The 60236-nt window shown below is 40.1% G+C and overlaps 1 protein-coding gene and 1 long non-coding RNA gene across 2 annotated transcripts; both read right to left on the bottom strand.

Annotated features, from left to right (window-relative positions):
- Positions 1 to 1876: 1876 nt before the first annotated feature.
- LOC150075800 (uncharacterized) lies at positions 1877 to 11889 on the bottom strand. The gene is made up of 2 exons (XR_016547826.1): positions 11696 to 11889; positions 1877 to 2566 (listed from the first exon to the last, which is right to left on the bottom strand). It is a non-coding gene; the product is annotated as an uncharacterized LOC150075800 (long non-coding RNA).
- A 515-nt stretch (positions 11890 to 12404) lies between these two features.
- Positions 12405 to 18433, bottom strand: LOC150075801 (pfs47 receptor-like). The gene is made up of 3 exons (XM_090387929.1): positions 18323 to 18433; positions 16366 to 16577; positions 12405 to 12865 (listed from the first exon to the last, which is right to left on the bottom strand). Exons 1-3 carry the CDS (start codon positions 18336 to 18338, stop codon positions 12614 to 12616), a joined length of 480 nt encoding a protein of 159 aa, XP_090244055.1. The 5' UTR covers positions 18339 to 18433; the 3' UTR covers positions 12405 to 12613.
- Between the last annotated feature and the right edge of the window lie 41803 nt (positions 18434 to 60236).

Consider the following 60236-nt stretch of genomic DNA (forward strand, 5'->3'; position numbering starts at 1 on the left):
ATCAATACCACGTCGGATAGCTGCTGTACTGAGGGAAAAAGGTTCTACGAAGTATTAGGTAGGTGGTCACAATTCAGTGATCACTCAGTGTATAAGTTGAGGATTGAGAAAAGAAGATATTTTCAATGTTGGACTTGAATTTGGGCGCGTTTAGAATGGAATTGTAGATGGTAAAAGTAAACTGCAGCCATTGTCAGCCCACTCCACGACAGAAGCTTCCTCAACAATGGACCATCTGCCACGCTGGTCCAGTGCGGGTTGGTAGATCGACCGTATTTAGCAGTCAAGGGCTTGAACCCCGGTCTACTCAAAGAGCGTGTGCTACTGCATTCCGGTCCTGACCACTCGGCTACGGAATTGTAAATGAATGTCGATTAACTGTTGCACGTGTTTGGATTGAGTAGGAAGAAAGAGGTGAAATTAAAAATTCAAATTCAGAACAGTGCCCATGGAAATATTAGTACAAAAAGGCACGAGGTAGAAACTGAAGATCTGTGTGGCAGAGAGTGTGCAAGACACAGGTCATTAATTAGCCTTACTGCCCTACTTTGGACAGAATCGACCAGTTTTAGTTGAGGGGTGATCTTGAGACAAATGTCGGATCAATATTCCATGACAGGGTGGATTTGAGATTTTTACAGTGAGCAGATGTTTGGAAGAAAAGTGAAATTGCAAGCCAGGGTGATCCCTAAGAGAGACATGTGATCTTGTCTTGAAATCCGTCATCGAAGGTAAGGGCAGAAGAATCCTTTTTTCAAGTATAAGACAAGACCGACTGTTAGAAGAATTGAAATTAACTGAGTTGTCTTTTCCCCACTGGACAAAAATAACTGGAGATCAGCTTTTAAGGAATTCGTAGTAGATATTGGAGAAGTTGAAGCTGTTTGTGCAGAGCAAGATTCCTCAAATTGGAAGATGGCAGACAGTGGTCAGCAAAACTATGGATAGGATTTCCTGTCAGTGGAAGAGGGTTATTAATAAACAAAAAAATGTGGGAGAAAGAACTGAACCTTGGGTCAGACGCATTAGTGGAGAATTTAGAAGACTGAGGCCACCTACCATCACTCACTGTGAGGGGTCAAAGAAAAAACTGAATATCAAACTGCAAAAAACATTTGGAAATCTATAAGACGGAAACTTGTTTAGAAGACCTTTGTGTCCAATCCGATCAAAAGCCTTAGATTTATCAAGAACATCTGCTTGAATTTTTCATTAAACGTTTCCATCAAGTTTGTCAAAGATGGGTAACATCTTTGTTACCAAAAAAACAGCATATCACCAATGTATTGATACATGGAATTGGTGTTGGCGATCGTTAATCAGAGAAGGTGTCGAGATAGTTTAAGAGTTAGTGGTTGATGGACTTCTCCATTATTTAGAAAAGAGTAGAGGTAAGTGCAAGAAGACGATGGTTGGATGGGAGGGATTTGTCATTCTTTTAGGAACCTGCTGGATATTAGCAAATCTCAAAGTAGAAAGAAAAAGAAAGTGCAAAAAAAGCGAACCCGAACAGGAGCAAGCTCAGGAGCACAGGCTTTGAAAACAGATGAACGAGGAATTAAAAATAAATCAGGGAACCAACCATTGGAAGTAGAAACATATATTTCACCACAATGAGATAGAAGTCTGCCACATGTGACCACACAATGCATTCTGGAACAGCATTTCCTCTTTATTGTGTTTGTAGGGCGTTACTTTTATGCGATATTGTTTGGAAGTTGTCCTGTTATGTACAAAATGTTACCAAAACATCACCCTGAAACTGCAACATAAAAACAAAAGCGCAACCAAATATTTCAAAACATTTCTTTAATAACAATCTTACAGTTGGTGTTACGAAGAGTGAACCATGCATATGGTGCTACAGTGTGGTTTTGCTAGCTGGGAGTCGCTGTGTGTGCTGAGCTCTGTTGAAATGGTTCCAAAACTTGCACAGCTGGCCCCCGAATAGCTTCTACTATCAGAGGAAGGCGCACTTGAAGGCACAATTATACTTCGGCATTCGTCACAAAGTCTGCAGGCTTCAACGTGAACTACAGAAACAGTGCTCTGAAGAGAGGGAGAGGAATGGGACAGCAGTGGAAATGGTTCCCCGAGAGTGTCAAAATGATACTGAGCCATAGAGGGCGTAGGAGACTGACACACACTGCTTGAGTCCAGTCCAGGCATCTGAGATACGATTTTCTCAGTCTCTGATCGCTTTTTCTTTTGACATCTACGGTGCCACCAAGCACAGCACCCAATGCCAATGAAAATGAAAACACCCAAAAAGATTATGGCCAAGGCAGCGGTGAGATTGACGTTGGGGCTGCTGTGACCGTGCAAGCTAGTTCCTGGGTTGAATTCCGTGGATAGAATCTTTTGTTTTTGTACTGGAACAGCTTTTTGTTCGTATGTAATGGTCACAACCATTTCAAGGCAAGCTCAGAGGAATCCATGCGTAGAGCAAAACTGTTCGAAGGAAGAAAGGACCACCATCATCGGGTTCTTTGACCATAAGTAAATCATCCAACTCCAGATAGGAAACATGTAACTTCTCTCTGGTCATCCCCACAGGAATTTTTACCTGCAAAAGTAAACATCACTATTAGTTGACCCTGAAGTTCTCCAGTCCAGTGGACTGCCACATTAGACGAAGAGATTCCCAGGAGGCAAAAGGACTTTAAGAAAAAACAACCAAATCAGGAATATGATTTTGGCCCAGAATTTTATAACTGGAATTCAGTTTAACTACTGTAATAACAGAATCGATGAATGGGTTATGATTACAAGATTGAACCTGTTGTGTTAAATCTGTACCCGATAAATTAGATTTGAATCTATTAAAGTGGTAGTAGGCACCTGTTTTTTGAAGTCCCAAATTTAGCTATTGTACTACCAATGCTTGACAATCAGATTTTGCCCATCTGATTGATGGGCAAAGTCTGGAATAAATAAGGGGGGATGTTCAATGATTTCATACTGCAAGTCATGAATTTTCTCCATTGCAATTCTGGCCTTGTGGCAGGGAGCATTGTCTTGGAGGAAAAGGATGCATTTTGACAACTTTTCCAGCCTCTGTACCTTCAAAGTGGCATGCAATTTGTGCAACATGACGACATAACGTTCAGCATTCAAGTTGGTCCCTTTTTCCAGGTATTCGCTGAGTATTATCCCTCATGGTCCCAAAATATCACACCCATCACTTTCCCTGTAGATTTCTATCTGCGAATTTTTTTGGGTCGTGGTGATTCATCATGGCACCATTGCATGGATTGATTTTTGGTCTCAGGATCATACATGTACAATGGGGTTTCATCAACTGTCACTATTCGTTGAATAACATTGCTTGCACTACTTGAAAGACGGTCCAAAAGTGCCTTCGCACAGTCCCTTCTTTTCCTCCAGTCACCAGCTGTCAAGAGCTTGAGAAACCACTTGGCAGACAGTTTTCTCATACATAATTCTTCATGCACGATGTAATGCACCCGCTCCAAGCTGATGCCTAGGGTGTCTGCTACACGTTGCAGACCCGTCCTCCTGTCTGCAAAGATCAGGTCGTGGACACTATCGACAATTTCCACAGTCACTACAGTCCTGGGTCTTCCTGGTCTTTCCTCATCTTCTGGGCTTGTTCTCCCCCTCCTGAAATCCGCCACCCACAATTTCACTGTGCTGTAGGAAGGGCACTCCTTGGCCATTGTTTGTTTCAATTCGTCATAAATTTCTTTGGCTCCCATTTTCTTGGAGAGGAGGTACTTGATGACGGCTCTCTTCTCAACTTTGGAAAAACTCGCACTTATGGTCACTTCAGAGCTGTAAAAAAAATTACTGCTATCAGGAAATGAAAGAAATTTTGCACAACATGTTGTGAGACATTGGGTAACAACATACTAAAAGGATTTTCATCTATTCAAATTTTTTCCTTGTCAGGTCAGAAATTTATCAAAACCCCCTCGTATTTGTTGGAGGGTGTGTAAATTAATTTGTTCGTTGGCTCTGAGTTTCCTTAGGATCACCCTGCAGTGCTTTATTTCTACATTGAAATGGTTTCTTTCAAGACGACAACGCAACTGTCCACCGTGCAAGAATTGTATGTGAATGGTTCGCGGAACTTTCCCAATATTTCCAACATGGCCGACTAATTCTACAGATCCGAATCCAATGGAGGTGTTTGGGACATGTTGGGAAGCGCAGTTCGGGTTCGTAGTTTTCTACCGAGCACAATTCAGCAGCTGCGAAATAACCTGATGGAAGAATGGTCCAATCTAGGGCTCGACATCCTCAGACACCAGTGGAATCCATGCTACGAAGTGTGCGGTTATAATTCGGGTGGTCGTACTAGATTCCGAATAAAGGTTTCTAATTTTTTGGCCAGTGAGTATATATTATTGCATTTTTTTTTCTTTTTTTCTTGTTTTTTAGTGCTATGGTAATACTCTACATTACCTGATGAGATTAGCAATGACAGGACGTTGACATTACTTGAAATGGGTGAGTCACGAGCTAAAAACAGCATCGTAATAATACAACGTCAATGTTTTTCACGCTTCGGCAACCATTTTCCTGAAAACAGGATTTGAGAGTCATCATATTAAGATGGTGTATTAATTTTTTAATTGGAAACACGCTGAATTCTCATTTTAATTCCGACAGTTTGAGGGCTGTTCAGAAAGTAGTGGTAACGCCATCATGCAAGGCCTTGAGCATAAGCTACGTAGCGGCACGAGGCTCGTCTACAAGGAGAAGAAATTACAAAACAAACAGTTTCGTAATTGGTTGTGAATAAGGAAGATGTACAGAGAGGTGTAAGTGCGTGCTGCAGGCGCTTTTGATTATATTTATGATGATTGCTCTCCTAATCTGAATTCGCCACGTGATTTCTTATACGGCTATCTCAGGGAATTTGCGTTTGAAATTATCACATTTCCGAGAGGAACTTAAAGGGGACATTATTAACCTTACTGACAGAACTCCTGGTGCGGCTTTGTCCTGATTGTGAGAATGTGTCACCAACTGAGGTAAGGACGTTTTTGACATCATTTGCGGCTGATTATTTGCGCAAGTTTTGAACAGCATTCTTATTTTTCCACACGCGCTGTCACGGACAACACGCAGGTGATGGGGGCCTTCAATCGGGCATTCCGGAAGGAACGAATGAGAGATGACAGGTGTGGATCGCAGCTGTCACTCTTCGTTGTTCGTGTTGTCCGAAATTAAAGCTAAAAAATAAAGACTTCTTTGTTTTCAACTCATAAAGACGTTCGGCTGTTGTTTAGCTCGTGTACACACAACCCTGCGGGGTCCCCTTTCGTAGTACACCTCTCTTATTCGAGATTCCGCGGACGCCAAAGCTCAAATACATTTCCGAGGTTGATCCACATTGCGCAGGTTCACATTTCTCTCGTCTGACGTGGAAAGAAAGAAAGAACAGTGCGCGTGAACTGCTTTTTCTGTATTCCATCTCCAGCATCACTCAGCCAAAGATCGACCACGTCGAAGAACTTCTTATGCATCACCACAAGAAAGTAGTGCCGATGCATAAGAAGGCGGTTAATACACATTTCAGCGAACACCCCCACTCGCACTCAAGGTCATGACGTCAATGCACAGACGGATATCATTACGTACTCGTGAGAATACGTTAACCCTAGTCTAGCTCTTTCTCTCTCTCATTTAAGCTGTTATCCCCTCTCTCTTTTACTCTCTTCTTTCTTTTCTCTCTTCACGATTCTTTCTCTTTCTTCCTGGCTCCCCTTCTCTTCTTCCCCTGCTGGCTGCTTCTCTATTCTTTTTCATTTTTCACTTACGTCTGTTTCTTTCTTTCTTTTTCTAATTTTCATTGTCTCTTTGTCTCTTTCTCTATTTTTCTTTTTATCTATCCTTCTCGCTTTTAATATTTTTCTTTATCTCCGTTTCTCTCTCTCTCTCTCTCTCGCTCTCTCTATTTTTTCCATGTCTCTCTCTCTCCCTCTCTCTTTGTCTTTATTTTTCTTTATATGTACCCCTAACTCTTTTTCTGTTTTTCCTTATCTCTCTCTTTTTTCTGTACTTTTTATTTCTATCTGTTGCTCTCTTTCTCTGTTTTTATTCTTATCCATTTCTTTGTTTTTGTCTTTTTACCTATCCCTCTCTCTCTCTCCATTTTTTCTATCTGTATTTTTCTTTTTTTTTTTCCTTATCTTTAAGTCTATTTCTCTTTACATCTTTATATAAAGACAAAGCTCAGCAGTATAAATAGCCGGCCAGGAAACCCTCGCGGTAGCACAGCTGGTTGGATCGCCGTCCTTCCCACACTAGGTGGAAAAGACCTGAGTTCGAGTCCAGTCGATGACGTGAAGAAGCCAACATGGCTGAGTTAGTCGGTCTTAGAAGAGGCTAGCATGGCTTTTTTCTGCCAGAAACTCGGGTTTTTCATCCAGCAAACAGAAAATCGGCTAAAGAACACATGCAATTTAGAGACAGTATACACGGCGCAGTATGGCCATAGTTGCTGATGCCTTAAAAATCCCCACTGCAACAACAACCAGCCAGGAGAGCCCATGTACTATCAATGATTTATCGAGTCTTATTTGTAGTAGGGAATTAAGAGCATCAGCGACTAAGGCCATATTGCTCCGCGTATATTGTCTTTCAATTGGTGTGTTCTGAGGTCGATTTTCTGTTTGTTGGATGAAAAACCGTTCGGGAGAAAAAACCATGCTATCCATTTCTTCGTTATGCAGTGTACTTCTAAACTATATCTCTCATCTTTCGCTTAAATTACAACTATTTTACTTGTAAAGTTAATTGGTAAATGAATTTATGTTAATTTAAAGGAAGATGGAAAAGAAATTGTTAGGGACAAGAGTAAATGGGGGTGGCTAGGGCTGATGGAAATTATGCAACCGTATTAAAAGATCCATCAAAAGAAGGCAGCAAACTTTAGCTATAATTAGCATTAGCATTAGCATTAGTAGAGGCATTTGATGCAAGAAAGCAAGCTTATGCAGCACCAGCCAAAAAAAAAAAAAAAACCCACTTCAACCCTCGGTTCGTTCAAAATACCTGTCCAGCTGAGCCTTAAACTTATTTAGGCTATCAACCTCCACCACAAGGGATGGAAGTCTGTTCCACCAACCAACCACCCGCTGGCTAAAGGCAAATTTCCCCACGTCTATCCTACAACTGCCTTTCCTCAATTTGAATTTATGCCCTCTCAGGTGATTTTTCTGAGCTAGAGGAAGAATCCCATCAGCATTGAGCATGCTTAAACCATTCAAGGCTTTATACACCTCTATCAGATCACCTCGCTGGTGCCTAGTCTCCAGACACTGTAATGTGCAAAACTTAAGCCTTTCTTCGTAAGAGCACCCCTTTGTTCCATTCACTAATCTTGTTGCCCTTCTCTGTACTCGTTCCAGCAGCTCTACATCCTTCTTGAAATGAGGCCTCCAGACCTGTATACAGTACTCTAGGTGTGGCCTGACCATTGCCTTATACAAGGGAATAATCACCTCCTTATCCCTGCTGGAAAAATTCCTGTATATCATTGACAATACACCATGAGCTACTCTTGCAGCCCGTCTGCACTGCTCAGAGAACTTCATATCTGCCTGCACAACCACCCCCAAGTCCCTTTCATTCTCTAACACTGTCAGTGTAGTACCACAGAGTTGATACGTTGCTCTGGGGTTGCTGTTTCCCATGTGTAGTACTTTACATTTATCAATGTTAAACTTCATTTGCCACCTCTCAGCCCATCTGCTCAACCTTTCCAGATCCTGTTGCAGCAGCATAGTGTCAGTAGTGTCCTTGACAACCCTGCCAACCTTTGTATCGTCTACAAACTTGGACATTAAGCCCGATATACCATCATCAATATCATTTATAAATACAGAAAACAATAATGGACCCAACACTGAGCCCTGAGGGACTCCACTAATAACATTAGTCCACGATGAGCAGTGTCCATTGATTACCACTCTCTGTCTTCTCCCCCTCAACCATCCCTTTATCCACAGCAGCAATTTGCCTCCAATGCCACACCGCTCCAATTTGTGCAGCAGTTTTCAATGTGCAACAATATCAAAAGCCTTTGTAAGATCCAAATATATGATATCAAAGTTATTCCCTGCATCCAGTTCTTTTGTGACTGCATCATAGTATCCAATCAAGTTGGTCAGGCAAGACTTCCCCTTAACAAAACCATGCTGTGTCTGAGCTATAACTGAAGTCTTGTCTAAATGATCCTGCAGTGCTTCTTTAACCAGTGTCTCCATTAAATTTCCTGGAACAGAAGTTAAGCTCACAGGTCTATAGTTACTTGTGTCAGCCTTTGATCCTCCTTTGTGAATTGGGGTCACATTTGCACATTTCCAGTCTATGGGTACCCCCCCTGAGTCCAAGGAAGCTCTCATAATTATGGCTAAGGGTTTGCTTACTTCCTTTGCTGCCTCCTTTAATATAACTGGATAGATCCCATCCACCCCGGGTGCCTTTCTTGTGTTTATCTTCAACAGTTTCTCCTCCACTTTACTCCCAGTTATTTCAAGATTCTGTAGCTTACTGCTAGAGTTGAATACACCTCTGGCATTCCCCTCGCTGAATAACTCCTCATGTGTGAATGTCGATGCAAAATATTCATTTAGTTTGTTAGCTACCTGAGCAGGATCATCAATAGTTGACCCATCAATATAAAGTGGACCAATCTGATTCATCCCCTTCCTTCTAGAGTTTACATAAGTAAAGAACTCTTTGCTGTTTTTCTTTGCATCCCTTGCCAAGGATTTCTCGTAATCTGCCTTCGCCTGCCTAACCCCCTTTGTAACTTGGTTACAGATCAACTTGTATCTATCATAGGCTTCTGTGTCATGTGTTAATTTGTATGTATCCCATGCATGTTTCTTCTCTGGCATATGCCTCATTAGTTCATCTGACATCCATTTAGGCCTAAACCTTGAACAATATTTCTTAGTTGGTATGTAAAGCCTAGTAGCTTCCAAGATAAGTTCTTTGAATGCTTCCCATTTTGAATTTGCTGTTGGTAACATCATCAGTTCGTCCCACTGTATAGAATTTAAATACTGTCTCAGTCCATCGTAGTCGCCTTTACGAAAGCAATAACCCTTCCCTTTACCCCTAATGGTAGTTACCTCCTTGAGTAAATCCCACTTCAACACACTGTGATCACTGCCACCCAGTGGTTTCTTTATCTGCAGATTCCTAATGCATGAAGAATCACTGCTGATAATCAAATCAAGAGTATTACTCCCTCTAGTTGCCTCCCAAACATGCTGATGTAGAAAACAATCATCCAATAAATCCACAAAAGTCCTGCTAGTGTGTGAGTAACCAGCCCCCAAATTCCAGTCAATATCTGGGAAATTAAAATCCCCCATTATAAGACTCTCTCATTTACTAGCCCACTCTATTTCCCTGTACAGTTCCTTATTATACTCATCAGAGTCATTAGGCCTATAGCACACTCCTACTCTCAATTTTGATCTCCCAATGCTTATGTCACACGAAACTGACTCAAAACTGCACTGTCCAGCGATGACATTGGGAGTATCCCTCCAATTTGCAAAGATGATTGAAATGGTTCACTAGCATGGTTGTAGTAGCAGTAGGGTTTTAGGGGCATCAGCAACTAAGGCCATATTGCCTTAGTTGCATATTGTTAATGGTCTCTTCTCTTCATGGATTAATGGCATGAGTTCGGCCCTACAGAATTCAAGGTTGTCCCTCTCTTACTCTTTCTAATTAACGATATTGTTTTAGGTATTTCAAGTTTTATGTATAAGCTTGCTGATGATACGAAGGTGGTCAGAGAAGTTACTGGCATTGATCAGAATCAAGACGGATTGTTTGGATAAATCTTGGGAGTAACTATATAGCGTGACATGAAGTTCTCTGAGCAATGCAGCCAGGCTGTCAGTAGAGCTCATGGGGTTTTGTCAAAGATATACAGGAATTTTGCTAGCAGGGATAAGGAGGTGATTGTTCCATTGTACAAGGCTGCACTTGAGTACAGCATGTTTCATTTTAGGAAGAATGTAGAGTTGCTAGAACGGGTGCAGAGAAGGGCAACAACATTAGTGAAAAGGTGGTCTTACCATGAAAGGCTTCACTTCTGCAAATTATAGCGTCTGAAGACTAAATACCTGTGAGGAGATCTGACTGAGGTGTTTAGGGCCTTCAATGGATTGAGCAAGCTCAATGTTGATGGGATTGTTTCTCTTGCTCAGACTACACACCTGAGGGGGCATAAAATTAAATTGTAAAAGGATGGTTGAGTTAGATGTTTGGCAGTTATTCTTTCGCTAGAATGATCTTTGGAATAAACTTCTACGATATGTTATGGAAGTGGTTAATTTAAATACGTTTATAAAAGGAGTTGGCAAATTATTAAAAACAATGAGCAAATGAAGTGGGTAATTTTTTTTTTTTGTCTATTGCTGTATGACATTAGCATTAGTAGAGGCATATGATGCAAGAGAGCAAGCTTATATAGCATCGGCCAAAAAAACCGTCACATTACACCCATCCATTTACTACAAAAGTTTGTTTAGTTTTTCCTTGAATTTATATAAACTATCAACTTCCACTATAACGGATGGAATTCTGTTCCAGCAATCAACTACCTGCTGGCTAAAGGCAAATTTTCGCACATCTATTCTGTAACCATCCTTCCTTAATCTGAATTTATGCCCACTCATGTATGTGGTCTGAGAAAGAGGAAGAATCCCGTCAGCATTGAACTTGCTCAATCCATTCAAGGCCGTGTACAGTCTCCAGACGCTGCAATTTGCAGAACTTAAGCCTTTCTTGGTAACAGCAACCCTTTATTCTCTCTCACCAATCTTGTTGCCCATCCTTCCTTAAATGAGGCCTGCAGACCTGTACACAGTACTCTAAGTGTGACTTGACCATTGCCTTCTACAAGGGGATGATCACCTCCTTATCCCTGCTAGCAAAATTCCTGTATGAGCTTGTTTCCTTACATTGTTCTGCAACTACTGACTGTTGGAATCATAATTGAATTACAATTTAAATAATACAAGTGCTATTAACGATACATGGGCCACAGGCATGAACATTGTAAAAACTTCCATTGCCTTGTACTACTGTTGTATTAGCATACAGGGCAGCCACTGAGCACGGACTTAACTATTCTATTGTTTCTATGTTGTTATATTTAAATTTTTCTAGTGTAGCTCATAAACAACAGCCGGCGTAATGATTCAGCCCCCACGGAACAAAAATTTAGGATAAACACCACACGCTGGACGCCATCTTACATTTAAATTACTTTGAGTGGCCCGTTTTCTTCTGCGAAGAAAGTAGCAGTGGGTTATATCAAGCTGTCAATTTAAATTACTCTGTGAACAGAAGATGGAGGCAATCTTAAACTACAACTGCAATTACTGAGACAGTAGAGGGCCATATTTCAATCTGGGTAGTCCACATTTTAATGCCTGGGAATATTTAAAGCTCTCTCAAGGCCTTCAACGGAAGCTGATCCCAAAATAGATTTCTCATTAGTCATGTGAGATCTGGTATACATCCGATGCCCCGGATTCAATCGTCTCTCCTCCCTACACCTCCCTGCTGTAGTTTAAAATATACAAAGCTTTTCATTATAATTGCGTTAAAATTATTCGATGGCCTTCATGATCCTACCATCTTCTACTGTACACTAACTATTTATCGGGATAAAAACAGAACATCCTACCTCATTTCCTGCAGTGCTTTGATAATCAGAATACGTCATCTGTACACTGTGGCAGTTGAACTCCATTATTGCTTCGAACTTGGGTTAACCATTAAAAATAATTGAATAAACATCGAAGAATGTATTCAGTTCTTGAAGAGTGGTCACAACATCTCTGCTCAAGGACCATTTTCGTTCAATCACCGCTACGAACGATCCTGGAGATGTGTTCTGCACGGGGGTTGTCACGATTGTACCGCTCAATGTACAGGTGACGGGTGACACATAGGGCAGACAAGGCCATCATTAGAAACTGATAAATAACCAATCATATGCAAGATGAGATCAGAACGAAGAGGAATCCTTTGTTACGTCGCTGTTGAGTTATAAATGTACCGATAAAATGAGGCCATTACATCACTGATCGAGCTAGGTAAGTCTAATAAATTCTAGTTTCTCCAGAAAACTTTTCAATAACTCCTTAATAATCGTAAAGATTAGTAACTGTTAGTTACTTGTAGTTCAAATAGTATTACAATTTAATTTTTGGCTATTTAAAAGAATTATTTTGATCTGAATCTCCCTGTGATCCTTTTCGCCCGTGTTTATCCTGTTGAGAATTCTAAACCTTCACAAAAATCAGCTGAAGACCGCTTTCTTCTCCTGCGCATAAAACCCAGCATTCTTCTAAATGGAAAAAGCAGCGTTTAAAAAAAAAATACAGAACCAGTATGAAGGCAATCTTTTATTGGTTTCTATCAGAAAATAGGCGTCCCTGATTTTACAGAACATTTTAAATGAATATGCATTACAACCAAAAAACAACGGATATTTTGGCAGTTGGCTGAGAAGAAGAAGAAGGAGGAGGAGGAACAATCTGTTGGATTGGAGGGAGTTGAACAGCAGCAGCAGCAGCAGCAGCACATGAAAAGGCAGCTTTTAGAAGGTGATGGTTCTGCACACCAGAATTTCATAATTGGATTGGTTGTGTTCGTTTCCCCCATAGGAGTAGTAGAGGCAACCGTGGGAGGGGTGAACTTTCCCCACTGTCTTGGTACCATCGTGGTCACAGCGTCCGATGTAAAGGGGTTCTCCTTCAGCAGTTCGACCACCCTGAACAGCTCCATGAGGGATATTTCCGCCTGAGGTGTACACCCACTCTAGCTGGGTCCCGCTGGGGTTACAGAGGACCTTAAACGGGATAAATAAATTTATTTTATTTATTAGAAAGACACTAAAAGGATCCTGACATAGTCAGAAATAAATAAATAAATAAATAAGGAGTTTATAGAATAAAAAACAGACCACTTCTCCAAAGTCACTTTTAGATTATATACAGTACAACGCTCAGCTTTAAAATAATAATCAATTTATTTATTCTTGTTATTCACTAAACTTTAGTTAAATCATTAATTAAAAGTCTAATTAGGATATGGCGATATTTACTGATGGTAAAGATACAGTAATGGCTTCCCATTGAATATATTACGCGTTTTACAGATCATTTTAAATGAATATGGATTTTAATGAATATATTAGACATATTTCACATTTCCCCCACAAGATGGCAATACATACTAAAATATCCTTGACTCGATGAGTTGATATGTCGCCCTCTATCGTTGGATTTTATTGCAAAATCAAAAATTTATGTAATTCGAAATAAAGTAAAGTAATGTTCGCAAATGCTGGATGAAATTTTCATAAAAAGAATATTTAATTAAATTTCTTTGTTTGGTTGGTTTTGTTTCCAAAATAGATTAGCGTTTTTGTTTTTAATTTTTAAATTCAAATTGTTTGAATTGTTCAAATTGCAATTCAATTTTTTTTTAAAATTCAAAAGTCAAATGTCCTGAGAATAGGGTATATAAAATGCATTAATAAATTATATACGAGATTATATTGATACTTTATATATATATATATATACTGCCTTAGCAGCATTATCCGGACACCTGCCTTTTTATTGTGCCATTTAATATTCTGTGCTGAAACCTTTTGCTTTTATGACGGCTTTCAATCTTCGCGGCATATTCTCAACCAATCTTTTATAAATGTCAGGCGATATGTTCCTCCACTCGGCGTTTAACGCAGCCCCCAGTTCGGCCTTGTTCTTTGGGTGATCTCGACGTGCACGTATCCGTCGATTCAATACACCCCAAAGATGCTCGATGGGGTTCAGATCAAGACTCTGAGCTGGCCAATCTAACTATTCCACACCTATGTCCTCAAACCACTCTGTTACGACCCGAGCAGTATGGCAAGGTGCGTTGTCTTGCTGATACAGGTATGGATCTTCCCCGAAGTATTGCCATGACATTGGTAGTCCATAATTGCCAGGATGGCCTGGTATTGCCCATGGTTTTTTCGATAACAACTAATTGGCCCAAGCTAAATCATGAAAGGAGCCTCATACCATGACACTGCCTTCACCAAACATTGTTGGGAGGATAAATCAGGAAGGAACTGTTCCCCTGGCATTCGCCACGCTCAGGAACGGCCGTCATCAGACTGGTAGAGTTGGAATCTCGACTCGTCTGTCCATAGGATTGTTTTCCACTGCTCTACAGTCCAAGATTCGCGCTCCTTACACCATGTTAATCGGCGTCTAGCATTTGTTGAGGTTATCAATTCTGTTGAAGGTGTCATCTTGCATGTACACTTTTTCAATTGTCTGTTCGAAGCCCAGTGTGCATATTTATAGCAGGTTCTCTGATGTGTTGTATGCATATGACCTGTTTCCCCATGCACGGAAGGGTGAAATTAATGGTGGGGTAGTGTATATTATGTATATATAAATTTTTAAATTCAAATTGTTTGAATTTCTTGTGCAGTTTTTGAAATTTAATTTCTTATTTTTTGATAGATGGAAGAAGAATCAATGTCCAGAAAATCGACGATCGTTGAGAAATCAAATTTCTCAACGATCTCCACGATAGATTGTTGTTGTTGTTGTTCTAGGGTTTCAATACACACGGAGAAATATGGGAGACCATATTTCTCCGTGTGTATTGCTGTAAATTGCGTGTGTTCTGTGGTCGATTTTCTGTTTGCTGGAAGACCAACCCGAGTTTCCGGGAGAAAAAACCATGCTACTCTCTGCTGAGACCGACTAATTCAGCCACATTGTGAAAAAGGTCCATTAAAATTCCTCATGTCATCGACGGGACCCGCACTGAGGTCTTTTCCGCTCGGTGTGAGGAGGACGGCGATTCTACCAGCTGAGCTATACGATGATGATAAAACGATCAGAGTGTTTTGAGAAGTATTTCCCAGTTATACTCTGTTGCAAGATGGTCGGCCACTTCAAAAAGAGGACGGGAGTCAGTTTGCGATGATCCAAGCTCTGGTTGGCCACCTGAAGCAATTAATTCTGAAACAAATGACATCACTAAAGAAGAAAATTGAGAAAACAGAAGAATTAAAGTGTCTGAAGTTGAAAGAGTACTAAATATTTTCTACGGAAGCATTTAATCATACATGAACGTTTAGGAATGTCCAAATTTGTGCAAGATGAGTCCTCAGAAACTTTTCTTTCGTGACAGATAAAAGGATAAAAGGTCTGGATCTGGTTACTAGAACACAAAGCGATTTTTAACTGACTCCTTTGCACCTAAAGCCACTATACATGAGAACATTATGACAGCCTTATGCCAAAGTTGAAAGCTGCAACTCAGGAAAAGAGACAAGGAAAGCTGCGTCTTGGGGTTTTTCCTTCTCCTCAATGGATCCGTACACAAAGCCAGGATAAAATTCATCAATATAGATTTGAACAATTAAACTGCTCACCTTGCAGCCGAAATCTGTCCCCAAGTGACTATTATTTGTTCCAAAATCTCAAGTTCCATCTTTGTGGAACGCATTTTAAAAGATTATGCCCCACCCAAAGATTTGATTTGAAGGATTACACTCTTTGCAGATTAAATATAATTAGAGAACTGAACTTCATGCGAATACATTGAAAAGATTATATACCTGTGTCTTTTCTACTTCGTTTATAGAATTTTTGGACTACTATATAACCAAAAACTTAACATCAAAATATAAATCTCAATTTTCTGTCTACTAAATTACGAACCCACAAACGAAAACCAAAAACTTTACACCAAGCAAGCAAAACAGAAATTAAAAAAAAAAGCATTAAGTTTAAAAATACCAGGTATTTGGAAACGATGATCTCGTCATTAGACTGCCAATAAGGTGATTTTAAGCTGAAAATTTCGAGTCAAATCTATCGAAAGAGAAATATTGGACTGTAACCAAAGGGACACATAGCTCGAAGACATGATGACAGATGGACTAAGAAAATAACAGAATGGTACCCAAGAGGAGCTAGAAGAAAACCCGGAAGACAAAGGCGGAATAGGTAGATGAAATTCATGAGTTTTTGAGTAGTAAATGGATGGCCAGTGCTCAAAACAGAAGGAACTGGAAAGTTGCTGGAGAGGCCTTCATCCTGCAGTGGATTGAAAATGGCTGATGATGATGATGATGATGAACCAAAGAGAAATATTGGAGTTTATCCAAAGAGAAATATTGGACTTTGACCAAAGAGAAATATTGGACCTTTTGCATAGGTCTAATATTCCTTTATAACTTGAGCTAGATAGCAAAATATAAAAGGAAGGATAGTATTTTCAATTTAATTTCAATTTAATTTAATTATTCGACACAGGTATGATGGTACTTACCTCGTAAGATCCGTGGGCATGTTCTCCACCTGAGAAAGGTATGTACAAGACCCCGTGGGAAGGGTGAATCTTTCCTGGAATGACATCCCCATCATGAAAATCGCGGCCGACGTAGAGGGGATCTCCACCGTCGTATCCTGCAATTACAGCACTAGGGGGAACATTACCACCCCCGGAATGCACCCACTCTGCAATAGGTCGATAGTAGGTAGCTGCAAGTAATAATGAACCTTCCTTAATTTTTATTAACAAATTATAAAACAAAATCGAATCTTCAAACTGTACAATTTCAGAAATATTTTTCTTTAAGAAAAAGTTTTTCTTAATCTCCTTACTTCTTGTTTCTCATTTCTTTTGTTTCCTGTTGTTATTACCGGGGAATTTTCCATTTATAAATACACCCACTTAACCCTTCATCAGCCCTTTATCTCCCCCCTACCCCCGGTGTTTATCACACTGATAAGAAACCCACTTACAGACACATGCTCTCACAAATGAACTTCGAAACCAAAAAGTAATTCCTGCCTGTCCCACTTATGTCACACGATGTTTAACTTAGATAATTCCCGTTTTTTGCTCCACCCCTTTTTCAAGACTGGAGACACTTGTGCTTGTCAAGATATCATCACGACAGAGAACTGTGACCCGCGTATCTACTCAGGAGTATGAGGAGAGCCAAAAAACAAAAGAAAACGCGCAAAAATAGTTAAAACGATACTCGCGCATGCGTGAGGTATTTTTCAGAAATTTCTAACAGCGCAAACATAAAATTTACCATGTTAGTGGAAAGGGTGGGGGATATCCTTGCTTTAAAAGTTTTGACATGGTCCTGAAGTCAATCGCATAATTCTACACCAATTAGACCTCAAAGTATTCCTGATTAGGAGAGAAGTAAATCCGCTATGGTCAATGTGTTCAGAAGTATTCAAAATAAGAATGTTGTCATTAAAGCTAAGGCCAAGTGACTCATTTTCTGGAGAGATTATCCATATTGTGGAAGAACCCCAATGTCTTCTTCTAAGAATGATGCATACAGCTTTATGGATTCGTTCCCTTTCTTTTCGAATGGTGTCTGCATATTGAGATTTCCTTTAGGATTTAATTGCCCATTTCTTTATCTCGCGCGCTCTCTCTCTCTTATTATCGTCTCTTTCTTTCACTCTCTGTCTGTTTCCGCTTCTCTCTTTTTATCTTTCTCTGACTCTCTTTCTGCTTTCGCCCTCGTGAGTAGCACAATTGGTATAATCACCGTCCTCCTTACACCTGGTGGAAAAAGACTTAAATACGAGTCCCTTCGATGACGTGAGGAGTTTTTATGGGCCTTTTTCACAACGTGGTAGAGTTAGACGGTCTCAAGCGAGGGTAGCAGGGTTTTTTCCTCCAGGAAACTTAGGTTTTTCATCCAGAAAATAGAAAATCGCCCACAGAACACACGCAATTTACAAACAATATACAAGGGGTAATATATAGCCTTAATAGCTGATGCTCCTAAAACTCGACAACAGCAACAGCTTTCTGTCTCTCTTCTTGTCCCTGTATTTCTCTTTCTTTGCCAACTGTATGAACCAAGTTTACCAACTTTATCATCTTTACCAAATACTTTTATACAAAGACATAATTAATATAAAGATCTCCCAAACGTTCTCACCCCCATTCACCCATCTACCCACACACAAAAAGAAACATAAATTCTACTCTTCACCACTTTTCAAAAATTTTAAAATTTCAACCACAAAAACGTCCTTGTTAAAAATCCAAAAGCAAGAAATAATTTTTGCCTATATCCGGGATGTCAATCACCTTCCGTTCTGAGGAAACGGATTGGGTTGGTCTAGCTAATCATTCCCCTATTCGGAAGGGGTGAAGTTTCCGTTTCTTATCAAATTTCACCAATAGAAGAAGAAGAAAATATTCGAGCGGTAATTTTAACATCAAGGAGAATGAAAAGTATACTTACGTCCACAAGCAGACATATTGGAAAGCTAACTGAACAGAGGAGTTCTCAGGCAGTTGTGTAAAAGTAGGGAGGATGCCTGCCACCTGGGCTATATACCCTGCTTGCGTTGCTTAACTGATAACTTATCGCCAATTTCCTTCTTTCTGTTTCTCTCGCTGCACGTCTCGTGACACGTGTAGGTGTACGTGCACTGCGAACTACTTCATGACAAGGCGATAACTGATGCAAACAATGCATTACTTAGAAATTCCTCTTCAGTTACGTGTGACCCCACGTTCCTCTTTCTTCATCCCTTGCGCCACTTGTTCAGCATCTAAAACAGAATAATCAAATAACCACAGTTCAATCTGTAACTGGAAATTATCTTCTTGTACTTTGCAATTAGTGACAAATGGTACCGGAACCAGACTGAATTGTGGTTTGTAAATCAAGAGAAGTGGATGGGTTGAGCAGCTGAGTTTAAATGTATACTGCCGATGGGTGAATGTTATACAGTGGGTTTCAATTTTTAAATTTTTCATCCAGGAACAATACAAATGTAGACATTTGAACGCTTTTTAAGAACCCAGAAACCAAAATTCAATTGGTAATCCCATCATCGTGAAAATGAATGGTTCTCTATTAGGACAACTAATAATTTTTGTACATATTCAATATCTTCTCTTTGCTGAACCATATGATATGAACCGTACTATAAACAGAAAAGTCTGTATATGAAGAAACGAAGAAGAATTTATATTAAATTGATCCACGACTAACATGGAGTTTCAGTGAAATCTAAAGAGAATGGTTTAATTGAGACTACTCTTTAAATTTTAACTCATCGTGTTTCTCTGTCCCCTAATAATTTATAATGGTTCCATGTATTTTCTATCCATTACCACTAGTCTCATCAGTACATCCGACGTCCATTTAGGTCTACACCTCGAACAATCCTTTAGTTGGTATACAAACCTTAGTAGCTTTAAGAACACTCCCCATTTAGAATTTGCTGTTGGTAACATCATCAGATGGTCCCACTGTATACTTAAAATTGTCTGAGACCGATATAATCATCTTTACGAAAGCCATTCCTTTCCCCCTTGATGGTGGTTACATCTTTAAGTAAATCGCACATCAATGAACTATGATTACTGCGACCTAGTGGTTCCTCTATCTGGATATTCTCAATGCATGACGATTCATCCTCGTAGGTAGTAAAATCAACATCCCCACACTGGGTTGAAGAGACTTGCATTTTGTGTCCAGCAAAACCAGCCAATCGACCACAGAATAGAAGAAATTTGTGAACATATTACGCATGGGCAGATGACATAGTTCTCGGGTGGCCTAAGATGACAATTTACTTTTGTCCTTTCTGTACACACTGTACTCCCCATATTCAAATTCTGCATCTCTTATAAACCAAGAGACACGACATCTTCGATATCCCTCAAGTACTTCAAATTCCATGAGGAGACCTGTTGGAGTCCTCATGTAATTGTTTGTTCCATGAGGACTCCAACAGGCCTTGTAACCACCAACACCTTGTTTTCCAGGCTGCAGTATGTCCGAATAAAAATAGTGCAAGAATCAACCCCTTTGCTTGTAGCTGCCATTGAACTATCAGTCTGTGTATGTCCAAATGTTTCCCCAAAATCCATAACTACCTAACTTTCAACGGATATAGAACTGGAAGTGTTGATTAGCTGTATCGTTTACATGGGGGTGTAAGCGATCTTGAATGGTGGATGCAGCGTTGCCTGTCTGTACCCCTTTTGACGTATTTCAAATTAAGCTTATTGCAACGAATTGTTTATCTGAAGGGTAATTATTTATTTTTGAAGCCAAATGTCTCGTTTTTATTAGAGACGTAAGCTTTATAAACAGACGCAACTCTGAAGATAGAATTAAAATTTAATTCTCGCAACGTTCAGGATAATTATGATTCTAATCAGTTTTGTTTATAAAGTAGTGACCTTAATTCTTCCATTGTAGTTAACAGAGAATTATTTTCCAAATTAACAATTAGATCATCTAGATAGCGCTGTCATACTATCCGGATGATATACTTTTTTTTTTTTCTACGACTGTAGGTATTTAGTTTTTCATGATGAAATCAATCAATAAAAGTTTTTAATTTTTTCCTCATAAAAATTGCGTACCAATATACTGAGGTCACATGAACTAATGCTTCTGAATCACTACGCATGCGCTATTAACGATCTCTTTCTCTTGCCTATCATCCAATATCTCTTCAAAATGTCATCGAAATCATTAGAATCCAACGACCGTTTTTCCCGTATCTTTTGACCTTTCATAACGTTGCCTTTCCGGTAGCTGTTATGAATAGGATGGTCTTAAAAGACAGTGACACGTGCGATTTTGCAACAGCTTGATTTCGATACGAACTTTGTAAATTACCATGACATCATAGCTATAGAGTCCATTGTGTTAGATCTTTGAGTACGATTAGGGAGAGTATTTAGGTGGCATAAGAGTGGTCCTTACTAAAAGTATAATTCTATGGAAAATCACCACCTAACATCCTTTCCCAACTATATCAGGAGCACTACGATGGTGGTCAAAAAGTTCTGGCATCGCAAAGTTCAAAATTCTGAATTCCGAAGTTCAATATTTAATCCACAAAAAGTTTAATCCTTCAAAAACAAATTCTTCGCGTTGGGCATCAAACCAAGCTTTCACAGCTGCTTTTAGGTCTTCATCATCTTTGAAATTATTTGCACGAAGATGAACCTTGAGGTTTCTAAACAAATAATAGTCAGTTAGGGAGAGATCCGAGCTGTATAATGTTAGTATAATCCTTCAAATCCACATTCATGAATTTTCAGCCTGTGCAACCCAGGGCTTTGTGCGCGGATCCATTGCCATGGAGAAGCAAAACCCGATGACCCAAATTTCCTGGTCTTTTTCCCGAATTGTAATCTTTAACTTTGACACAAAGCTGGCATAACATTCTCCTGTGGCTTTAGGTGCAAGGGAGTCAGTTAATAACAATTCTTTGTGTCCCAGAAAACTTAGGCCAACACTTTTCCAGCTGATGGTTGAATTCGAAACTTTTTAAGAGTTTAAAATCTCTTGTGCTTCCGCTAAATCTTTTCTAATTTGGATTCTGGATCATAAAAATGTAGCCAAGTTTTATTACCAATAATCAAATCCAGATAAATAAACAAGGAATAAAATCTATAAGTAACAAACCATCCACTAATCTACCAATGGATTAGGGATTGGTTGAAGGATAGCAGATGGAGGATGGCCATAAAAAATAACTTCAGTTTTGGTACAACAATTAGCTTTATTTATTGTTAGATAAACCATTGTTGGTTATTACGTTGGTTATAATGCTGGTTGTTAAGTCACCAGTTAGTGTTGATGATTTGTTGGAGTTGTTGGCGTTTGAGGCAAACAGCGAGCACTATAATTTCAACATGGCTTCGTCCCCACTGGCCACTTTCGAAGAGCCCCAAAATATAACGGATTCTGCGTACGACAATGTCAATAATACATTTGCCTTCTACTTGCACCTCAGTGTTAAAGATATGTACGTTCTAAATGCCACCTTAGTGGTATTCTTTATTGTGGTACAGGTACTGCTCATTTTTAAACACGCGCTAGAGGGTCATGTTGGTGATGATGAAGATGAAAATGGTTATGACGCTGAAGATGAGGAGGACGGATGCGAAGATGACGAAGATGAAGGATGTGAGGATAAGGAAGATAAAGATGAAGGATGTGAGGATGAGGAAGACAAAGATGAAGGATGCGGGGATAAAAATGATGATGCTGAGGGTGAAGACGAGGGATGGGAAGATGACGAAGACGAAGGATGGGAAGACGACGAAGATGAAGGATGCGGGGATGATGAAGATGAGTGTTGCGAAGATGAAGAAGATCAATATGAGGATTGCAGTGATGAAAATAAAGATGATTATGATGTGGAAGGCGCTAAAGATGGCGGTATTAGATTAATACTTGATATCCAAACAGATCAAAACCCCGACCGTTTCCAGAGCATAGACAATGTAGTGCAGAGAATAGTTCAGTTAAACAGCTTCCTCAAGGCATCCTTGGCGTCAAAGCCCTGTCAGTCGATTAATACCAACAAAAATGAGATGGGGGACTTACTAGAAACCAAGCGACTTGAAACTATCGGAGGAATTGAACCCGGAAAAGAAAAAGGGGACGAAAGCGAAGGGCCCAAACAAAAAGACATTCCTCAATAGACAGAATTTTTTTGACCGCGATACTGACTCGGTAAGCAAGTTCGATGCAACAAAATTAGATAATTTGCTATGACTGATGTTTTCTTTATAGTTGTCTTTAAATTTTTGAAGTGGAATAAATTTTGTTTTGTGTTATCGTGTTTGATTATTTTTCTTTCTGGAGGAACAGCGCGTGAAATTTTTACGTCGATTAATATAGCCTTAATATTAATTAATATTTATTGTACGTAAGGATACTTATATTCGATACATTATACCAATGATGACATGTTGCCAGGGGTTGCACATGGATAGTAATATGATAAAAAAGTAAGACAGAGTAGCAAGCTAAATAATAATGATGACAAAATAGCAAAACTGGATTAGTATAGTACAACCCATGAACAGTTACCATCTAAATAACAAGATTCCTGTTTCATAGAGAGAGGGAGAGAGAGTTTTCCACAGTTCACTGATGGGTTGGGAAGCGAATCATGTGCTCGTTATGATCCTCTTCCTCCTGTACTGCTTATCAATGGCAAACTGGTTCAGATCCACGTCCAGTGACTGTATCCTCGTTAACATTTGTGCTAGTAGAAATCTTTCAGATATATGCAGTCTTCCATGGATCGAGCACAATTGTGGCGTTGTTCTCAGCGCGAAAGGAGGAACTCTCCAGCAGGTTATGCCCCAGATGTTGGGGATGGAGATGTATTCCGTGAGCATTTTCATAGTGAAAGTTAAGCGTCGCTCTTCCATCTTCACTGGGCAAACGTTCCAGACCGAGAACCTTGGCCATCGCTGTAGTTTGCTGCTGTGGAGGTAACTGACACTTCCAAGTGGCTCATTTAAGTAACCAAAACTCGGCTGCATATAGTGGTTTTAATGTAGTTTTGGTCGCAGAACCCCAAATTGCTGCTCTGTAGAGGATGAGTTGGAAAATGGCGGTTTAGATGTATCTCTTAGTTCCTGGGTTTGTGACATAGAGAAGGTGCTGTTTCGTCCAGAGATCACAACTCATTGATAGTTGAGCCACAACTTTGCATCAAAGATTAACCCGAGGTCGCGATGCTTGGCTACACCAGAAAGATTTTTTTTTCATGCGTCGACTGAATGACTGTTGGTGCGGGTTTCAATCAAACGTCCATGCCAGCGGAATTGTCTGCATTAATCTTTAAACTAAAGAATTTGAGGTAGATTCCTAGTTGTGTGAGGGTGTTTTTAATTGCAGTTACTACATCTTGCACGCTATCCGCACGTTGGTCTTCTTATTTACTAGAAATGTGATGATGGAAATATCCCAACGTTTTTAGAAAATCCCATCGTTACAAATAGTGAGGGGTGAGAGTAAATTGAGTACATTGTGGAAATCGAGCCCTATTCTTTTTAAAATTAAACAAAGAATAAAAATGACAAAGATATTCTGTATATGGTATTCATCTCTCATATTTTCGACAACCGTTCCGAATCTCCCCAGCGCTTTCTTATAAATGATCATTACGTACGCTTTCCTTCCAAAATATGAGGGTCATTCTATAAGTAATACACCAGCGACCAACTATGTTGTGGCGGACCGCATCATCTTCATACCTTCTGTGGTAGCGTATGGGTGATTCTGGTAAGTCCGTTTGTCCCGTGAGTCGACCTGAAACAGTGTATAATGGGATTCAACGTACAGGATTCGAACTCAGGTCTTTTCCATCCAGTGTGGAGAGGACGGTGATTATACCAACTGTGCTATCCACCAGGATTCTATCTTCTTGACACGGGTACCTTCTGTACAGAACTGAGGATAACCATGATTTTAAGCAAATGCACCTTTTAATCTTACGAGAGAAGGATGGTCATCAGTCTACGTCATACACTTCTTCTTCCAACCTGCTTCTTGTTATCATTTATAGTAAGATCTGTACCCAACAGATTACACATTCAAAGTGTATAGCAACGAATGGTTTTTCACCCATTAAGGGTATGCCATGTGGAAGTAACTTATAGCTTAACGAGTCCTGTGTGTTGTTGAGTTATAAGTTGTCTTCTATATGAATTGTGCAATCCAATGGTTGCACAATTCATATAGAAGACATTCGGGATCCTGAGACATTCAGGAACTCCTCTTCTATATTTTATTTATGATTGATTCTATTTCTAATACTGTTCTTAGCTGGATGTCTGGAAAGTTATCCCGTGAACCTATTTTTTTCTGGTTGTGTGGTTTGCTTTATTTGTGTTGCTGGATGAAAAAAAACAGAGTTCACATGGATTGAGTTCCTTGCAGTTTTCATCGGAAACCAACTTTTTATTAAAAGAAAGCAGACATTGTGCAGTTGCAACACAACAGATCTAATACGTTTCTTCGCTTATAAGTTCCCCGATATTGGATAGAAAGTTTTTCACATCAGGTACAAACTCTCTTGGGCAATATTATATCTCCTTTTTTTTTCTTTTTTTTAAGTAAGCCTCAAACACGAGAGGTATTAGAACCTATAGTACTTAGTATCGTGCATCGGTTGAAGGTTGAGAAGATGAAAGAAGACATTTGTTGACATTGGACTTGAACTTCTATAGATTGTAATTTTCAGGAAAGACATGGCAGTGGATACTCGAGAAGTTGAAGCTGTTTGAGCAGGGCAACGTTTCTCAAACTGGAAGGTGGAATGCAATGTGCTATCACCAGTACTATGGATAGGATTTTAGGTGAATGGAAGAAGGTCATTAATATACAAGAGGAAAAGAATGGGAGAAAGAACTGAACTTGGTAGTTGATTGGTGGAACAGACTTCCATCCCTTGTTGTGGAAGTTGATAGCCTAAATAAATTTAAGGCTGAGCTAGACAGGCATTTGGAACGAATGGAGGAATGAAATGGGAGGGATTTTTTTGGTTGATGCTGCATAAGCTTGCTTTCTTGCATCGTATGCCTCTACTAATGCTAATGCTAATACTAATGCGAATGCTAATACCTTGAGGTGCTCCTCAAGGTATTAGCATTCGCATTGAGGATTAGTGGAGAAGTTAGAAGACAGAGAGCCAACTACCATCACCCACAATGAGCAATCAGAGAGAAAACTGGATATTCAATCACAGAAAACAGTTGGCAAACCATAAGATGGAAGCTTATTTAGCAGCCCCTTATGCCAAACACAATTAAAAGGCTTTGAAATATCAAGAGCATCTGCTTGAGTTTCACCAAACTTTTCCATTGAATTTTCCCAAAGATGGGTAACATAAGCCAGAATATCATCAGCGGATTGACACTGACGGAATCCATACTGGCGATGATTGATAAGATGGAAGGTTTCTAGATAATTTAAGAGTTGGCAGTTAATTGTTTTCTCAATTACAGAGTAGAGGTGATTGCAATGGGACGACGATAATTGAATGGGAGGGATTTGTCACCCTTTTCAGGAACTGGCTGAATATGAGCAAATTTCCAAGCAGAAGGAAAAACACCTTTGGAATAAGAGAGTGAAAAAAGGTAACACAGAACAGGAGTAAGCTCAGGAGCACAGGTTTTGAAAACAAGTGGAAAAGTACCATCAGGACCTGGAGCTTTCTTAGCAACAAAATTATTCAAAATCTTTCTCACATCCTTTTGATGAGAGGCCACAGGAGGCACTGGAATGGGAATGGTGGGAGGTGGTTTTCCAAGATCATTAATACACGAGTTTGAAGAAAATTTTGATGCTAGCAGGTCAGCTTTATTCTTGGCTGAAGTGGCGATAGAACCATAAACGTTAACATCAGAAGATTTGAAACATAATCTGACTAATGAAAAGAAGAAAAGAAATCATTCAACGTTCTTGTAATCCCAAACAACACAGCTGGGTCTGTGTGACTAGAGAACGGAAACCAGCTGGAGTTGTGAACATTAAAATCACAAAGGAAAATTACTTCACTGTTAGAAAAGTTGGACTGGAGAAAGTGAAGTTGCAAAGAGAGGAAGCCAAAGAGATCCAAGTGATTAGTGGAGTTGGGAGAAAGATAGAGGTAACAGATGAATTTTAGAGATTGAGGTAGAGAGATTTTAAGCCAGAGGTGATTCTAAATTACTAAGTCTCTGACAGGGAATATCAGAATGGACATATGCACAACTATCAACCTTGAAGTGAAAGGAATCATACAGCAAATGATTTAGACAACTAAGATGAGCAGTAGTTGAATCAACCGATAACTGAGATTCTGTCAGAAAAAGTACATGGGGTTTGGAAGAGTGCAAGTGGAAATGGACAGCACTGAGATTAGAACTGAAACCAATTATTTAGATCTTTTCACAGCCAAGTTTGTTCTATTGGTTTGACAATCACAATTCGACATAACTGATGAAGGGTTTAAATCTAGATCTGAAACTTAAAGCGAAATTATATTATTATACACAGATGCCCAAAAACAAACAAATAAACCAGAAACCTTTTATTGCATTATGTCGAAACGTTTGTAAGTCGCTCAGAGAATACAGGATCTGCTTAGTTTTGTAACAAGCTGGGTCTGGATCCCTTAAAGACAGATGGAACTTTTATGGGTTCTTTTTTGACATCGTGGTCAATTCAGTCCGTCGTGAGAATTTAAAACTGTCTACAAATTTCTTGGGTATGTCCCTTATCTTTTGAGCAGAACTGTAAATTGCCACGTGTCATCAGTGAACTGAGTGAATTATAAATAAAGGAACAGCCTTATTGTCTTTTATGAAACCACAAACAAGAACAGTGTTAGAACCGTGCATGGGTTGAAGATTGAGAAGTTAAAAGAAGATATTTGTTGACATTAGACTTGAAATTCTGTAGACTGTAATTTTCAGAAAAAACGTATGAAGGAAGGCTGTTCCAGAAAACGGAAGTTGAATGAATAAATGAGGAAGATGAAAAGTTGGTTCTGTGAGTTTCAAGTTGGACAGTAAATGGATGGAAGTATCTATAGAAATGGCATGGTGCTAAAACAGAATGTTTATGAGACAGAAAGTGGAGAGCCTTTGTAAGAGGCGAATCATTAAAGAATAATATTCAATGGTAGGGCGGATTTGAGATTTGTACAGAATGGTTAGCTGTTTAGAAGAAAAGGAACGCTGAGAGCGAAAGAGAAACTTCGGGTTTGGTACAACAATTATCTATATTTATTGTTGCAGAAACCTTTGTTGGTTATTAGGATGGTTACAATGTTGGTTTTTACGTCACCAATTAGTGTTGAAAATTTTTTGAAGTCGCCGGTGTTTGAAGCCAGCGAGCACTATAAATTCAACAACATGGCTCCCCCACGACTTAGCACTTTTCAAGGCTCCAAATTTATAATGGATTCCATGAACCACAAAGTCCTCTATGCACTACTCTCTATTGTAATCCAAGTAGTGTTGCTTTTTAAAGACATACTAAATGAAAATCTTGATGATGAAGATATAAATGACGCTGAAGATGAGGATGAAGATGAGGTAGATGAAGATGGAGAGGATTGCGAAGATGAGGCAGATCACTATGAGGATAACAGTGATAACAATAACGATTATGATGTGGAAGCCGCTAAACATCGTGGTATTCGATTTATGCTTAATGATATCCAAACAGATCCAAATCCTGACCGTTTCCAGATAGAAACCGACACGCTTCAGTCAAACAGCTTCCTCAAGGCAACCTTGGCGTCAAAGCTCTGTCAGTCGATTAATACCAACAAAAATTTTATGGGGGGAGAAACTTACTAGAAATCAAGCGACTCCAATACGTTGAAGGAACTGAACCCAGAAAAGAAAAAGCAGACAAAAGCGAAGGGCCCAAACAAAAATACATTCCTTAATTGACAGGATTCTTCTGACCACAATACTAGGTAATTTGCTATGACTGATGTCTTCTTCATTGTCTTTAAATTTTTGAAATGGAATAAATTGTGTCATAAATTGCGTTATTGTGTCTGATTATTTTTCCTTTCGGGAGGAACAGCGCGTTAAATTTTTACATCGATTAATGTAGCCTTAATTTGTCGATCATGGGTTTCATATTATGTTTGTCTCCAATCACCTAAAAACACTCGCGTAAAAAAGTTAAGGAGGTTACATATTTTTAGAAATATCTCATCGCTACAAATGCTGAGAGGTGAGAATTAAGCCCTATTCTTTTTAAAATTAACCACAGAAGAAAAATATATTGAACAAAGATATTTTATTTATGGTATTCATCTCTCATATTGTCAGCAACAGTTTTGAATCTCCCTAGTACTGTACTACAATTGATCATTACATACGCCTTACTTTCAAAAATGATGGTCATTCTATAAGTAATACTCCAGCGACCAATTATGTTGTGGTGGACAACAACGTCTCCATACATCTTCGGTGGTAGAGTATGGATGTTTCTGGTGTCTCTTTGTCCTGCGAATCGACCTTTGAACAGTGTATAATGGGATTCGACGGAGGGGATACAAACTCAAGTCTTTTCAATCCGGTGTTGGGAGGACGGCAATACCAATTGTGCTACCATCTTGGGTAACACAGTTGGTATTAGTGTGTAGCCTCTTTATATGGGTACCTTCTGTACAGAACTGAGGGTAACCATGATTTTAAGTAAATGCACCTGTGTATATATTAAGTGCAATAGCATCATTAATACACAGTCATTTCTGAATAAGCAAATGCACCTTTAAATCTTACGAGAGAAGGATAAGCGGTTCCCAACGTTTTTTGACTCGCGAACCCCCTTTCAACATAATATTTTTAATGAGAACTACTAAGCCCATATTCTCTGAAATCGTATAATAGTTCTGAATTTTTATTATAAAGTATTTCCAGGACCACGTTTTTACAAGCGATATTGCGTAATAATCAAAATTATTATTAAGTATTATTTATACTTTGTAAAACAGTTATTAATCAGTCCAAACCAGATTTCTAACAGGCTAAGAGTAAAAAACTTGCTTCTTGTCCAAATCACAGCCGAGCATTCTGGTATCTTGCCAAAGCCATTGGCCGCAATTTTTGTCCATCTTTGTTCCCACCTCTGTCAAAACCAGATGGTTCTGTTGCGACATCAGCTAAAGATAAAGCTGACCTGCTAGCATCCTGTTTTTCTTTCAACTCATGTATTGATGATCTTGATAAATCACCTCAAACCATTCCCAGTACACATCATTCAATGTCTCCTGTGATCTGTCGTCAAAAGGATTCCAGCTTCAATTTCTCGAATATCCACTGCCAAATCCTTAAATGCCGATCTTCAGGTAATTCTCCAGTGGGGCAAAGACAACTTAGTTGATTTCAATCCTTCTAAAACTCTGTCCTGTGCTATATCTAGCAAAAAGGATTCTTCTGCTCCTATGCTTATCTTCCATGACGATTTCTATTCAATATCTTGGGGATTACCCTGACCTCTAATCTCTCTTGGCACAAGCACATTACAAATACAGTATTGCTTCCTCTGCATCTAAAAAACTGGGTTTTCTCTTTCGCTCTCGGCGTTACTTTTCTTCCAAACAGTTGTTGACTCTGTAGAAATCGCAAATCCGGCGTACCATGGAATATTGTTTGTTGAATGAAAAACCAAGTTCCCGTGAAATGAGTCCTTTGCAGGTTTTACCTGAAGCCAACTATTTATTAAAAGAAGATAGCGTATTGTGGAACACTATAAGTCTAATACCTTTCCTCATTTATAAGCTCCAGGATACTGGATAGAAATTGGCCATAATCAAGCAAAAACACTCTTGGGCCACAGATATCTTCCATAATAGATATCTCTCTTTAAATATTATGAGAAAAGGATGATTTTCCGTTTAGATCGTACACTGTCTGCTTCTTCTTACAGTTTTATTCGTGTACCTTCTTGTTGTTCTTTATAGCAAGAACTATAGCCATCAGATTACACATTCAAAGTGTATAGCACTTTGACTCAACGAGATCTGTGTCTGTTGAGTTATAAGTTGCTTCCAGTCCCAATGGCTGCACAATTCATATAGAAGACATTCAGGGTCTTGTTCTCTTACAAAATTTGATATTCTTTCTTTGTTCCATTGCAGAATCGTGACCTGGTTGTTACTTGCAACCTGTCAGCCTACTGGATTATCTCTGTTCCTGCCATTTATTGGAGGAAGTTTGAAGTACAATATACTATCTCCGTTTACTTTAAACTCATCGAATATGACCTCAACGCCACCAGTCCTTGGTGGCGTTGAGGTCATATTCGATTCTGGTACATCCAGTAAAGTGTTTGAGCTATAAATGAATCCAATTTTATTATTATGTAAGTGTCGAATACGATAATTTCTGTTGTCCACGTGAAAGACCATCTTTACCCTTTGATTATAAAAAATACATGTACAGTACTTTAAAAAAAACCCAGCAGTCTTGGAACAACAATTAGCTTTATTTATTGTTACAGAAACCATTGTTGGTTATTGCGTCACCAGTTAAGTGTTGATGATTTGTTGGAGTTAGAGTTTGAAGAGAACAGCGAGCACTAACATGGCTCCTTCACAACTGGTCACTTTCGAAGAGCTCAAAAATATAACAGATTCGATGTACGATAAATTCATGTTAGTGCTGGTCTTTCTTGTGTCCTTGTTCCAAGTACTGTTTATTTTAAAACCCTTGCTAAATGAGGATGACTATGGTGATGATGAAGATGGAAATTATGACGATGACTCTGAAGACGAAGCCGGTGGATTGCAAGATGAGGATGACGAAGAAGATGAAGAAGAGGATTTTGAACATGTGGAAGATGAAGACGATTTTGAAATTGAGGAAGACGAAGGATGGGAGGACGAGGTAGATGATGAAGATGAAGGATACGGGGACGAGGGAGATGAAGATGAGGAAGGTCAACATCAGGATTGCAATGATGGAAATAAAGATAATCGTGATGCGAAAGCCGCTAAAGATGGTGGTATTCGATTAATCCTCAAGGATACCCAAACACATCAAAACGTCGATCGTTTCCAGAGTATAGACAGTGTCGCGCTTCAGTTAAACAGCTTCCTCAAGGCATTCTTGGCGTCAAAGTTGATTAATAGCAACAAAAAGGACTTACTAGAGACCAAGCAACTCGAATCCGTCGCAGGAACAGAACCCGGAAAAGAAAAATCGGATGAAAGCGAAGGGCCCAAACAAAAATGAATTCCTCAGTTGACACAGGATTCTTCTAACCGCAGTACTGACTCGGTAAGCAAGTTTGATGCAACAAAACTTGGTAATTTGCTACGACTGATGTTTTCTTCACAGTTGTCTTTAAATTTTTGAAGTCCAATAAATTTTTCTTTGCGTTATTGTGCCTGATTATTTTTCCTTTCGGGAGGAACAGCGCGTGAAATATGTCGATCATGGGTTTCATATTATGTTTGTCTCCAATCGCGTAAAAGCACTCGCGTGAAAAAGCTTAGGAAGTTAGAGATTTTTAGAAATATCTCATTTCTATAAATGCTGAGGGTTGAGAGTAAATTGAGTAAATTAACCACAGAAGAAAAACATATTGGACAAAGATATTTTGTGTATGGTATTCACCTCTCATATTGTGAGCCACAGTTCCGAATCCCCCCAGTATTGCACTACAATTGATCATTACATACGCTTTACTTCCAAAAAAATGATGGTCATTCCTTCCGTCCACCTACTCAAGCGACCAATTATGTTGTGGTGGCTGCCATTGTCTTCACACACCTTCTATAGTTGCGTCCAGATGTTTCTAGTGGTCTATTTGTCCTGTGAGTTGACCTGGAACAATTTATAATGAGATTCAACAGAAGGGATTCGAACTCAGGTCTTTTCCATCTGGTATGGAAGGACGGTGATTATACCATCCGTGCTACAAACGAGGGCGCAGTTTTGTTGACACGGGTAGCTTCTGTACAGCACTGAGGGTTACCATGACCTTTAAATCTTATAAGAGAAGGATTGTTGTCCGCCTAGAACGTACACTCTCTTCTTCTTCTTCTAGCCTACTTCGTGCATATTTTTTGTCATTCATAGCAAGAACTGTGCCCAGCAGACTACACATTCAAAGTGTATAGCAAGGACTGGACTGTTTTGGATTGGGACCAAAACAATTTACGCTATGAGGTTTGGAAGTAACTTATAAAGAAGTCTTTCATTCTTCTCCAAAGATTTCTCATAATCCTCTCCAGGGCCGAATTAATTGACAAGGCTCTCATCATATACTACCCCCTATCGCGTCTGGACAGAATTTCAGACATTTTTAAATTCAACCCTAGCGCAAGACTGTTTTTCAACATTGTCCTGTATTTGTTAAGTAAGTCCACAGATATTCTTTTAATGTCAGTATTCTTCTTATTATTATTATAATTTAATTAACAATAAGAAGGCGTGGGTCCCCCCGGGACGGCAATGTGCCAGGAGGGTGTGAAATTTATATATTGATGTGCGAGGAACTACATGTACAATGTATAAGAGTACATGCGTGCTGGACCCGAGATATTTACAGAATTCAACTTACAAAAGCTTGAAATAAAAAACAAAGTTTGTAGAGAAAAACAGCTGAAGTAACAGAAACATAAATACAGCAGGTAGAAAAGTCCAAGTAGAGGAGATCGTTAGAGATTCAATAGCTGGTAACAGTTCTTAAGGGTTTCCTTTTTGTAGGGCTTGTCCTCCCAGAACGTATCAGGCTGGATACCTAATTTATTATCAATCTGGAGGCAACTGGCCAGAAATATGTCCCTAAGGGAATCAATGTTTGTAAACCCAACCTGCAGATGGAGGCAGGAGTCGGGGTGTTCTCCTCTTGCCTTTTTTTGGCCAGAGATTACTAGAGATATGGGTGGAGCATCATTTCGACCTGTGATAAGAAGTAATAGCGTGAGTGCATTTCTTTTCGTGATGAGAAGTCTCCAGGGAGTGGTGCCTACATTAGTTTGGAGGATAGATCTGGAGATAGTAAAAGGGTGGCCCACCTCCCTGTTCATCCATCTGAGCAATCAATAGACATGAGGTACTTGTTTAGGTGGGAGGCTGCAGCAGATGATAAAATTTCAGATGCATAGAGAGGGATTGGGACAATGTACCTCAGCAGGTATCGACAAAGCAGCACTGGCTGATGCACACCAAGAGCTCCTGATGCACTGTCCAAATTGCCGAGTACATCTGTCACATCCTGACAAAGTGAGGATGGAAGGTGAGTCCATCATCCCAGATGAGGCTTAGGTGTGTGTAGGAAGTCACCTTATGCTCCCTTTCCCCTCTAACGAAGATTTGGACATAATTTTTAACTCTTTTTTTTTGGTTATCGGTAGTTGAGCAGATTTGGAAGGGTTCAGATGAAGCCAAATTGTGGCCAGGTAGTTTTCCAGTTTTATTTTCTGTGTAGAGGCCTGTTGGTTAATATCAAGAATCTGATGAGGATGATCTGAACTCACGTAGAACTTCAGATCGTCGGCACAAGAAACAAAGTTTGAATTACATGCTAGGAAAGGTTCCAAAAGGAACCTTTCCTAGAGAAAAGGTTCCTTTTGAAAGCACACTTCCCTGCAACATTCCTCTTGTGTCGAAAGTTAACCTGGAAGTCGTTGACCGTAACAGACAGATGTCTGGGAAGTAGAATTGACTTCAAGATTTGTAGCAAGGTATCTGCCAGACCGAAGTATAGTAAAAAGATATATTCTGTATATTCTATACAGAATATACCTTTAAAATATACCTATAAAGGTATATTCTATATGTCCAGGAAGATGATGTCAATCTGGGATTTGCTGTTGAGGGTCTGTTGGATTCTGAAGAGGGTATCTAAAAGATTGGTAGTTGTTGATCTCTTGTGCAAAATGGTATGAAGGTACTCGGGCCTGTGACCAAAGCAGTGCTGGGAAATTGCCTGCTGAATCATTTTTTTCAAAGATTTTAAGTAAAGAGATCGCAGATCTTTCGGAGATTTCGGTTTCCTACTCTTTGGAGCAGGCTTGACATGATAAGATCCCTAAATTGATGGAACGATTCCAGATTGTAAGATTCCTCTGAAAAAGTGGAGCAGAATGTCAACTGTGTATATGCTGCTTATTTTTACTATGAATAGTGAGAAACCGTCTGGTCCTACAGTATCTTTTTTAGGTAATTTGTTAGTGACATCAATCAAGGTCTCTCTAGATATTTCAATGTCTTCATCCGCGCCCCAGGTAACTAGTCCTGTGAAAGAGAGAAATCTGGATCAGAAAAATCTGCCTGCAGGAAGCTGCACTGTGCCCATTCCCGGACAAGCTTTTGATCAATGGCATGATGATTTGTATGATGTGAATGAATCCTTCTACTCCTCTTAAACCGATCGAGAACAACTTGGTTTAGGACTTGCCTTTACTTTTTCAGGAAGTAAGCTCTTTCTTTCTTAAAGATGGTAAGTTCTGAGGAAAGTTGTGATTTCTGCCATTTCCGGTAGGCCTTCTGCTTCCTGATGAAGGCCAGCTTGGTTTCTTTAAAAAAACACTGATTCGACCTGCTACAAATCCTGACTTTCTTAGCTGCACCACGGAGTGGAATTAACTACAGTTGTTCGGACAAGACCATAATAGCATCCTCTGTCTACTCAAAATATAGGAGTCCGCAGTAAAATCAGTTAAAGCACTGTAAAACGATGTCCGGCTCCAAACATTTTGTAGAGAAGGCAACCTTGGCAGTTCAGCAGCATACTCATCAGGTAACTCAGGGGAACTGCCATGTATGGATAATTGACACGCAATTGGTAGGTAATCCGATTGAAATTGAAAAATTTCTAGGCAGGAGCTTGATGTCTGGTAGGTTATGGAATATTAGGTTAAGAGCTTGACTCTGGTTTCTCGAACACCGGTCATTCGGAAAGAGTGGTTGGTGCAAATTTCTGTCTTGAAAAACACGACAAGAAATAAAGAACTGAGTCTTGAGAAAAAGAAGTGCTATTATAACTTCATCTTAAACAAGCGAGGCTTCATGGTCGTGTAGCGGTGAGAAAACCCTGATTAAAACCGGAAAATCGAAAGAAATGTCTTGGGCTAAGAGCCATCACCCTTGGACAACTGAAGAGAAGGAAAAGGTACTGTGCACAGTTGAATAAAAATTTGAAATTTTTGGATTCAAGCGTAGAGTTCATGTGAGGCGATCAACTGAAGAAAAAATGGTACCACTTTGTTTAGTGCCTACAGTCAAGCACGTGGTGATTCATGATGTGCAACCACCCATCATGATGTGGAGTTGCCTCTATTTTTCTGGAGTGGGTAACATCGTCAGAATTGAAGGAATTATAAGAAAAACAGACCAAAAAGATTCTTCAACATAATGCAATATCCTATGGACTTCGACTTTGTGGAAGAAATTTTTTATTACAAGAAGACAGTGACCTAAGGCTCTGCTCAGCTCTAAGCAGAGACTTTCTAGCAACTAAACAAGAGGAGAGGATATTGCAAATTCTTCCACCAAAATCGCCTGACTTAAACCAATAGAGATTTTATGGGATCATCTAGACCATCAAGTTCGTGAAGGCTGCCCATTTTCACAAAATTATTGGAAACCTTGCAAATCGCTTGGAATTGTGTTAGTCCAGACAATATTATAAAAATAATCTCCAGAATAATGCCACGTCTGTTTAAGCCAGCTAGTTTCAAAATTTAAACCGAACTCGGGTCTTTTCTACCCGGTGTGGCAGGATGGTGCTTATATGCATTGTACTACACACGAGGGTCTATCTAAGAACTAATCTTTTAATAGGAATTGCTCACCGATTTTTATTTAAGTGTCACTCGATTCCTGTTGGCTGCTGGTGTATACTACATTCTTGTTGTGCTTACCATTTGCATAATTGACATATAACAATAAATATTCAATTTTATTATTGAAAAATCGTGGACGAATCATATTATTACTCCAGAAGAGCTGTTTTCAGTATTCACCAAATAGCGTAGTGTATCAAGATGGATGTATCGCAACCGGGAATTTTGAGATGGTTACAAAATTTACTGCATTCGTTTTACTCCCATCCGATGGATTTGGTCATCCTCTTATTTGGACTTGCAGTTATTTATGGAATAATAGAATTACTTTTGACTTCCCTTGGAAAGCTAAAAGAAGAAGAACACGAAAATGATTATGCAGCTGAAGATCTCTTTGGTGATTTGAAAAGAATATTCAGTGCAGAAAAAGATGTTTCCAAGTTCAACAAGACCCTCGAAGCTTGCATGAATACGGTGGACAAACGGGCTGATATTGGCAAAAGGACTGGCTCTAACAAAGAAGAGATGACAGAAGTAGAAGAAACTGGATCCTGCAGAAAAACAAGAATTACTAGAATTCGCCAGAGGAAAGAAGTTTGAAATCCAACAAGCACTCTTCGATGAGGTAAAGATCTACAATATGAAACAAACAGAACATATTTTTGTAAAATTAGACGCCTAAAGAAGCCGAGTATAACCAAATTGTAATAATTGGTAAGATTTACGTTCGATTATATTTAGATGCATAAAATTCTTCAAAATCCTGTAAGAATAATAAAGAAATTCGTTTGACATCATTGTGTCTCATCCTGTTTCCCTTCTCCACACCAAATTCTTTAAATATTTAGAAAACATTGGTTATTCGCCAATTTTGCTTAAATTAGTCTAACAGAAATTATTAGATGCATACAGCAGGTTAACACGATTTTTTATTAGAAGAATAAAACCCAAAAATACTCTTTTGACCATGGTCGTGTCAACAGATGCTCAGGTTTCCATGCTATGCGGATGGTAGCAATAAATCTGGTGAAGATTATGGAGTCGCTCGCTTGCTGGATTATAGAAAACGAAGTAATTGGTTCTCTGACATAAACCACAGTCCTCGAACGTTAGCCCTTGTTGATATGATGGCCGAAAACAGCCGGTAATCAAACCCCAGAGAATTACATCATCCCAAAGATTCTCGATTGTTAAAAGGATCCTCTCCTTTCCTTTTATTTTTATTGTTGCTTTCAGAAAGTGTTTGATTGTGTGCTTCTTTTACGATTAAAGTATCTGTAGCGAAGGAGAACATAGTCCTGTCTTCTACCACTGTTGATGACTGGATTTCTTCAGATTGAAGATTGGATGTAGCTCTATTGCCCACTGTGCTGTTGATCAAAAAGAAGTCAAAAAGCGTTGACAACGGTCCTGAGCGGATGAGATCCTGGGATGACGTACTGGATAAATGTCAGTAAAAGTTGTGGTAGAATAATTAAACACCCGATGTCGACTGTTGGTCACGAGTTACGAAAACGTAACTCCGGAGGGGAACCTGTTGTGGAAAATAACCATCTAATCCCAAAATTCCCAGCATATTTAGAAGTGGGCTAAATGAACAAAATGTAAACTATTCCGGGGTCGAATCTATTTCTAAATTGAAACAAAGTCTGATGAACCCTCCTCGAAAACCTATCTGAATCTGATATACACGAGCTACTTTCATATCAGCGATCCCCATGGCAATTGCGGTTATTTGTTCTCCTTCGTTGTTGTTTCAAGGAAAGTGACGTAAGCTTCGTCTGACTGCAGACGCCCCTTGTCCTTCGACCTCATAATCAAAGTGAAGTTCACCGTTAGAAATTACTCCCACTCGAAAACGATAAATGCGTTGTCATAGCAACCCACGACCAGGTTCACTAAATTAACTAAATGCGGATGTACCTATCAGAAAAGAAGAAAAAAACTGTCATATTAGTGGTAGAATAATTAAATTCTCGATTTGCCTGCTTTGCTGGACATAAACCGGACCTTTTCCATCTCACACCTGGCTGCAAAGACTCGGTGCGAGATAGAAAAGGTCTGGATGGAAAAAACCCGCGTTTCCGAAAGAAAAAGCCATGCTAATCTTGCCTGACACCGACTAACTCAGCCACGTTATGAAAAAGGCCCATAAAAATTCGTCCTGTCATCGACGGGACTCGAACTCGAGTCTTTTCCACCGGGTGTGGGGAGGACGGCCATCCTATGAACTGTGCTACCCACGAGGGTGGGAAACTTTAGTTTTTTATCCAGTAAATGGACTAGTGAACACACGCAATATAGGGACATAATACACATTAGTAGAGGAGGGAATTTTTAAAAGTGGAGGACTGTATAACCATCCAAAGTGGAATTTATTACCATAAAAACTATCTAGGTTTATCCTAGCCTTCTAAACAGCGTGGAATTTCGTTGAGGGGTGTTTGTATGGGGGGAAAATACGCTTCCTGATAAACTTCCGAACTATACAAGACTGTTGGTGTATTTATGGTAGCCCTGTGAATAATATTTTGGCTTTCCCATTGAAATCAGTATCTTCACCATAGTTACAATAAATTGGGGATCACTTACCCCGTTTTCTTATTGCATCACATAGTGAAATTACCGGTGATATCCGCTGAACAATATCCGAAAAAGACTTCTCTCTGAAGAGGACCCAACCCACTTATTAGTTCCATTATTTCCAGCAGATGAGTCAGAAGCCAGAGTGTGTTTTAATACTGATTATCAACTGCCTTCCTGTCTACTCTTTGACAGAGCGCAAAGTCCAAATGGTAAACACCCTAATCATTCTCGTTACCACCATGTCTAACCTTTTCAAACAGATGGAGAAATAATTATTGGTAAAATGATGAAATGAGTTTCCAGGGAAAGGATGAAGCCATATTAAACTAAATCTTCATTATATGTGAAACAAAATTGTAAATACCAGAAGTTTCTTATGCTTATTTTAAAGCAGTATTCACTGTAGACATTCACAAAGTGCACAACTTTCCTAGTACTGTATAACTATGGAAAATCAAAACCCGTCCATTTATTTCTGAGTCACCAAAGATTGGCTGAATATGAATGAGATTTTTTTATTACCAATTCATTAAGAAAAAGCCAATGCTACCCTCGCCCGAGACCGATTAACTCAGCCATGTTGTGAAAAGACCAGTAAAATTCCTCGCGTTGTCGACAGGATTCGAATCTAGGTCTTTTCCACCCAATATGGAGAGGACGATGATTATTTCAACTCTGCTACCCACGAGGACTTTTCTTACGTTAGCCTAATCTGAAGAGTAATCATTAATCCCAACCCTTCGCTTCCTTTCATCCAGTCACTCTGCTATCGAAGGATCTTCCTCATGATCTCGACATGTTCCAGAGTATACAGAAACCCTTCGTGGGGGACTGAGTTAAATGGTCCACCAGTACCCAGATAAACAATGTCGAAATAATTTCCTACTTCCAGCTAATGAATATCGAAATAACGACTGCTTAAACGTGATTTTCCCTTTACAAAACAATACTGTTTTCTTCAGAACTCTATTCCTCTCTAAATGACCCTGTACGCTCTTGAAGACACCCCTGTACGTTGCCTCCATGATTCCTCTTACCACTGAAGTCAGTCTGACTGGTCATATACACTGCTCTACAAAATTAACAGAACAAATGTTTTTCATGAATATTTTGTTGTGAATAGATTCGTTGAAGGCAAATATTTGATATAATAGGCATCCTGGAATGCAGATTCCGAGTATCCAATAGAAATCGATCTACCACATTACAGAGACGCACATTATGCAAATTATTCATACCTATAATAACAACACGGGTTGCGACAACGTCACTTAATTCCCGTTTTTTGGCTTGCTCACTGGGACAGCCACATCTTCAGTACTCAGGAGGGCAAGTCGTCGTTTAGATGATTCTTTGAGATGACGCGCCGTTGGACGATTTGAAGGCGGGCAGTCGCAGTTGGAGGTGGCACCTTGGCTTAATGTGTCAAGCAGTGTCGCCTCAGCACTATGGAAGCAGTTTCACGAGGCAGGAACCATTATAAGAAGAGCTTGCCAAGGTCGTCCGAGGTCTACGTCAACCAGAACAGACCGCTATCTGGCTAACAGCAAGATTGAATCCGCGATGTCCTCTCATCCACTGTCTCTTGAGGTTGCTGCAGCCACAGGTGAAAACATTTCCAACAGGACTGTGTTAAGGAGGCTCAATTGAAGTGGACTTGAATTGAACCTCCTCTCAATTCAAGTGGACTCTAAGCAAGGAAGCCAATTATTTGGATCCCATTAACGCTAAATCACTGCAGAGCTCGTCGAAACTGGCAACATATGACTTGGAGCCCTAACAAATGGGGCACAGTTCTGTTCTCTGATGAGTCCCATTTCAACCTACAAAAATATTGTAAACGATATTTCATCTGGAAACAACAAGGAATGCGGTACCATCCTCCAACATTACAGAAAGGGACAATTACGGTAGAGGCAGTATTCTCATGTGGGGCAAAATAATGATCAGTGGCTGCGCCCCTTTTCATGTTTCTGGTAGGGCTACCATAACTGCGCAGAGGTACCGAGAACAAATCTTGAAACCGAAGATTTTCAACATCCAACGGAATTAAGCGATCTAGTCTTATGACTATTTCTTATCAAGATAATCCATCAAATAGTTTGTTTTTAATTTTGAAGATAAATTGGTAGAAAGGATCTTGCGATTAGCACAGTTGGTAGAATCGCCTTCCTTCCCACACCTTGTTGGAATTACTCGAGGTCAAATCCCATCTATGATGCGAGAAATGTTTATGGGTCTCTTTCACAATGCCGATGAGTTAGTGTGTCTCAGGCGAGGGTTGCATGATTTTTTTTCTCGCGGACTCTGCTTTTTCGTCCATCAAGCAGCCAATCAACCAGAGAATTCATACAATTTATAGACGTATTATATCCTGCCCAATATGGTTGCTGAGGGTCTAAAACCCCAAAACAACAACGGAAGAAGGAAACGTCCATAACAATCCATAAAATTAATGATCAGTCCAAGTTATGTTATAAAAGGACTGTGTACCAGCTCGAAGTAAGCACATCAAGGACATGCTGTATGTGGTCCAGTGGCGTGTCATTCTGGGATACAGGTGGTTGAGCTGCACCAGAACCCCAAGCTAAGAATTAGTCCAATAGGAAAAGAGAAAGTTAAGGTTAAGTCTGCGAAATGTAAGGCTTTTCAACTCTAACAAATAACAAACACAGTATACCGACCCCTCGTGGCCTTAGCTTCCTTGAAAAAAGTAAACTAAAACTAGGGGAGTCAAAAAAATCTTTTATTACCCATCGATGATGAATCCACAACATATTTTAAAAGGATTCTGTTGTTTATTTATAAGTTCGGTAGACATGGGTGTCAGATGAGCAAAAGGAAAACTATTTTGAGGTCGAATCTCCATCCAAACTAAACAAAGTCTGATGAACCTTCCATGAAGCGCTATCTAGATCTGATACGCATGCGCTACACTTCTATCAGCAGTCTCCGTGAGGAGTATGATTATTTGTTCTTCTGGCTTGCGTTTGTTACGAGGAAGTGACGTAAGATGTGGCTTGCCACAGACGCCCCTTGTCCTTCAACCTCGCAATCAAAGTGAAGTTCAGCGCTGCAAATTACTCCCACTCGCAAATGATGATAAATGCGTTGTCTTAGCAACCAGCAGACAGGTCCACTAAATTTGCGAATGGCGGTTATATCTGTCATACACAGTACCCATACAAAAGTATGAGTATCGTAGAACAAACTATTTATTTAAAAGTTCCGTATCTTTAGGCAACGTTTTAAAACGAACTTGACTGTACCTGGTTACTTAATTTAGGCCTAAGGTTTGGAGTTTTTTTATCTTTTAGATGAAGAACAAGAACACGAAGAACAAACACTTGAATTCTCTGACCCGTCCTTATAATTAAGAAGGGCATCATCGTACATTTCCACACACAACATGACAGATGTGTGACAACTGGCAAAACTGCAAGATGCCATAGAACCAAGAATTTCCTCCGAAAGAGCATGTCCAGGATGCTCTAGGGAGAAGTGTTGCTAGTAACGGGTTCCCTCCCTCACGCCTCCCTGAGCTTTTGTGTGTACGCGCTCATCGTTCGATAGAGCTCAGGCGATGAGGCGTCAGTATATTATGTCTGTAGCCTGCTTACCAGACGAAGAACTTTACTTTCCGGAGATGAATCCAGAGGGGTTTTCAATGCCATATAAAAGGAGAAAGTTGTTTATAACCGCCATGAGATTCTCGAGGGCACTGAGCTTGCATTAGTCCTGGTAGAAGAACTGAGATTGATACCTCTAGCAGCAATTAAGAGACTTGATATCCCATAGAGTCTCCTATACCAGAGGAGATCACGCGCCTTATTAGGGCGCGTGATCGCCACACGCCATGTTTGACCGCTCACGAAATCGATTGCGTAACCGACAGGCCCAAGAAACAATCGATCTCATTTTGGGAAACGAAGTTGAAAATACCAGAAGAAATTCGGGACAACTGCAAAATAAAACAGTCCAGTGTAGATTCTAACAAACAGCACAACTTACCACCAATTCTAGAATTTTGATTTCGATCTGACCATTCATTCATTTTTCTTTGCAGCGCTGAATGAAGTGAAGTGTCACAATGGATAGAGTGGAATACAGATCAGTGATTCGGTTCCTATTTTTGCTAGGATAAACACCCAAAACAATCCAAGAAGAAATGGTCGCTGTTTATGGAGAAGACTGATTAGGTTACAGTGTTCTTGCACATTGGTATAAACAATTGAAATGTGGAAGAACCTCAGCGCATGATGAAGAAATCCCAGGACACCCAGCAACTGTTGTTGTTGGATTTTTGGAGCATCGGCGACTAAGGCCATATTGCTCCGTGTATACTGTTTGTAAATTGCGTGTGTTCTGAGGTCGATTTTCTGCTTGCTGGACGACAAACAAGAGTTTCCGTGAGAAAAAAACCACGCTACACTCGTGTGAAATCGACTAACTCAGCCACGATGAGAAAAAGGTCCATAAAATTTCCGCTCGTCATCGACGGGACTCGAACTCAGGTCTTTTCCACTCGGTGTTGAGAGAACGGCGATGCTACCAACTGTGTTACCCACGAGGGCACCCAGCAACTGCTGTAATAGAAGAGTGTTGGAAAAATTGAGACATTAATCGTGGAAGATCGCCGTATTAGCGTAAAAGAAATAGCTGCAGAGCTCCAGAGTAGTGTACGGTCTGTGGACAACATCATCCATCAACAAGTGCAAATGAATAAAGTGTCTCCTAGATGGGTTCCCAAACTTCTGACCCTTACCAGAAGGAGGAAAGGATGCAATGTACAGTGGTACCCTCGTGAGTACCACTCTGCATGTGGTAGTTTCGCAGATTAAGTTCCTCTAATGCACTCCGTGGAGTTTGCATTTATCTACACCAAATTCCATCCTGACATCGTTGCGGAATTCTTCAATGATCTGGAGTAGTTGCTGGCGTTGCTTTTCGGTTCCCGCGTAGAGCCTAATGCCATCCGTGTACACCAGGCGGGAGAGGGTGTACAGGCTTTTATTTCGTCTATTATTTTTATTGTCGTTGCTCTTATTTTATATTTCTCCCCGATTGCGGGTTCCACCTCGTGACGGTTATTGCTACCAAGTACACAGGGTGGTTGTTGTTATGTCTGCTGTTATTGTTGGTCGAGGAACTCTCTGACTATCCTACAGGTGTTCAGGATTGCGACTTTCTGGGGTTCCTTGTAGGTGTTCGCTGGGAGACCTATTGCTGCTAAGCTGTTGTGGAGGGTCTTTGGCATCATACCTGTGGTTGACACGATGATCGGGATGGTCGTTACTTGGTGCATATGCCACATCTCTTTGTCTTCTGTGTTAGGTTCGTGTACTTCCTGATTTTTCCCCATGGGTTTTCTGCAGGTTGCCAGTGTTGGGTACCACTATCTCAATCAGATAGGTAGCCTTTTCCTTCTTGTCCATAAGGATTATGTCCGGTCTGTTGTGCGGGATTGTCCTATCCGTTATTATGGCGCGGTCCCAGTACAGCTTGTGGGGTCTCTAGTACTGCTTGGGGTTCGTACTTGTAGCACGGTACACTTTCTTTGACCAACTGGAATTTCTTCGCTAGCTGCTGATGTATTATCCCGGCTACCTGGTCGTGTCTATGAGTGTACTCAGTCTGGGTGATCACCTTGCATTCCGTGGTGATGTGTTGGATCGTTCTGAGGCCAGGTGGCATCGTCGACATGTGTCATCGAACACTCCAGGCTCCTTGGCGATGTATTTTCTATAGTTCTTGGTGTTGATTGCCTGGTCTTGGATAGCGAACATGAATCCTTCAGTCTAGGGAAGAGCGTCGCGCTTGTGAGCCATGCATTGGAAGCAATTTTATCGATGTGATCTTGATGGAGATCATTGTAGTGTCTGCGCGTGTATCACAGTGGTATCGTCACCGTCCTCCCACACTGGGGGAAAGGCCCGGGTTCGAATCCCATCGATGACGCGAAGAACTTTCATGGGCTTTTTTCACTCCGTGGCTGAGTTAATCGTTGTCAGGCGTAGATAGCAAGGAACCCCCCAAAGAAATTGGGATTTTTGTTTTTCTTCTAGAAAAACCGGCAAATCGATCAGAGAACACACGCAATTTACAGACATAATACAAATATACGGATATTATGGGTGGCCCTAATATAATAGTTTGAGTTTGGAGGTGATGTGATGTCTGCCATGGAGTGTCTCCTTTGCCCATCTATCTAGCTTCGTTTGTGCAGTCTGGGAGGGATGGGACTCCTCGCTTAGGTTGAGTGGGGTATACTGTTTTTTTATCTTACTTATGGCCTGTAGAGTTATTACTTTTATTTTTATTATTTTTTGTTATAAATCTTTAAGAACCTTGAAATGTCTGAAATGAGTTAATAAAGTAAGTTCTCCTTTGCCTTCTGGTAAGTCGGGACTTTCATTAGTTGTCAATGTCGGACCAAAGTTTCCTCCAAATTTAATAAATGTTAAACTTGGAATTTCGCTTCATGCTAGTGCGACACTGGTGTGCAAAACTTAAGGACCAACACTATTTCTAAAGGTTACAACTACAAAATCTTTACTCAAGGTATTCTTTACTGATCAGAGTAGATTCAGTCTCAGCAACGAGTCTGGACGTCAGCTAATCTGGCGAGAGGTTGGCACACGGTATCACCCCGCAAACATCACTGAAAGAGATCGATATGGCGGTCGAGGTGTTCTCGTCTGGGATGGACGTACAAAACTCCAGATACTGGAAAGCGGTACCGTAACTAGTGCACGCTACTGTACTGAGGTAATCCTTCCCCATTTGCATCTGTTCCGAGGTGCCATTGGCGCTGAGTTGGTGATTATGAATGATAACGCCACACCCCATCGTATGCAGCTGTTGATATGCTTTTGGAAAGTGAGGACATTAGTTCGCATGAATTGGCCTGCCCGTTTCTAGCGATCTAAATCCCATCGAACACATATGGGACGCTCTAGGGAGACGTCTAGTGGCACGTACACAACCACCAGAAGATGTTCACCAGCTGAAGATGGCGCTGACAGAGGAATGGACGATGTTACCGCAAGAACTTATCAACAACACTGTATATGCCAATGCCTGCATCGATATTAGGGGTGGCCATATCTCCTACTGAGGACGACCTCTTCCCTTTGTTCCATCTTTGGCAGTGATGCATCTGCATCATGGCAGCCAGTGCTATGTTGCCATTTTTGAATAAAGTCCCTCTGTACCTTTTTTGTTTCCGTTGTTGTGTCCTTCATCATTTCTGAAGCTCACGGGGTTCCTTTGGTATGCCGTTCCCATATCAAGGCCACTCCTATGAGAAGATACAGGAGAAAACCTGACTGGTCCTTAAATTTTGCATACCAGGGTATATTGTAAACACATCTTATTAAAGATTCGGTAAAACCTATATTCCTATCTTCTATTTTTTTTTTAAATTTGATTTTTTTTACGAAATTAAATTCAAAAACTTTTGTCCATATCAGCTCTTTAGACGTTCTAGACCCCCGCCCTCCCCAGAGACATATGTTGGATCAAGAATTTCGCATTTGGTGGTACAAACATTACTTTTTTGTCCATTTGTTTAAGTTCCTCGAGTTGCGATATGAGGGAGTTTTATGTAGAAAGAGAATAGCCGTTTCATGTAAGTTTATTTTCTTCATCTATGTGATGAAGAAAAGAAGGTACAAATACATAAAAAAAAAACACTCTTTGAATAATGCAGAGTCCAACCGTTCTGATTTCACGAGGAGTAGTAAAGTGGTGAAGAATTTCAATTCTAAAACCTCTACGATTAGTTGGTTTACAATAACAAAGTGCAAATCTGTGAGTTTCAGTTGCATTATTGCAGAGGACTTCCGCGAATTTCTGAATTTGTTGAATTTGTTGAATTCTGCTGCTGCTTTTTCTGCCATTGTTTTTAGAGATAACATCTTTTCTTACACCTGTTTCGTCCATATTGCAAAGGTGTCAAAAACCAATTTCTCTGAACGACCTTAGATCGTTATGGGTTTGTAAAGGGGAAATGTTGTCTGACCAATTCAATTGGATGCTATAATGTAGTCACAAAGGAACTGGATGCAGGGAATAACTTTGTTATCATATACTTGGATTTCAGGAAAGCTTCTGATACTGTTGTGAATGGAAGACGGCTGTACAAATTGGAGCAGTGTAGTGTTAAGGGCAAGTTGCTACAATGGATGAAAGGGTACTTGAGTGGGAGAAAACAGAGAGTGGTAATCAATGGACACTGCTCTTCGTGGACTAATGTTATTAGTGGAGTCTCCCAAGGTTCTATGTTGGGCTCATTGTTGTTTTCTATATTTATCAATGATATTGATGAAGGCTTAATGTCCAAGTTTGCAGTTGATATAAAGTTGGCAGGGTTGTTAACGACAATAAAGACAGTATACTACTCCAACTGGTTGTAGATAAATTGGGCAAGTGGGCTAAGAAGTGGCAACTGAAGTTTAATATTGACAAATGCAAAGTATTGCATATGGGTAGAAATAACCCCAGAGTAACGTATGAACTCTGTGGTACTACACTGACACTGGTAGAGAGTGAAAAGGACCTCGGGGTAATTGTGCAGGCAGATATGAAGTTGTCTGATCAGTGCAGACGGTCATGGTGTCTTGTCAACGATATACAGGAATTTTTCTAGCAAAGATAAGGAAGTGATTATCCCTTTGTATAAGGCAATTGTCAGGCCACACCTAGAGTACTGCATACAGGTCTGGAGGGCTCATTCGTGAGGGAAAGGAAGGGATCCTCTTACCAAGAAAGGCATACGTTCTGCAAATTGTAGCGTCTGGGGACTAGGCAACTGAGAGGTGATCTGATTGAGGTGTATAAGGCCTTGAATGGTTTGAGTCGGTTCGATGCTGATGGGATTTTCCTCTTTCTCAGATTACAAACCTGGGGGGAGGACATAAATTCAGCCTGAGGAAAGACGGTTGCAGAATAGATGTGCGTAAATTTGCCTTTAGCCCGTGGGTAGTTGATTGGTGGAACAAACTTCCATCTGTCGTTGTGGAAGTTGATAGCTGAAATAGAAAGAACTGAACAAACGTTTAGAGCAAATGGATGTGTGAAATGGGATTTGTTTTTTTTTTTTTTTTTTTGGCTGATGCTGTATAAGCTTGCTTTCTTGCATCATATACCTCTGTAATGTTAATTTATGAGCAGCAGGCTGATCAGCAATAAACTCTAATGCTCAATAATAAAACCATGACAGTTTTCTGACATCGAAGCCATCCGTCACTTGGTGTAAAACCTTCTGCACCATCAATCGTTTGATGTAAGATCAAGTTGTTTGATGTTGCTTTTATAAATCCAGACACTAGAGTCTTTAAAGTGGAGAGAGAACTCAATGACCATTGTGACAATTCAACAGGCGGACGAGATGTTCAACGCTTGTTGCAAAGCATACCGGACCCGTGCAGACATCAGATGGTATGCTTTAAAGAAGTAAGGTGGAACGCTCGTTTATTTTATTTATTTATTTATTATTTTAATGAGTACCCCAAGACCGAAAGTTGCTTGGGGTACCAAGAAACTATTTTACTTAATACTGTGCCTCGATGGAAGGTTGACAAGATGAAAGAAGATACTCATTGACATTCGATTTGAATTTCTGTCGATTGTAATTTTCAGAAAATACGTACGAAGGGAGGTTGTTCCAGAGGACGGAAGCTGAATGAATAAATGAGGAAAAAGAAAAGTTGGTTCTGTGAGTTTGAAGTTGGACACACTAAAAGTACGCTGATTGGTTGTGACACGTGTCGGACTAGTTTGGAAGAGAAAGAGAGAGAATTACAGAAGCCAATTCAGAAGAACAATGTCCATGGAAGTATCCATAGAAAAGGAATGCAGTAAAAACAGAACGTCTGTGAGACAGTGAGTGGAAAGCCTTTGTAAGAGATGGGTCATTAATGAACAACCTCCCTTCTTTTGAATGGAGTCTAGCCTGACAGATTTTTAGATGCAGAGGAAGCAATATTTGTGATGTGCTTATGCCAAGAGTGATTAGTCGGGGTTATCTTAATAGTGATTTGTGACCTTCCTAGAAATCAGTGTCATCGAAGATAAGCATAGGAGCAGAAGAATCCTTTTTGCGAGATATAAAACAAGACTGAGGTTTAGAGGGACTGAAATTAATTAGGTTATCTTTGCCCTACTGGAGAATAGCATTTAAAAATTGGTAGTGGATATTCGAGAAGTTGACGCTGTTTGTGCAGGGCAAGATTTCTCAAACTGGAAGTTGGAATGTAATATGCTATCATAAGCAAAACTATGGACAGGATTTCCGTTCAATGGAAGAAGGTCATTAAAAGAGTGGGAGAAAGAACTGAACCATGAGAAACACAAGCAACAGTGGAGAAGTTAGAAAACGAAGAACTATCTACCATCACTCACAGTGAGTGGTCAAAGTGAAAACCGAAAACCAATTACAAAAAACGGTTAGTAGACCATAAGATGGAAGCTTATTTACAAGACCTTTATGAAAGCCATGATTAAAAGCTTTTGATATGCCAAGAGCAATTGCTTTAGTTTCACGAGACCGGAGCTCTATCTGAGTCAGGTGGTGGCCGGTTAAGACCTTCAGCTGTATTTTGCTGACTTTATTTTTTTTATTCAGCTATATTAATACAAAATTTGTTTATTTGTCTTTCTGTTATTATCCTGTTATGAAAAATTAATATATTAATGCATAGGTGTGATAAATATTTCGATGAAAGGCAGTTGTTTGTTGTTAAGTGTTAGATGTAATTTTTATTAATTCCAAAATGTATTTTGTTATGCGTTCATTGATCATTACGAAATATATTAAAATAACTGTCTACAATGATTTATGGGGTCGGGTGCCGATATGACTTTGCACAAAGGATCCTAATAGGCACACAGCGGCCCTATTGGAGGCAGCCTTTTTCTGCTTTGGCAGTGAGTCCTGCAAGGGGCAGTACTATCCGGCCTCCTCTTCACCGCCCTTAGTGCTCCACTGGTAATCCAAAAGTTAAATATGCTGACGATCTAAAGGTACTCACGCCAATTAAGGCAAACCAAGACCCTCACCAAATCTCAGAAGAGCTAACCTCCACTCTCTCCTCAATATGCATCTATCTCAAACAATTTGGTCTGTGTATCATCCTGAGAAGTCAGAAATCATGGTCTTCTCGTTAAAGCAACAGCCATCTATCCAGCCCTCCAATGGAGCCTCCATCCCGCTTGTCCAACATTACACTGACCTAGGAATTTTACATTGACCTCAGATTTGACCCAAAGCTTCTTTTCGGCCAGCATGTAGACATACTCCTCACAAAAACCGCCAGACTGAAATGGATACGCAAGCAACATCTGCACCATGTAACAGACAAATCTACCATGGTGAGATACATTTCAACAATAGTGTATCCGCTGCTTCTCTAATTGAGATTTGGGCATCTGAATCTCCCTCTACCATCAAACCAGTTTTCTCATCAGAGTATTGGCTTCTCAAGTGGGCGTGCCACAAACTTAGCCTGCGTCTCCAGCTCAGGACCACGGCTTTCGCCAACGCACTCATTCAACATCCCAAGGCTCATGTCGCTCATTAATGAAAGGAGGCTCGTCACAACAGTCAAACTCATAATCTGTCTCATCTCCTCCCTTTCCTTCTGGGACAACTGTGCATGGAGGATCTTAGTGGCACGTCTACTAGCAATTCCTCAGGCTATGCCCTCTGCAAAGACGCCTTCATCTCGCAGACCGGTTTCTTCCTCAGCAGATGCCGTCTCGAGTCCAGGACTTAGATGTCGATTCTGTCGAGATCGACAATTCAGCAATACCTCACTTAGCACAGCTTCAAACAGCACACGTTTCACTATAACATGGTTTTCAATTCAGTTCAAGTCAAAAATTTACTCTACATATTAAAACTCATTCAATAGCCTAGACACGTACTCTGCATATATGCTGCGTTGTCGTAGTCTAGGTATGTGTACATACACTGTGCTGCCACTTTATTAGGTACACGCCTGCTGTGCACACAAATGGTTTGTCCACAACGCTGCAAGTCACATGACCACAGTTGTGGATATAAATGCAGCAGAACAACCTTTCTAGTATCAGTTAAGCGTACAAACCGTAGCAAGAATGGAGAAAAGGAGTGATCTAACGGACTTCGAACGTGCCATGGTAGTAGGTGCAAGACGTGCTGGACAAAGCATCTCTGAAACGACAGTTCTCCTGAACTTTTCACGCACCACAGTTTCAAGGGTGTATCGAGAATGGTGCAACAAACAGAAAACATCCTCTCAACGGCACTCCTGTGGAAGAAAATCGCTTGTTGATGAGAGAGGTCAGAGGAGGATGGCTAGAATTGTGCAAGCAAAAGACGGGCCACAATGTCGCACATCACGTCAGAATACAACCTTGGTGCGCAGAACAAAATACCGCAACGGACCACTAGTCGCACCTTGTCGCGAATGGGCTACAACAGCTGACGGCCACATCGCGTACCTTTGTTATTAATGAAGGACAAGAGAGCACGCCTCCTGTGGGCACAGCAACACCCAGCACTGGACTATCGAGGATTGGAAAACAGTTGTTTGGTCTGACGAGTCGAAGTTCTTGGTGCATCATGTTGACGAAAGGCTCAAAATTTGGCGAAACCAACATGAATCCATGGACCCGTCATGTCTGACGACTACTGTGCAAGGTGGTGGGGCAGTGTTATGGTGTGGGGAATGTTTTCTTGGCACACGTTGGGTCCATTGATACCCATAGATTCGCGTCTGAATGCCACATCGTACTTAAACATTGTTGCTGACCAAGTGCATCCGTTCATGTTGACAGTTTATCCTCAGTCAGATGGTTACTTCCAGCAGGATAATGCGCCGGTTCACAAACCACGAATCACTCTGGAATGGTTCCAGGAACATGACAATGACTTTTCTTTGCTGGTGTGGCCCGCTCAGTCCACGGATCTCAATCCTATTGAACATCTTTAGGATGAGCTGGAAAGGGCTGTTCGCTGCAGGCCTACACGTCCGTCGAATCGCAAGGAACTGCGTGACACATTCATGTCTGCATGGTACTCCATTGCTGAACAAAGTTTTCAGCATCTTGTTCAATCCATGCCTAGACGAATTCAGGCTGTTTTGAAGGCTAAAGGAGGCTCAACACGCTACTAGGTAGGTTTACCTAATAAAGTGGCAGCACAGTGTATATGCTGCAGTGCCAACTATTGTCTCACATGCACATGTACCAATAGCTCCCCTCGGGCAGTCAGCAGCAACGTACAACAGCATTCAGTATTCTTAATTCCATCCTGACGAGACGACATGATAGCTTTTCAAACTTTTCATTTCACAGTTTATTTTTTACCCCTTTAAATACGATCGAAAATATATTTGCATCTTGGCCAGAAATCATTGCCAACAACATGCGTTCTGTTTGGCAGCATGTTCTGGCAAATGATTTCACTGGTTTCGAATCGCAAATTCAGACAATTGCCGAAAATACTGTGAAGGTCGGAAAAGACTTCGAAACTTTGTACACTGCCAATGTACGTGACTGCACTGACTCACATGCAAATGACTTGGATGATTCAACTCTCCTTGAACCTGACGAGCAAACTACATATGAAGAAGAGGAAAACAATTCTGAAGTGGCACCAAAAGAATTTTCAACAGAAGAATTGGAGAAAGAAAGTTTTTCGGGGGAGTTGACATGGCCTGCGAGGTGATTATGAATGGAGATCCGGTTGTTGTACGTAGCATCAAGATACGGAAAATTTTACAAGATGGGATTTGATGCCACAAAGACTTGTACACCAAGAAAAAGAATAGACGACTTTCAACAGGCTATTATTGAAATACTTAAATAAATAAAGCTTTTTTCTCATCTCTCATAATGTTACCTTTTCATTAATAAAATGTTTGCAATATTTTTTATTTTAATTGGCTATCAAGCGCAAATTGTTTATACATTTATTATAATTTGTTTATAGACTGTTTCTCTGGTACGCATTCAATTAGAACCCATTATAATTATGCCTCAATCAGCAAGGTTTCACATAACACGGTACAGTTTCGGTACCAATTATCAACGCTATGCGGGGTATTGCTGTATAGGAAAAGAATAATCAGTGGGGTGGCCAAGGCTACTACTATTACAATATGTCTCGGGCAATGTATATTCTTAACCCAACCATGTACATATTTATGCACTTCATTTATGTATGTCCTTATAACATGTATTTTGAAACAAATGATAGTACACTCACTTAATATTCTGTATATGTAGTATACTCGAGTCATTTCTCCATTTTTCTGTACTTTATTTATTATTCTATTATTTATTTGTGTATTCTTGGCTTATTGAGGCAATAATGTCTCTGTAGTACACTTTGTTAACCCCTAGCCACTGTGCCGTGAGGGGTTCTTGCAACTACTATTATGTAAATTATCATTCTAAGTGTTGCAATAAACATTCTTCTTCTAAAAGCTGTCAGAAAGAAATTGCTAACTGTTGAACGGTTCGACATTGTGGAAGTAGTAGATTAATCTGAAATGGCTCAGTAGCCTTGACTGATGGGTTTTTGATAGTGATATCACAGAATATATATTCCACAACGGTGGAAAATAACCCTGAAGATAATTGCATTAAAAAGTGGAGCAGCGGATCTAAAATAAATTTGCCGCCGGGGCACTTGATAGTGAACGGCGGCACCTTATCCACTTCAAGCGGCGATGAGTTGTTGTCTGGAGATGAATAGTGATGAAAGTTGGTATAGTGATTGTTAGTTGGCAAGAATTTTTTCCATCTGATACAAAAAATACGGAAGAAGAATAATTTTCTTACTGCGATACCCCTCAACAGAAGCAGATTTAAACAAAAGTAAACTTATTTTATTGGTATATAATTTATTCAATCCATAATCTATTTACTGTTAAAAGTGCTGGCTTCACTACGAAAGTCCTTCACTTCTTCCACGACCACACATCGTAGTTCATTTTCAATGCCCACAACACATTTTAACTTCAGCGATGAGTAGCTTGGTTAGCAATTCCCCCAAAGTTTTCTATTATTTTCTTTTTGTGGAGGAGGAGGCTTGAGAAATTCCTGTGAAATTTGCGCTTACCCGCATGTCCTTAGACCACGTTAAAGAAAAAAGCAAAGGGCACTTCTAGATGGCGAGAAAAAAGCTGACAGTGACGTCATTGCATTACGGACCAAACCAAAACTGGATGGTGGATAACTTATTCGGGTATGAAATCATAGTAAAAATAAATAAATTCTGCAATCGTGAATGATCACAGTACCTAACTGTTAACAAATTAAAAATTCACCGAAAAATATATTTTTTCATTTCTTTCCCAAAATTAAAGTGGAAAATTACGTAATGGAACTTGGTAGACGCTCTTTGCACAAGCATTTTTTCCAGTATTTGGTGTGCTCCTCATTTATATACTTGTTATTAGTTATCTGTTTTCTCAGGTAGGAAATTAAATCGAATCACGATCAAATATTAACGGTGGCGCAAACGAGAACTTCATATTCTGGGTGCCGGTACTCAACTCCGTTGTAAGGGACATAAAGGTAACCATCTCTTCTCTGTACCTTCCCAGAGAGCCAAACCCCATTCATTTGTATTCGGCCAATATATAGAGGGTCACCCTGCGCAGTCTTTCCTCCTTGAATGGCACCAGTGGGTAGACGGTGGACAGAGGCAGGTTCCCAGATCAGATCGCTCTTCTCAGTGAGACAAAGTGCCTGAAAAAAAAAACAAATATTAATGAGGAAATAATTCAACCGAAAGAATTCTAGTTAAATAAATCAACAGATCGGGAAGGAACTGACCTCATAAATATGGTACTTGTATTCCACCCCATCCATGGATACGTAGCAGAATCGCTCAGTGGGAACAGCTCTTCCTGGTAGCAGATCTCCATCGTGATCCCTTCTTCCTACGTACACCCACTTTCCATCGTTGCACCCCACTTCAACCGCATCCTGAGGGATGTTGTTGCCTGTTGCACATTTCCATACAGCTGCGGAGCCATAGCTCTCTGCAATACACGAATCAGGCATCAGTAGAAACAAAACAAAATTCTGGATATCCCCAAAATATTCACCTGAATATTATGTCTCATTACCGGTTTTTGACTGATTATATTTTCTCAGAAGAAAACGAACAGCTTAAATATTTCGTGCTGGTTTTTCAAATATGAAAATAACGTTGGGACGGTTATGAGGAAAATTTTCAAGGTACAGTAATTTCACCGAGTGCCCAGTTTATTATCTACACCTACCTAATAGCGAATGGTCCCCTTTCAGCCCTGCGAACAACCTCTATTCGTAGTGGCATCGACTCAACTGGTGCCAGAGGCGTGCCATAGAAATGCTACTGCAAGTTGATCCAATTTCTTCCCACAGTTGTTACAAATTCGTTAGTTACGAATCTCCATTCCGAAGAACTCATTCCATAAGTGCACAGTTGCATTAGGATCTGATGACCGAAGAGGCTGCCGCAGTAGACGGAATTCATTCTTGTTCCTGGGACCAGTTTTGTACAATTTGCTTTTGTGACATGGTGGATTATCCTGTCGGAACAACCCATTCAATCACTGCATCTATTAAGGTATCAAAAACGATTCCCAGATAACCTGTGGCATCCAAATTTCACAATAAAAACACTCTCCACACCGTCACCATCACCACTAGCCTCGCCATTTTACACTGACAGCTTGGGTACATGGACTTATACTGTTTTTGCCATATTCTGGTTCTTCCATCGGCATGAAACAGGTTCAGTTATTCCAATCCTCTTTGTTTAGTGTTAGTGCTACTGTAACCACACCTTTTTTGAGTTTTGCTGACACGAGTGGAACCAAATTTGGTCGTTGGCAGCGTGGCAAGGCACGACGCGTAGATTGACGAGTACTCCACCGTGATAAGGTACGAGTTGTGAGTTCTGAAATGCCTGTTTTGCTAACAATGTTGTCTTGTGTCGATATTCGACTGGCAGTAGCTTTTTTGTTACCCTGCAAAAGTCTTGTCAACTTCCGTTGGCCTCGCATATGAATGAGCTGTCGTTATTGTTGTTGTTGTTGTAGGGTTTTAGGAGTCAGCAACTAAGGCTATATTGCTCTGTGTATACTGTCTGTAAATTGCGTGTGTTCTGTGGTCAAGTTTCTGTTTGCTGGACAAAAATCTCCAGTTTCCGGGAGAAAAAACCATGGTACCCTAGTGGTCAGGAGCGGGAATGCAGTAGCACACGCTCTTTGAGTAGACTGGAGTTCAAGCCCCTGGCTGCTAAAAACCGTCGCTCTGCCAACCCGCACTGGACCAATGTGGTAGATTATGGTTTCCCTCAACATGAATCTTTGAGGAGGCTTCCATTCTGCAATGGATTGACTGCAGTTTTACCCTCGCCTGAGACCGACTAACTCAGCCACTTTATAAAAAGAATGACCATAAAATTCCTAACGTCATCCACGGGTCTCGAACCCAGATCTTTCCCAGCCGGTGTGGGGAGGACGGTGATCCTACCAACTGTGCAACCTACGAGGGTTGTCGATTGTAGTGTAGGTGTTTTCATCTGCGTACTGTTTTAAATGAATAACTACGATTGTGTCAAATTACTTTCCTGCTTATTTAGAGGCATCAAGGAGTTTTTAATTAAATTATGAAATGTTTAATAATAAAGTAGTAATATAAACAGAATTAATCAAATAATGTATTCATTAATTTATATTTAAGTTTGATGACAAAACTATAACTCGTATTATTAATTCATAATATTAATAATATTATAACTAAAATTCTTTATTACACTTCTTCACAATTAATCATAAAAAAGTCTAATATTTCCCAATTATCTTCTCCTTTAGGAGCATCAGCAACTTAGGCCATATTGTGCCGTATATGGGTGTAAATAGCGTGTGAAATGCTGTCCTGTCTTCAACTGTCTCTTCAGGTTGCTGTGGCCACAGTTGAAAGCATTTCCAACCGGACTGTGTTAATAAGGCTTAATTCAAGTGGACTCTACCCAAGTAAGCCAGTGATTTGTGCCCCATTAATCCCAAACAACCGCAGAGCTCATCAAATCTGGTTGATTTGTTGTTCGCTGGATGAAAACCACAAATTTCCGGAAGAAAAAAACCATGTTACCCTTATCCGAAACCGACTAACTCAGCCAGGTGCGAAAAACCACCCATAAAAATTTCTCGCGTCATTTGATGTGATTTGAACTCAGGCCTTTTCCTTCCAGTGGGGGGAAAGATGGTGATTATGCCAACCGTGCTAAACCCAAGGGCGTATTTTCTGTGGTTCCAGGAGCTGATTATCTTGTCTTGGATGGTGAGCATGAATGATTCAGTTTTGGGGAAGGGCGTCCCACTGATGAGACATCTTGTATGGCCGAAATAATACAATACAGATTTTTTGCTGTTTTTCAAGGATTACAAATGTGTTTTCTTACAGCAGAGGACATTTCATAAATATTTTAACACAGGAAAGTGGAAACCTTCTTATCAGTGTAGCCTTCTGGAAGTCACTGTGTGACTTCCAGATATAGAGAAGGGTGAAGAAGATCTTCACCCTTCTCTATATCTTCATTTCTTCCGTTTGGGTAGGTGGGGTCTTCTCGTTGGGGTTGCACGGGGTGTGCCGCTTATCTGCATTTCTTATAGCCTCGAAGATCGGCGCTGTGTTTTTTTGGAAGTAATCCTTCATATTCTCAACCCTTTATTCTGTTGTTCGATGTACTTTTTCAAACCATTTTTCCTTTTTCTGGGTTATAATCATTCTCTCAACGGCCGCCAACGTAGGCCGTTCTTGGTCATTATTGTCTTGGTTCTTCTCATAATCTCTCCCAGATCGGTGTTAGTCTGCTGTACAAATGCGGAAGAAATATGTTAGTGGCACTGCATAGGTGTTTATGGCTTTACTGTGTTTCCTCTGTTTAGCCCTCCTTTCAGCAGGCTTCAGTGTTTCTGGCGGTATTTTCCATCAGGCTGGCCTTCACTCCTTGTGTTTTAGCTGTTGAGCCCGAATCATCTCCAAATACAGTATTTGTAGTTCTCTTCCTCTGTCATGGTTTCGATCTCTATACTGACCTTCAGCAAGTAGTTTGAGCCGACTGGTTTTCATGAGTGCAAGAAGGTTCTGCTTCAGGTTGTCTATATATTCTTCTATCCTCTCGTTCTTGGTCTCTTATTTGCTATAGATGCTGTCCTTCTTGAGGCTGCTCTTGACTTTTCCGATCAGCTTCTTACTTCTGTTAGCCCGTTGGTACTGGGTTAGTTGGCCTACCATGACTCTTGGCTCTTCTATTTTCTGCTGAAGACTTCTTTCCCATGCTGGTGATTCTTTGTTTTTGCAAGTCTTGTTCAGCTGGTCTTTGGTTTCTCTTCCGTTGTTCCTGGTGGCTGCTATGACGAAGCTGCACGATTGTGTGGATGGCGTCCATCACTATTTCGTTGCTATTGAGGTAGCCGTATTGATAATAAAGATGAATCTATCCAATTGAAAAGATTTACAATAACACAGGGATTATGGCTCATTACTAAAGATAAATAATTAATTATTAATAATAACAATAACCTTTACTAATAACAGTAAATTTATTGAAATAGCCTCATCAATAATGCTTCTCTGCTTTATGCTTTTTAGTTACTTTAGGTTGACTACGTGCACAAATATAATCGTTCCTAAAGAGCTTAAGTCCGAATGATGTGACCGTCACTGGAGAGAAAACAGACGCCTGATGGCCAACCAAAATGTAATATAGAGAAGTGTTATTTGTCAGGCTATTACAGTGTATATTAAGCATATTTAATTTACATTGAGAGACTATTATTTGGTATACGACGCCAATTTCCTTTTTGTAATAAATGTAATATTACCGCTAGGATAATCAATCGTTGATTCCAATAAAACACCCAATATTCATTGAACATACTATTTAACTGGACTATACATTTTTATAAAAGTTAAAATTAAAGTTAATTCTTTGCCGTACTAATATTTAATTCTTAATTATTTTAATGGCTAAATATGAAAAGAAATAAACTTACTGCGAGACATTATGGAACTGCTTCACACACTGAATCTTGTATGGCCTAAATAATATAATACAGAATTTTTGCTGTTTTTCAAGGATTACAAATGCGTTCTCTTACAGCCCAGGATAACATTCATAAATATTTTAACACAGGCTAGCCGTCACATGATGATTGCTGCATATGATTGCTCAGCTGTTACAAGATACTGAATCACTATGAAGTTTGTTGCCAACTCATCTAATCTTATCTAAACAGAGGATAGTTGGAACTCTTTTATTAACTGATATTTCTGGGCGCAAAGGGAAAAATAGGAATTTACAATGATTTCTACACTGGAAGCAATAACGACACTTCACAGATAACAACATGGGGTTGATGGATTGACAACTTCAAGTGACTTTATTGACGATTTCAGAACATAAGCGATGTATTCTCGGCAAAACTGAAAGTAAAAAAAATTGATAACTACAATAGGAGTTCCTGTATGATAAAAAACACATGCCATTGCATATGGGAAACGTAGCACTGACACGCAGGGGCAGAGTGGGCCGCCGGGACATAGTGTACATAGTATTTGGGGAGGGGGTCGCCATCGTTGGTTTCTCATAACTGCTCCATAAGTACTCTTGTGAAGTATATATTACTCTAGAAAAGCCGAACAAAAATATTATGTTGGATTCTGTTTTGTTGTTTTTTGGCCGCAGGGCCCCTGATGGGACCCCACGTTGCTCGTACATACCGCTAGGAGGGAAGCCAGGCTGCTCATTATTCTCTGGCTGGTCTCTGAGCTTTCTGGACGAAGACCAAGTTAAAAAAAAAAAGTTAAGAGTATGGGAGAGGAGATGTTAAGTGGGGAGGGAACAGTCAGAAGAATCGGGGATGTAGAGAGGAGGTATCCCCAAGGTAAGATGGAGGTATCTCCATTAGACAAGTGGGGTGTATGAAAGGGGGAAGTAAAGTAGACCAACCAAGGAGACCAAGCTCGGCCTTGACCGCCACTTGGCAGGTTCACTTTTGGCGGGTTATACCCGCGTTGTTGATCTAGGTTGGTATGAGATGTCTGGCTGCAGTAACTTGGTTGGTCTCAACCTTTCTAGTCTTAGTCAGGCGGATGTTGTCATTGTTCCAATGGTAGAGATCTTCTTCTTGTGAAAAACTCCTGGCAGTATTGCGAGGCCTTGTACTCTCTGTCCAACAAGTAGTGCTCCTGGTCTTTGGAAATGAAGTTAATTCTGGTAATTAGGATGCAACGAAGATCCTCGTACATGGGGAAATCATACATTAGGTGACTCCAACTCTCTACAGTAGCAGAGGGAGTCATAAATAACTCCAAGAGTTGAGGGCTTGGCTCTGATGGATCCGTGTCCTGTAAGCATGAAAGTTGCATGCAGGCCGGGGGAGAACGACGAAGGAGACTTGGGATATACCTTGGTGATCTGTGGGT

The sequence above is a fragment of the Mastigoproctus giganteus genome, chromosome 13 (assembly GCF_048544385.1).
Source record: "Mastigoproctus giganteus isolate SK-2022 chromosome 13, ASM4854438v1, whole genome shotgun sequence".
In the NCBI taxonomy this organism is placed as follows: Eukaryota; Metazoa; Arthropoda; class Arachnida; order Uropygi; family Thelyphonidae; genus Mastigoproctus; species Mastigoproctus giganteus.

Bases quoted from the DNA above. Each gene is read 5' to 3' on its own strand.
- LOC150075801 (XM_090387929.1), bottom strand. The intron at 12,866-16,365 runs GTAAGTACCATC...ATCCCGTTTAAG, and splicing joins ATGCCCACGGATCTTACGAG to GTCCTCTGTAACCCCAGCGG.